This window comes from Nicotiana tabacum, chromosome 22, assembly GCF_000715075.1.
Source record: "Nicotiana tabacum cultivar K326 chromosome 22, ASM71507v2, whole genome shotgun sequence".
Lineage (NCBI taxonomy): Eukaryota > Viridiplantae > Streptophyta > Magnoliopsida > Solanales > Solanaceae > Nicotiana > Nicotiana tabacum.
In genome coordinates, this window is record NC_134101.1 from 145,112,201 (window position 1) to 145,184,289 (window position 72,089).

Here is a 72,089-nt window from a genome sequence, read left to right on the forward strand (position 1 = left end):
TTCTATCTTATCCTAGCTATTTATTTTATTTCATATTAATTGTACTTTCATTCAGATCATTATCTTTATTATTCTAGTCGCTCGTGCACTTGTGATACCAGTTCTGGGATTGTATCTAGATATTGTAGTTTTATGGTTTTCCTCACTTTGTTCCAGTTTTATTCCAATTAGTCAGTTAATTTGATTTGTTAAAAATGGCTAGAAATTGTTCTAACATTGGCTTGCCTAGCAAGTGCAATATTAGGCTCCATCACGGTCCCGAGGTTGGGGAAATTTGGCTCGTGATAAGTTGGTATCAAAGCAGTAGGTTACCTACATCTCACGAGTCAAGAGCAAGCTTAGTAGAGTCTGGAGGATCGGTACGGAGACATCTATACTTATCTTCCAGAGGCTGTGGAGTTTAGGAACAATTTCACTTCTTTTATTCTCTATCGTGCAATTTTATTCTATCATTGTTATTGAACCGTACTATTCTTGTTCTCTCACAGATGGTGAGAACACACATAACATCGGTAGCCGTACAAGAGCCGGAGTGGCAGCTACGACCAGGGGCAAAGGTCGAGGCCGAGGCAGAGCTCAGCCTAGAGCTCGAGCAGCAGCACCCGTAGTGGAGCCTCAAGTAGATTTTGAGAAGGAAGTTCCAGCTCATATTGTACCCGTTAGGCCAGCTCTGGTCCCGGAGGGGTTCATAGCCAATCCAGTGCTTCAGGATGCTCTAGTCCACTGGGTAGGCCTTATGGAGAGTATGGCCCAGATCGGTACATTCCCGGTGGCACCAGCCGTCTCTCAGGGTGGGGAAAGAGCACAAACTACCGCTACTCACCCCAGAGCAGATGGCTTCGCATTATTAGACTCCAGCAGCCCCCTCCCCAGTTGGGGTAGTTCAGCCGGTTGTTGCGGTGTAGGCCGGTGATAGGCCCGCTATGTCTTCTATGGATTTGTTGAGGTTGGACAAGTTTACAAAGCTCTTTCTAGTTCATTTTAGTGGTGCACCTTCTGAGGACCAACAGGATTACCTAGACAGCTGTCATGAGGTGCTGCGGAACATGGGTATAGTTGAGACCAATAGGGTCGATTTTGCTGTATTTCAGATGACTAGTTCCGCCAAGAGGTGGTGGAGAGATTATATGTTGACAAGGCTAGCTGGGTCGCCTGCACTCACTTGGGATCAATTTTCACAGTTATTTCTAGAGAAGTTCATTCTTATCACTCTAAGAGAGGATTACTGCAGGCAGTTTGAGCGTCTTCAGCAGGGTAGTATGACTGTTACCTAGTAAGAGACTCGTTTTGTGAACCTAGCTCGTAATGCCATTATCTTGATCCCGACTGAGATGGAAAGAGTGAGGAGATTTATTGACGGAGTCACTTACATTATTAGGTTATAGATTGCCAAGGAGACCGGGAGTGACATTTCCTTCCAGACGACTATAGATATTACTAGATTGATCGAGATGGTTCGTGCTCAGGAGAGGGGGCAGGTGTCTAATAAGAGGCCTCATCATTTCGGTGGTTTCAGTCAGCGTTTCAAGCATCTTACAGTGCTTCAGGGAGTCGTGTTCCTTATATACCTCATTCTGGGTAGCCAGGCTACAGTGCACCATAAGCTCCTACCAGTGCGCCTCCTATTCAGAGGTATCATTGTGGTTATATAGCCCGTTCAGGTCAGTTTTAGCTTCAGCAGCCACAGCAGCAGTATGGGTGTTTTAAGTATTATGGTATTGGTCACATCAGGAGGTTATGCCCGAGATTATTGGGCGGCATGCCACAACAAAGTTCTCGTGCCATGGTTCCGGCACTGGTTGCTCCACCGCTCGCTCAGCCAGCTAGGGGCAGGGGTCAGGTAGCCAAAGGTGGTGGTCAGGCTATTAGAGGTGGAGGTCAGGCCGTTAGAGGTGGATGCCAGCCAACTAAAGTCCGTCCCAGACGTAGTTCAGATTGGTGGGCCCAACATCAATTTTATTCTTTCTCAACTAGGCTTGAGATCGAGTCATTTGATGTCATTATCACAGGTATTGTTCCAGTTTTCCATAGAGATTCTTCAGTTCTATTTGATCGGACCTCTACTTATTCCTATGTGTCATCCTATTTTGCTTCATATCTGGTTGTGTCTCGTGATTCTTTGAGTGCTCTGTGCATGTGTCCATGCCTGTGGGAGATTCTATTATTGTAGATTGTGTCTATCGCTCGTGTGTGATTACTATTGAGAGTCTTGAGACTAGCGTAGATCTCCTACTTCTTGATATGGTAGATTTTGATGTTATCTTGGGTATGGATTGGCTGTCACCTTATCATGATATATTGTATTGTCATGCCAAAATGCTAACCTTATCCATGCCGATGTTGCCTCGATTAGAGTGGAGAGGGAATCTTGGCCATTCTACCAGTAGGGTTATCTCTTATGTGAAGGCTCGATGTATAGTTGAGAAAGGGTATCTAGCTTATTGGGCTTATATTCGTGATTCTAGTACGGATGTTCCTTCCATGGAATCAGTACCAGTTGTTCATGAGTTTCCAGATGGATTTCCTGTAGATCTGTCGGGGATGCCACCCGACAAAGATATTGACTTCTGTATTAATTTGGCTTCGGGCAATCAACCCATTTCTATTCCACCATACCGTATGGACCCACTAGAGTTGAAGGAATTGAAGGAGAAGATGCAAGATTTTCTTGATAAGGGATTCACTAGAGATAGTGTCTCGCCCGGGGGTGCGCCCATGTTGTTTGTGAAGAAGAAAGATGGTTCGATGATGATATGTATAGATTATTGGCAGTTGAACAAGGTCACTATCAAGAACAAGTATCGATTACCAAAGATTGATGATTTATTTGACCAACTTTAGGGTGCCAAGGTATTTTCAAAGATCGATTTGAGGTCTGGCTACCATCAGCTAAAGATTAGGGCATCCGACGTCCCTAAGACAACTTTTCGAACTCGGTATGGGCATTATGAGTTCCTATGATGTCATTTGGGTTGACAAATGCCCTGGAAGCATATATGGATTTGATGAACCAGGTGTTCAATCCCTATTTGGATTCTTTTGTGATTATATTCATTGATGATATCTTGATCTACTCCCACAGTCGAGAGGATCATGAGAAACATCTTTGGGTTGTACTTCTGTCACGCCCCGACCTCGGGGAGTGCAACCGGTGCTCAACTGGGATACCCCAGTCTAGAAATCCTTTACAATGCCTCCTACCCAACTCACCCACGAGTAAAGAGAAGATATACTTCATTAATTAGACAATGAGAGGTCATGTGAACAACACCAGTTCATTACCATTAATTATGTCACTAACACGTTTCAAAATACATACACTTTCATAGTTTGAAGTGGAACATGTGATACAAATACATTATCTTTAGTTTGTCATTCCCAAAATAGGATACAACCCACACCATGTCTACGGAGCCTCTAATAGGTACAAAAGAGTAGTATGATGGTGTCGGCAACAAGGCTCGGGCTATACCTCAAAATACTATACATAGAAGACAAGAGATACAAAACCTCGAAATGAAGTGGGGCTCACCAAGTTAGCTGAGGAGAGGGTGTACTACTATCACTGATCAATACCACCTACTGTGGAACCACCTGCATCCATTAAAGATGCAGCGCCCCCGGCAAAGGGGACGTTAGTCCATATGAAATAGTACTAGTATGTAAAACTAAACCCCCTCTCAATAAAACGAGCAACAGTGAGATGAGAAGGAAATATGGAATCAATAAGAACCTCAAACAATATTAAAGTACCAAGCTAGGAGAAAGATAGATTTCGAGTAAATTTCAATATTTTTAAGTTGGGAGATCTATAGTACCGATACACCACCGTGCTTTTGCCACAGAGTTTGATCTCAACCCGATCGGCTAAGCCATTTCACCCCGAGACATCCACTCACAACACCACCATGTGTGCAACATAGTGTCCAATCTCAACCCGATCGGCTAAGCCGTCTCTCCAAAATGTCGTGTGGGTCGACGTCACATCACATCCTGCTAGCAATCATCTCATCCCATTTAAGGGAAAATAATCTCATCACATCAACACGGGGATGTTTACCCCTCACTCACTCCTACACCAACATGTGTAGATTTGGGTTAGGTTATTCAACCTACCCTTCCTCGGTGACTAAATGATACTCCCAAAATATTTATTATTTAAAGGACTTAGATATCATTTCATAATCTTTCACACATCTTTCTATTTCACGGGCACTAGTGGCCATAATTGTCATCATTCTTGGCACGTCGGACATATTTCAGATTTCATACTCACCCCTATAACTTTCAAGCATCTTCATGGTTTATCAACAATAAGGGAATTTCAAATCAAAACTTTAAGTGTATATATACGAGCAATAAGAGTCTTAATCACATTGAGTTCCTCTTCCACAAATAAGCATACTAACTCACAATTGAAACATGATTTTAAGTCACAATACCTTTAATACATTGGTCATACTAGATCACATTCTCGGAGGGAATCATGATATGATAGGAACATTTGAAACATATATTGAGTACATATGTATTTCAACACAACACTTACACTAGAATAATCAAATTTAGTAGGAAGGACTCAGAACATGGATAATAAGAAATTAGCCAATCATAATCGCAACTGACGAGGACATTATGGAATTCGATTGTACAAGAGGAGTTTAGCCAACATACCTCGATTGAGCTTTCTTTAATTTAATATAACATTCCGAAACTCCTAGCGACTTCAATCTAATTAAAGACATGAAAAATTGAACTATAATTAGGAAGATAGGGGTTCAGTTCATATGAGTATTTTGTCAAACATTAGGTGGGCATTATGATTTTAAGGTTCTTCTATTGTCAATAGGCCACCCACAAATGCTCCACAACCTCCCTACCACCTTTGTTATTACATGCATGTATAAATAACAACCCTTATTCTCAAAACCTTCTTCCCCATTACCTATTCCCAACCTAAATTTCGAAATTGAAGGCTAGGCGTAGAACCTTACCTCTTGGATGAAGACCTTGTGGGTTATCCTTGTGAATGCTTCAAGACTTGAGCAAAGATTGGTGAACCAAGTACTTAGGGATTCTTCTTCTATCTCTAAAATAAACCCAACTCTCTAAAATGGCAGAATTCCTCTTCAAAAATGGTCCTTTAAGTCTATTTATTAAAAGAGGTCAGGTTATAAAAATAAAAAATAGACCCTCTAAACTCAACTCTGATATCGCAGAGTGGATCGAAGAATAGTTATGCGATCCACATAATGGACTGCGGAATCACCCTTCAAAGTTGGGCTGCTCGGGCAGGTTCGCAACAGATCTATGGTCGCAGAATGGACCGCAGAACCTTCTCCCGAAGTTTTCTCCTGCTGGTTCAGTGACGGATGTACTCCCGCGATTATGCGGTCGCATAGTTGACCGCAAAACAACCTCCAAAATTGGCCCATTTTCCTGCTTCTCTCCACGGTAGATCTGCAATTCATAGATCAGTTCTATGATTGCACAATGGACCACAGAAATGCCCTATTCTGCAATAATTTTTATTCAACTCCCCAACACACTATTCAACCCAAAAGGTTCGTACTGCGGCGAGCTTTTCTACAATCATCAAGCACATAAGCTACCTTGGCATCACAAAACCCCTGGTTCTAGGTGAAATTTTACGGAGCCTTACAAATTTATACTTTGAGAGATAGCCAGTTATATGCTAAGTTTTTAAAGTGTGAGTTTTGGTTAGACTCAGTCGCCTTTTTGGGGCATGTCGTATCGGCAGAGGGCATAAAGGTGGATCCTAAGAAGATTGAGGTAGTTCAGAACTGGCCTAGACCTACTTCAGCTACAGAGATCCAAAGTTTTCTGGATTTGGCGGGTTATTATTGCCGGTTTATGGAGGGGTTTTCATCCATAGCAGCCCAATTGACCAGATTGACCCAGAAGGGTTCCCCAGTCAGTTGGTCGGATGAGTGTGAGTTGAGCTTCCAGAAGCTCAAGACTATTTGACTATGACGCCAGTATTGGTGTTGCCTAAAGGTTCAGGATCTTATATGGTGTATTGTGATGCATCTCGTATTGGGCTTGGTGCAGTATTGATGTAGGATAGTAGGGTGATTGCATGCGCGTCGCGGTAGTTGAAGATTCATGAGAAGAATTACCATGTTCATGACTTAGAGTTGGTAGCAATTGTTCATGCGCTGAAGATATGCGTTATCTTTATGGCGATTCGTGTGAGGTATTCACGGATCATCGGAGTCTGCATTATTTATTCAAATAGAAGGATCTTAACTTGAGGTAGAGGAGGTGGTTGGAGCTGTTGAAAGATTATGATATTACCATTTTGTATCAGCCCTAGAAGGGCAATGTAGTGGTTGATGCCTTGAGTAGAAAGGTCGTGAGTATGGGTAGCCTTGCATATATTCCAGTTGGCGAGAGGCTTCTTGCAGCAGATGTTTAGGCTTTGGCCAATTAGTTAGTAAGGTTAGATGTTTCAAAGCCCAATCATATCCTAGCTTGCATAGTCTCTCGGTTTTCCTTGTATGAGCGCATCAGAGAATGCCAATAGGATGATCCCCATTTGCTTGTCCTTACACGATGTGGCACGGTGGTGCCAAACAGTTTACTATTGGAGATGATGGGGTTTTAAGGATACAGGGTCGCATTTGTGTTCTCAATGTGGATGGGCTTCGTGAGTTGATTCTTGAGGAGGCTAGAGTTCCCTGTATTCTATTCATCCGGGTGCCGCCAAAATGTATCAGGACTTGTGGCAACATTATTGGTAGAGGAGGATTAAGAAAGATATAGTTGCATATTAGCTAGGTGTCTAAATTGTCAGCAAGTTATGTACGAGCATCAGAGACCTGGTGGTTTGCTTCAGAAGCTAGAGATTCCTTAGTGGAAACGGGAGCGTATCATTATGGATTTTGTTGTTGGTCTCCCATGGACTCAGAAGAAGTTTGGCGTGGTTTGGGTCATTACGGACATGTTGACCAAGTCGGCACATTTCATTCCAGTGGCAGTTACATATTCTTCAGAGCAATTAGCTGAGATCTACATCTGAAAGATCGTCCATCTTCACGGTGTGACAGTATCTATCACTTTTGATCGAGGTACGCAATTCACCTTGCACTTTTAGAGGGTCGTATAGTGTGAGTTATGCACACAAGTTGAGTTGAGTACAACATTTCATCCCCATACGGACAGACAGTCCGAGCGCACTATTCATATATTGGAGACTATGCTTCTTGTGTTATAGATTTCAAGGGTTCTTGGCATTAGTTCTTGCTGCTTGCGGAGTTTGCCTACAATAATAGCTACCAATCGAGCATCAGATTGCTCCTTATGAGGCATTATATTGGAGGCGGTGTCGTTCTCCTGTTGGTTGGCTTGAGCTAGGAGAGGCATAATTGTTAGGTACCGATTTGGTTCAGGATGCCTTAGATAATGTCAAGATTATTCAGGATCGACTTTGCACTGCTCAGTCTAGGAAGAAGAGTTATGCCGATCATAGAGTTCGTGATGTTGTATTTATGATTGCAGAGAGGGTATTGCTGTAGAGTTTCACCCATGAAGGATGTTATGAGGTTCAGAAAGAAGGGCAAGTTCAGCCCTAGTTATATCGGACCCGTTGAGATTCTTTTGAGAGTAGGTGAGGTGGCCTACAGGCTCGCATTGCCACCTAGTTTATCACCAGTCCACCCAGTGTTCCATGTGTCTATGCTCCGGAAGTATCACGGTGATCTGTCCAATGTGTTAGATTTCAGCTCAGTCCAATTGGACAAGGATTTGACTTATGAGGAGGAGCCGGTGACTATTCTAGCCCGGCAGGTCCGATGGTTGAGGTTTAACAGTTATCCATTAATTCAAGTGCAATGGCGAGGTTATCCTTTTGAGGCAGCCACACGAGATTCCGTGTTGGACATGCGGAGTAGATATCCACACCTTTTCACCAGTCTAGGTACCTTTCTATGTCCGTTCGATGACGAACGTTTGTTTTAGAGGTGGGGAATGTGATGACCCGATAGGTTATTTCTAGATTTTACCTTCATTTATGGGTTTCAAGACCTTGATTAGCTCCGTTTAGCTTTTCTCGATTTGTGCGCACAAGTTGTGTCTTCTTTCCGGAAAGTTTTATGAGAAAATTGACGAAAATGTAAAATCGTGCCTTAAAGTTCATTTTAGTTGACTACGGTCAACATTTTATGTAAACATACCCAGATCAGTATTTTGACGGTCCCGGTGGGTCCGTATCGTGATTTGGGACTTGGGCGTATGCCCGAAATCGTATTCACAAGTCCTAACTTGATTTAACATAATTTGTTAAAAACTAGCAATTTAAAGTTTAAAGAATTTATAAGTTTGACCGTAGGTTGACTTTATTGGTACTGGGTTCGAATTTCAGTTCTGAAACTTGGAATATGTCCATTTCTTTATTTGTGACTCGCCTATAAAATTTGGTGCAAAACAGAGTTGATTTGACGTGATTCGGACAACCGGTTGAAACAATTCAAAGTTCTTAAGTTGTTTTGAAAATTTTATTTGTTTTGGTGTCCGATTCATAGTACGAGGTGTTATTTTGGTGTTTTGATCGCACGAGCGAGTTTGTATGATGCTATTATACTTGTTTGCATATTTGAGTTGGAGCCCTGAGGGCTCGGGTGAGTTTCAGACGCGTGATAGAGTGTTGAAAGATTAGGACTTTGCTGGTTCAGGTGCACAGGCGTCAGACCTCGCAATTGCGAGGTCTGGTTCACATTTGTGATAATACAAGGCCCCTGTCAGGTTCGCATTTGCGAATAAATTCTTTGCAATTGTGAAGAGGGGGCTGGGAGAATAGGGCCCGCAATTGCGATCAATTAGTCGCTTTTGTGAAGCTCCAGTGTTCACATTTGCAAACAAATCATCGCAAATGCGATAATAAAAGAGATGTGGGCTTCTTCGCATTTGCGAAACATTGCTCGCATTTGCGGAGTTCGTATTTGTGAACCCCACGTCGCTATTGTGATATCTGCGCCTGGACAAAAGAAGGGAAAAACGAGATTTAGCTCATTTCTTTCAAACTCTCAGCCCTAAACACCCTAGAAGCAATTTCCCAAGAGATTTTCTTCCTAAATTCTTTGGTAAGAAACTCTATCTATTTCTTTTCAGGTACCATTACATTTTATAAGTTTTTAATATTAAATCTAGGATTTTTATGGTGAAAATTAGGGATTTTGGTAGAATTAGGAATTTTTGTAAATTTTGGATTTAGACCTCAAATCGAGGTCGGATTTCGAAACTAATTACATAACCGGGCTCAGGGATGAATAGATAATCGGAGTTTGGTCTCGGATTTTGACCAAGCGGGCATGGAGTTGACTTTTATTGACTTTTTAGAAAAAGGGTAAAGATTTTAATTTTATGTATTGTAATTGATTTTCCTTAGCATTATTTGATGTTATTGAGTTGATTTTGATTAGATTCGATTGGTTTGGAGGCGGATTTTAGAGGAAAGGCCCCGATTGAGCTTTGATTTGCTTGTGGAGCGAGGTAAGTGTGAGGTCTAGCCTTGATTTGAGGGAATTAGGAATCATTGAGCTATGTGCTATGTGAATTATATGTGTAGCGGTGTATAAGCGAGGTGACAAGTGTATATACACTGTCAAAATACCTATTTCCATATTTTCCCGCATTTCATTAATTGTTTTATTCCATGTCTTAACTGTTATGTGCTTTAATTGTTTCCTAAGCTTTAACTTGCTACTTGTCACTTATTTGTCTCATATTAAATTGTTCGTTTCTCCCGTGCTTCCATGATTAATTGCTATTTGTCTTAATTGTTTTATTTGTATACTTTTTAATTGTCATATATTTGATAGTCTTGGTCCTTCGTATTAATTGAAGCATTCGTTGATTTGTACGAGATTCCATTATGATTTTGCTTTCATATTCTGTAATAGTAGAGGTTATTGTGATTTGAGTTGCTGAGTTGATTTCATTTACTGATTTTGCTTATGGATCGGGTTGCACACCGCAACAGGTGGAATAAGGGAGGATTGATATTGATATGGTAGGATCGGGTTGCACATCACAACGAATTTTATATGTGATATTGATACGGTGAAATAAGAGAGGATTATGATATTGATATTGATACGGTGGGATCAGGTTGCACGTCACAACGAGTGAAATAAGGGAGAATTGTATTTGTACGATGGGATAGGGTTGCGCGCCGCAAGGGATTAAGTGTTTGGTATTCATTGTGTTAGCTTTCAGGGTTTTCATGCGAGATTCCGAGGACTATTATTTCCGGTTTTATTGATTTCGGGGTTTGAGTTTATTTTCATCACTTAACTATTTTAGTTTTTCTACATTTTTTCCCTGTTATTATTATTATTATTATACTGCGTATAGGTTATTGCAAGTGACCCGCCTTAGCCTCGTCACTACTTTGTCGAGGTTAGGCTCGACACTCACAGAGTACATGGGGTCGATTGTACTCATACTAGACTCTGCACATCTTGTGCAGATTTTGGAGTCGGTCCTAGCGGCGGTCAGTAGATTACTCGGATCGAACATCTGACGGAGACTTAAGTTATAGTTGCTCGGTATTCGCAGTCCTGAAGTCCCCTTCTACCTTATCCTAGTTGTTTATTATACTTTAGACAGTTTTACTTTCATTCAAACCATTATCTGTATTATTCTAGTTGCTCGTGCACTTGTGACAGCAGTTCTAGGATTGTACCTAGATATTGCGATTTCATGGTTTCTCTCACTTTGTTTTAGTTGTATTCCAGTTATTCAGTTAAATTGTTATTAGTTAATTTGATTTGTTAAAAATGGCTAGAGATTGTTCTAATGTTGGCTTGCCTAGCAAGTGCAATGTTAGGCGTCATCACGGTCCCGAGGGTGAGGGATTTAGGGTTGAGATATTTTCACAGCACCGGTCTTTAAGAGATAGAGGGCGGATATAAGTTCGGTTCTTTAAGTTTAACTTAGCTAATTTCCTATTGTTTTCTCTGTGAAAAAATACATACATACATACATATATATATATATATATATATATATATATATGTAAAAACCTACCATCTCTGGCACTGGCTGATCACGCGCAACTATGCCTTATAAAAAGAACAATGCGGACGTTGCAAATATAACTTGAGTATTCTACCCAGAGTCGAATCCACAGAGAATTAACCTATCAATCACAATCTTTAGAACTACTAAAGTCTTGAGACCCAACTTCCCCAGACGTTTGAATCACCGTTGATGGTTTCTTTACTAACTAAGATTGCAAGTAAATAACAAGTTGTAAACTAAAATGCTAAGGTTGTAAACAATAATGAGAAAATGCTAAGGTAATGACTTCCCCTAATGATGGAATCCCTTCTGTTTATGCTTCATACAAATTTACCAACACACCTCTATCAATCATGAACGCTCATCTTACCGCAAATCTCTCCCGAGTAATCACAGTAATATACTCAATGCACTCTCCCGAGATACACTAGCTAGCTTTAATTAACATAGTTCACTTCAGATTGCACTCAAGGCTTCGTTATCCCTAATCCCACCTTTAGACCCGCAGTTATAGATCCCTCTTATACTTTGGGAGTAGTGTTGTTCAACAATAACCTAAATATGCACTCTCTCCCGAGTTATGCACACTAAATAGGCACAACTAATTGAGGATCCTGTCAATTAACTACAACAAGAACATAGTTGAACAAATAAAGATTGAAACTAGCAATTTGTATTCACATAAACAAGAAGTTCATCCCTCAATAGGTTCCATCAAAACCTTAGACAAAGGATTTAGCTACTCATAACTATGGGTAAACAAACTAAAACAATATTCATCATAAAACTTGCAAGAAAAATAAAGAGAAAGAAACCAAGATGTTTTGGGTGATCTCTCACACTTGTTCTCCTTGCCAAAATACTCTCCAAAAACAATACATGCCTCTCTTGGGCGAAGTCTAGTGTTTAAAATAGGGTTTTGGGCTAAAAAGCCCGTGTTTTGCACTTTAGTCCCTGAACTTTCTCGCGCCTGCCGCGGTTCTGCCGCAGTCGCGGTGGAACCGCGGCCAAACAGCTCCTCTGAATCTCCTTCTGTCCGCGAGCAGTCTTCACCGCGGTTCTGCCGCGGTCGCGGTGGAACCGCGGCAGAATCATTTCTCTGATTCTTTAGCCTGTTTTTGCGTGGTTCACTTGGGATATTTCACGGATGGCCTCTCTTTCTTCAATTTTTGACTCCAAAAGTACTCCCTAGCCTTCCCTAGTCATATATAACCTGCAAGTCATGAAAAGCACTAATAAGAGCATTTTGTTAGCACTTTTATTATCAAAACTATGCAAGAAGGCGGTTATTTAGGGCCTGAATATAATTAAATTTACCTATTATCAACACCCCACACTTAAACCTTTGCTCATCCTCGAGCAAGCTAAACCACACTTCTAAGTCTAACCGTTTGATGCATTACCCCAAGTATGTCACACCCGCCATTTTGACGGAACAACCTATGCAATGTGCCGGTCATACCCCAGATGCAGACTCTATTGCCATGACATACTTGCGCTCGCTCTAGTTACTCTAACAGAGGTGACGACTTACTTTTCCTTCCCGAGTCACATTCCCTCACATAAAAAATCTGAGAGAAGTTCCACACGCATAAAATTCAAACACAAGGAACCGAAGATAGAAAGAATTCACTCACTCTCAGCAAAGAACATCCACATGCCACACAAACACACCATAAGCTTGCCCATAGTGTAGTACTCTACTAATCGAGCTATTTTAGTCAAAGATCAAGAGGTCTTTATTTTGTTGTAATGTAGTCTAAGGGCCGGGTATGATACATTTGGATGTAGTGACTAACCTCTTTAAGCACTTTTAATACACACTTCCTTTTATCTCAATTTCCCTGCTCAGCCTAATCATTCCTCCACATTTTTGTTTCACAGGTGACCCCTACTTTTCTTTAGGTGCAACTGGCTTTTTTTTTCGCTAACTCCCTACCACCCCACACTTTGACTTTTGTATGTTCCTTAGTGATTCAAGTGCTTCTCGGAGGTATAGGTTCAAACAATCAGCTATTCAAACACAGGGATATAGGTCATTATAGGGTTATCAAAGAATAGGCTTCAAGCTCAAAAGGGTTAACTATGGCAATATAGACAGGTGGATTCACCATTATATATAGGCTTACACAAAGAAATGCCTCAATCATCTCTAAAACCAAACAGCTTCTATTTCGCTTTGCACACACACAGGGCAAGTTCTAGGTATCACATGCAAGCACAAAATGCAAGTAAAATCTCACACACTTAACATGTAACTCGTTCTGAATCAGTTTATCAACACACTCATACGAGCGTTCAAGCAAAGCAAGATGTGCACAATTAAGGCATAGATTTACAAGTCCACAACTGAGCCTAGACGTCACACTCTCAAGTTCATTTTAGTTGTTTGCAGGTGTGTACATCCAGGGTAGCAGTCTAGCCTTTACCCATCTTAGTCCTAACTACAAAAAGGAAAATCTACTTAACCCGGTTCAAGAAAAACCCTTGGAAAAGAACCGTGGCCAAAAGAAAAACCAAGGGGGACTTACTACACTGCCTAAAAAGGAAAAAATAAATAAAATAAAAAGAAAAAAAATTCTTCATGGACTACTTCCCTCAAGAGTACTTGTCCAAGTGGTCCGTCCTCAAGAAGAGTCTTCTACCTTTTATATATATATATATATATCCAATTTGGACCCTCAAGAGACCCGTCGACAAGTGTCCGTCGTTGGGCCAAGTCAGACTCCTCATATAAGTACAGTCAATTGTATACAACAACATCAATTTCATGCTACAACACACACAATGTCTATGTACAGTACACATATCACTAAAGCAAGTCTCCCACCCCACACTTAAAGTAATGGCATGTCCCCATGTCATATCAAGAAGGGAAAGAGCAGAAGGGTAAGAAGACTTCCCTGAGACTCAATCAGAGTCGGAGACTGTGCTGGGGTCCACATGACAAGCTCTCCCCAAAGCACGGAACCAGGACACGAACCGGCTCTCAGACCTGGCCTGCCATTGAGACATGGCATCCATACGCGTGTGTAGGCCCTCCACCGAGGTGCGAAGATCGGCGACCTCTTCCTCCATAGAACGCAACATAGGATGGGTGGACTGCGATCTGGATAAGCCAGCCCCAGCATGGGGGCGCCGAGAGTGTTCTGCACTGTCATAGGATCTCCTGGATGGTGCCATAAGACCCGGGTCATCATCCTCATCATCGATCTCAATAGTGGTGCATGCACCCCTGCCCACTCTGATGCTCGAAGCTTTGAAGGCTGCTTTAGGGGGCAAGTCTCCATCAGCAGGATTTGTGGGGACATTCTTCCGCAGGCACAATGTAGTCACCAGAGAGGGAAAGTAGAATCCTTTTGACCTCAACGGGTACCGTATGATCATTTCGTCACCAATAAACCTTGCCGCATCAAAATCTTTCTTTGTGATGAAGCACCACGTCAAAAGGGCTCTTTGGAAGTTCATATCAGTTGTATTGCCTGAGGGAAAGAACCGGCTGCAAATGACAGTGAGCCAACACTTAGCCAAATGGGTGAACGAATTGGAGTTTAGGGTGATGTGGTCACGTATCCAGATTGGTTGCCCCCCCTGCGCAGAGTACATCAGTCATAGTATCCCAAGTGACACCTGGGGCGTCCTGGTAATAGTCAACGTCACCAGTAAACCAGGGCAGCCGCAATACCTGTCGAATAGTTTCCACGGAGGCATCTACCCATATGCCTCGCACAGTCACCTCTCGCAATATATGAGCTGGGCAGTTCACGTAGAACTCCCGTACAAGCATCCTGTTCACCGTTTCAGGTTCATCAAATAAGAACTCCATTTCCCTTCGCCGGATTTCCTCATACATCTCCTCCTTTTCTGCACGGAGGGCTACCCTGTCAATTGGTATTTCAGGGATGAAGCTTTTTGAGGCCTTGGCATGAAAGTCGTCCTCTGCCACTTCGGATTCGAACCTAGAAGCATCATAAGTAGGCTGTTGGGACGTGCCTGCCGATCTCTTTTGCTTCTTACGAGCCATATGACCTGCAAAGAATACAGAAGAACCTTCAAATATATCCTACATGTGCCAGCCGGATGGTTACTCAGACTTCACCACCCGATGGCACCAAATAATATTTCCCATTCACTCCATTTAGACACTATGCCAAACCCTCAACTCGTGATGTGTTCAAAGTTACAATCTCCACAATGGCCCCACAAGAATACAACACCCCACACTTACTCCCTCAAGTGAGTCACGTTAAAAATAACACCACCATTTACCAAATACAATACCACCACAACCTAGGGCAGGCACAAAATGCCTCAAAATAGCACCACAAGCCCCAAATTTCCGGCCAAAAAGGTCCCACCACCAAACTACACCGCAAATATTATTTCTAGGACTCCAAAACATCTAAATAACCCCCACAATCGAAGTAGAAGAAAGACCCAACCATTTTAGCACCAAATAAATCCGCAAGAAGCAAATACAACAATAAAAAAAGAGAAGAAGCAAAAATTAAAAGGAAATCTACACTATTCCTACCTAGGGTTTAACTAAAATAAGTTTAGACCAAATTTACACTAAGTTAGAAGATGAAATAGAGAGAGAGAAAAACTTACTTGTTTGGTTGAGGGAAAATGGGTGGTGAAGGTGGAAAGTAGGGGAGGATGATAATGAAGTTTTGTGAAGATGAGAGGATAAGAGAGAAGATAGAGAAATTAGAGAGAAAGGAGTGGGTTTTTTTTTTGTGGTTCTGGGCAGGTGGGAGAGGGTTTAGTGGTAGGTGGGGGGGGGGGTATTTTGTTTAAAGGGGAAAAGAAAAAAAATTAAAACAAAACAGAAAAAAAACTTACCTGGACCCCGTCTGCGTCTGCCGCGGTTCTGCCGCGGTCGCGGTAGGACCGTGGTAGGCCAAGTTGAGATGGCCCTCTTGACCGCGGTTTGACCGCGGTCGCAGTAGAACCGCGGCCTGAGCCCATCTCTGATTCTGATGCCTTTTTTTTATTTTTTAAGAAGAGTTACACTTACAACAATTTCATGGGTTGCCTCCCATGCAGCGCCTGATTTAACGTCGCGGCACGACCCAGATGAGTGCAGTTAAGGCTCGCTCGACCTCCGTGGTTTAGTCAATTGCAGTTCAGACCCTTTCTTGGGCTCGCTCATACCCACATACAACTTCAATCTCTGAAATTGACTCTTAATGTACAAGAGTCATTCTCAGTGGAAACGTCAACCGCTCCTGACTGGAAAACTTCAACTACTCGAAATGGTCCTGACCATCGTGACTTCAGCTTACTCGGGAACAACCTCAGTCTTGAGTTGTATAGAAATACCATGTCCCCAGGATTGAAATTTCGCTCAACAATGTTCTGATCGTGTAGCCTCTTCATTCTCTATTTGTACAGCCTTGTGCTCTCAAAAGCAAGATACCTGAACTCCTCGAGCTCATGCAATTCTGTGACTCTTGACGTGCCCGCAGCTTCCATGTCTAAGTTTAGTTGTTTCAGTGCCCACCACACTTTATGCTCGAGTTCTACAGGTAGGTGACAAGCCTTCCCAAACACTAACTTGTATGGTGACATACCAATTGGTGTCTTGAAAGCTGTTCTGTAGGCCCAGAGTGCATCATCTAGCTTCCTTGCCCAATCAGTTCTTGTGGCGTTCACAGTTTTCGTTAACACACTCTTGATTTTCCTATTGGATACCTCAACCTATCCACTAGTCTGCGGATGGTATGGAGTAGCCACCTTGTGGCGCACATCGTATTTTAAAAGCAACTTCTCGAAGGCTCTATTGCAGAAGTGAGTGCCTCCATCGCTGATAATTGCACGTGGTGTCCCAAAGCGGGTGAATATGTTCTTCTTTAGAAACCCCACCACCACTCTCGCATCATTGGTGGGCAATGCTACAGCTTCCACCCACTTGGACACATAGTCTACAGCAACAAGGATGTACTTATTGCCATAGGAGCTGACGAAGGGACCCATGAAATCAATCCTCCAGACGTCGAACACTTCTATCTCCTGAATTGGGTTCATGGGCATCTCGTGGCGCCGGGAAATGTTCCCGGTGCGTTGACATTCATTACAACCCTTCACCCATGAGTGAGCATCTTTACACACAGTCGGCCAGAAAAATCCAGCTTCTAGCACCTTTGCTGCTGTCCTGATCCCTCCAAAGTGTCCACCATAAGTCGATGCATGACAAGCCTGCAAAATAGAAGATTGTTCTATCTCGGAGACGCATCTCCGGATCATGTTATCCAGACATATTCGAAAGAGATAGGGCTCATCCCAATAGTACAAGCGGCTTTCACGAAAAAATCGTTTCCTCTAGACCGATGAAAGGTCGTGAGGAACTATACCACTGGCCAGGTAATTGGCCAAGTCTGCATACCATGGTGCTTCCTGATGAGTGGTGGTGAGCAGTTGCTCGTCCGAAAAAGTTTCCAGAATTTCCTCAACTTCAATTGCATTTTCAGCTCCCTCAAGTCGTGATAGGTGATCAGCAACTTGATTCTCAGTGCCCTTGCAGTCACGTATTTCAAGATTGAACTCTTGTAACAACAACACCCAACGAATCAGGCGTGGCTTAGAGTCTTTCTTTTCTATTAAGTACCTGAGAGCGGCATGGTCAGTGTAGACGATTACCTTTAATCCTATCAGGTAGGATCAGAACTTGTCGAATGCGAACACCACAGCTAGCATCTCCTTTTCAGTCACCGTATAGTTCAACTGGGCTCCACTCAGCGTTCTGCTGGCACAGTAGATTGGGTGCATCAATTTGTCCTTCCGCTGGCCCAGCACTGCCCCCACTGCGTAGTCACTAGCGTCATACATTAGTTCGAATGGTTGCTCCCAGTTGGGGGCAACAATGATGGGTGTTGTGACCAGTCTCTGCTTCAACTCCTCAAACGCTACCCTACAATCATCAGAAAATACAAACGGGTGATCTTTCTCTAATAACTTACAGAGAGGTTTGGTGATTTTGGAGAAGTCTTTTATGAACCGCCGGTAGAAACCGGCATGTCCAAGAAAACTTCTGATTGCTTTGACCGAAGTTGGTAGAGGAAGCTTTGCTATTACATCAACCTTTACTCGATCTACTTCTATTCCCTTGCTTGACACCCGGTGCCCCAAGACTATGCCTTCTTTTACCATGAAATGGCACTTCTCCCAGTTCAGCACCAGATTAGTCTCGACGCACCGTTTCAGCACACGCGTCAGATTCACCAGGCACTCATCAAATGAACTTCCCACCACTGAGAAGTCATCCATGAACACCTCCATTATATCCTCAATCATGTCAGTGAATATGGCCATCATGCACCATTGGAATGTGGCGGGTGCATTGCATAGGCCAAAGGGCATCCTCCTAAAGGCATAAATGCCATAAGGGCATGTGAATAAGGTCTTCTCTCGATCCTCAGGTGCAATGGAAATCTGATTGTACCCTGAGTACCCGTCCAGAAAACAAAAGTGTGACCTCCCTGCTAATCTATCCAGCATTTGATCAATGAAGGGAAGTGGGAAGTGGTCTTTCCGGGTGGCTAGATTCAACTTTCGATAATCCATGCAAATTCTCCAGCCTGTGACGGTTCTCGTTGAGATTAGTTCATTGTTGTCATTCTTCACAACCTTCATGCCACCCTTCTTAGGCACACATTGAACTGGGCTAACCCAGCTGCTGTCAGAGATTGGGAAAATAATTCCCGCATCTAACCACTTTATCACCTCCTTCTTCACCACTTCTTTCATATTTGGGTTCAGCCTCCTCTGATGTTCCCTGGAAGGTTTGTGCCCATCTTCCAATAGAATCTTATGCATGCAGTAAGCGGGGTGATCCCCTTGATGTCTGCCATGGTCCACCCAATGGCAGTTTTGCACTCCTTCAATACCTGTAGAAGCTGTTGGACCTGCACATCTAACAAACCAGATGAGATAATAACAGGTAGAGTGGAGTCAGGTCCCAGAAATTCATACCTGAGGTGGGCTGGCAATGGCTTTAGTTCCAGCTTCGGTGGTTCTTCAATGGATGGCTTAGCTGGAGGAGTCTCCCTCTTTTCTAAGTGTAGGGGCTCAAACTCTAGATTTCTTTCCCAAGACCCTCTACCTTCCAGTGCCAACACCCATTCCACCAAGTTCTCACCATTCACTTCCTCCAAATTCGTCAAACATGCAGCGAGGGGATCCTCAACCGTCAACACTTCATCATCAGACTGTACGATTACATCCACGGCATCAATAAGAGAGCAATTGGCGAACTCACTTGGTCGCCTCATAGATTTCTGCACATTGAATATAATCTCTTCGTCATTGAGCCTCATCTTAAGTTCCCCGGTCTCACAATCAATAAGAGCTCTCCCTGTGGCCAAGAATGGTCTTCCTAAGATGATAGGAATTTCTTCATCCACTTTGCAATCCAATATCACAAAATCTGCAGGGAACACGAATTTCCCCACCTGAATAAGTACATCATCAAGGATCCCAAATGGATGCTTCACAGTCCTATCAGCCAGCTGCAACAACATAGAGGTGGGTCTAGCTCTCCCAATGCCCAACCTTTTGTAAATGACCAGGGGCATAAGATTAATGCTGGCCCCTAAATCATCAAGTGCTTTCGCAAAAGCAAAGTTTCCAATAGTGCATGGAATAGTAAAACTCCCTGGATCAAAGAGCTTTTCAGCAAAAAGTCTAGTTACCACTGCACTGCACGTCTGAGTAAGTGTCACCATGGCCAAGTCTTGGAAGTCAAATTTCCGGGACATTAAATCTTTCATCATTTTTGCGTATCCAGGCATCTCCTTTAAAGCTTCAATCAATGGAATATTAACCTGAATTTTCTTGAGCATCTCAAAGAACCTTTTGTACTGCTCCTCCTTTTGATGCTTGGCCAACCTCTGTGGAAATGGAGCAGGAGGTCTTTTCTTCCCAATCTCTTGGGACTTTTCTTTCTCAGCTACTATCTCTACTACCAGCTCTTCAACTGCTTCAGCAACTTTCTCGGTCTCCTGCTGAGTATTCTTTTCTTCCTGAGCAGGCTGGATTGTCACATCTGTCAGCCTTGTGGAATCATCTAGCTCAATGGGTACCTGAATAAGTGTCTCAGCCTGTATATTGTCACGAGCTCTCTCCTGCTCTACATCAAGATCCCTGCCATTATAGAGACTCACCGCCATCAGCTGCTTCGGGCCCTGATCTTTAGGATTGATTTGGGTATCTGCAGGTAATGTCCCCTGAGGACGATTGTTCAGAGACATTGAAATTTGGCCCAATTGCACTTCAATATTTTTGATTGCTGCGTCCTGTGCATCTACTCTTTCATTTATTTTTGCATTGGACCCAATCACCTGCTGCATCATTGCTTCAAGTCTTGTGAACCCATCTTCTTGCCTTCCACCATGCTGTTGTTGAGGTGGGAGATACCCTTGTTGTTGACTGTTGTACCCCTGTGACCTTGGATAAGGTGCCATATTGTTGGGGGGGGGGTCTCATACCTCCCATGTTTCCAGCGTTGTACTGTGGATGAGGTGGTCTGTATGGCTGCTGAGTTTGCTGACCCCAATTCTGATTGCCCTATCTCTGGCCTCCATAGTTTGACACATAGTTCATGTCCTCAGGGTGCTGATGATGATGATCATGCTCAGCATTCCACGGATTACCAATTGGCTGACTAATGCAAGATGCGCACAAGCCCCCATTGGTGGTATCTACAATGTGCACTTGCTGTTTCTGCCCCGATTCCTCCACCTTTTTGGTGAGTATGCTCATCTGTGTCAAAAGGGTCACCACATTTTCAGCCATGGAATTTGATGGGTCAAAAGGCACTGAGTGTACCACTGGAGTGATAGGTGCATTCCTCGTCATCCACCCCGAATTTTGAGCCATTTTGTCAAGCAGACTTTGACCTTCTCTCCAAGTTTTGCTCAAAAATGCCCCACCAGCTGAGGCATCTACAATGTTCTTCATGCTATCTGACAGTCCCATGTAAAACTGTTGTCCCAACATCTGATCTAGAATACCATGGTGTGGACATATAACCAACATTCCTTTAAACTGGCTCCATGTCTCATGCAGTGTCTCCATTGGTTTTTGTTTAAAGCTCACGATCTCATCAATTTGTTGAGCTGTTTTGTTGGGCGGGTGGAACTTGATGTGAAATTGCTTGACTAACTCATCCCAAGTTTCTATAGAGTTTATGGGGAGTGAGTTTAGCCGGACCTGAGCAGCTCCTGTCACCGAGAATGGAAATAATAACAGTTTGATTGCTTCCGGAGTTACGTTGGGTTGCCTTTGAGTTTTGCAAATCGATAGGAAGTTCTTCAAGTGTTGCTGAGGATCTTCGGCTAGTGTCCCAGAAAATAATCCCTTATTTTGCAGCAAGTGCAGCATGTTGTTCGTGATCTGGAACGATTCAGCTTGTATCACGGGCACAACAATGGCAGTGGCCAGATTGTCAGCTTTGGGTTGTGCCCAGTCATATAGTGCAGCCTCAGGCACAGGAGGTGCCCTATCTCTGACGTTTCCGTTGACGTTGTCTGCGTCACCCATGTCAATTTCGAGGTTGTGTGTTTGATGAGGTTGTTGAAGTCTTTTGTTGGCACGGTTCAATATCCAGAATGTTTTCTCTGGGTCTGAGAGTCCTTCAAGTACTTCTCCAGTCCTCGTAGAGTTTCTAGGCATACACTTGTGCAACCACGTCAACAACCGACAAAATTTTCAATCAAATCTTGGTGTAGAGAAGACTGACTATACTAAGAATTTTTTTTGTATTTCTATCAATGGTAATCGATAATTCCGTTAATTCCCCGACAACGGTGCCAAAATTTAATCACGCCCAACTATGCCTTATAAAAAGGACAATGCGGACATTGCAAATATAACCTGAGTATTCTACCTAGAGTCGAATCCACAGAGAATTAACCTATCAATCACAATCTTTAGAACTACTAAAGTTTTGAGACCCAACTTCCCCAGACGTTTGAATCACCGTTGATGGTTTCTTTACTAACTAAGATTGCAAGTAAATAACAAGTGTAAACTAAAATGCTAAGGTTGTAAACAATAATGAGAAAATGCTAAGGTAATGACTTCCCCTAATGATGGAATCCCTTCTGTTTATGCTTCATACAAATTTACCAACACACCTCTATCAATCATGAACGCTCATCTTACCGCAAATCTCTCCCGAGTAATCACAGTAATATACTCAATGCACTCTCCCGAGATACACTAGCTAGCTTTAATTAACATAGTTCACTTCAGATTGCACTCAAGGCTTCGTTATCCCTAATCCCACCTTTAAACCCGCAGTTATAGATCCCTCTTATACTTTGGGAGTAGTGTTGTTCAACAATAACCTAAATATGTACTCTCTCCCGAGTTATGCACACTAAATAGGCACAGCTAATTGAGGATCCTGTCAATTAACTACAACAAGAACATAGTTGAACAAATAAAGATTGAAACTAGCAATTTGTATTCACATAAACAAGAAGTTCATCCCCCAATAGGTTCCATCAAAACCTCAGACAAAGGATTTAGCTACTCATAACTATGGGTAAACAAATTAAAACAATATTCATCATAAAACTTGCAAGAAAAATAAAGAGAAAGAAACCAAGATGTTTTGGGTGATCTCTCACACTTGTTCTCCTTGCCAAAATACTCTCCAAAAACAATACATGCCTCTATTGGGCGAAGTCTAGTGTTTAAAATAGGGTTTTGGGCTAAAAATTCCGTGTTTTGCACTTTAGTCCCTGAACTTTCTCGCGCCTGCCGCGGTTCTGCCGTGGTCGCGGTGGAACTGCGGCCAAACAACTCCTTTGAATCTCCTTTTGTCCGCGAGCAGTCTTCACCGCGGTTCTGCCGCCGTCGCGGTGGAACCGCGGCAGAATCATTTCTCTGATTCTTCAGCCTGTTTTTGCGTGGTTCACTTGGGATATTTCACGGATGACCTCTCTTTCTTCAATTTTTGACTCCAAAAGTACTCCCTAGCCTTCCCTAGTCATATATAACCTGCAAGTCATGAAAAACACTAATAAGAGCATTTTGTTATCACTTTTATTATCAAAACTATGCAAGAAGGCGGTTATTTAGGGCATGAATATAGTTAAATTCACCTATTATAAAAAACATATGACACTAGATACTGAATACGCCTCAGATACAATCGTCAATAAGCTAAAATTTGAGTCTATGGCCATAAAATTAATCGCTATTAATCTGCTGTTCATTTGGATATTGTCGTGGGAAGGTGCTATATACAACCCACTTTTCAGCTTTCACATGGTTTAGAACCTGTATTATGTCATTGGAAGGATGTGACGTTTGTTCCCACTTTTCAGCACAAGATCTGAGTTATATCTATATCTAGTCTCACCTTATAACTCAAACATTGGGTTGCAATAATTATCCTCAATTGTTGAGCCGCAGTTCATCTAATTGGAGCCCATGCCAGATGTAGCACTGTATCTTATAACAGAAAACTAGCGTAATTCTACATCATAACCAAATTTATAAGCAAGCATGATATTAGATGAGTTCATACCTACCACTTTCCAATAACTATAATCTTTCCATTTCAACTTACATGTCTTAGTTTGATTGGACACAAAATTTAAGAAAACTATGAAAGATTTACTCCTATATTCTTAATAAACTAAAGGTGTGTATATTACTAGAATGCCTTTGAATTTTGGAAACTTAAGAGCTCGTTTGGACATAAGAAAATTTTTCCCTTTTTAAAAAAAATTTACTTTTTTTCGAAATCAACGTGTATTCATAAATTTTCAATTTTCACTTGAAGATACATTTTGGAATTTTTCGAAAAATTTGAAAAACTCCAAAAAACTATTTTTCAAAGTTTTCACTCAGATCACTCACGAAACTTCAAAAACAACCCCAAATTATATTCATGTCCAAACATAACTCTAATTTTCAAATAACATTTACTTTTTTTGGAATTTTACAATTCTTATGTCCAAACGCCCACTAAATATGCCATGTGAAATGCTAGAATGAAAGAGTTACTACTAAATATAACAAGAGGGTTTTTAAAATTTTACGAAAAAATTAAAAAGAAAAGTAAAACACATAAATTGAAACAAGAAATAATTGTGATCGAACATATAAAACTGAACAAATGAGCATCATTAGGTGTTTAAATGATAGGGAAAGTGGGGAAGATTGGCATTCAATCAAATATTGCTACAACTTATGATTCATCAGCGGCAAAAAATGCTCATTCTCATACACAGCCTAAATGCATACGAGACTGCATTTATAAATTGCAGATGGCATTTTAACAGTATGATGTTGGCTCGCAGTATATTTCGACATCGTGGGAACGCGCAATCATAGGTATAATCAATCATGAAAAAGATGAAGATCTTCCATGCATGTTCTGTTGAAGTTTGGCAAAATGCCAAAGTCCCACATTGGTTGGGAGTTAAGTTTGGGGGGATTTTTCCCCTATAAAAGAAGGCCTAATGTTTAGGATTGAAACACACCTCTCATTTGCCTTCTCATCTGTTTAAGGCATTTGTATCTTCTCTCTTTAGTATTATTTCACTTGTATTTTTGGAGTGAAATAAAATATTGCTTGTGTCCGAGGAGTAGGCAAAATTAGCCGAACCTCGTAAATTCTGGTGTTCCCTTTATTTTTGCTTTATTGTCTTATTTATTATTTGGTGGCTGTCATAATTTTGGTATAGTAGTTGTGACTTATTCACACTATATACATTTGGCTTCCGCAACAATTGGTATCAGAGCCAAGGTACTGTCTAAGTATGCTCTGTGGTTGCAGCATAGTCTGATCTTCCACATCAGAAAAGATTTATCTTGGTAACTGAGTCAAGGTTCTGTCTGAGTATGCTCTGTAGTTGCAGCTTAGTCTGATCTTCTACATCAGAAAGGAAATAATCTTGATTTGTGTCGTCAGCTATTAAATAATATTTGTGTCAAATATGGGGGACAATAAACAAGAAGAATCTACATCAAGTGTCAACAATACGTCATCATTGGCATCTTCGCTTATGACAAGAATTGTGTCAAATGCGAAATTTGCGGTAGAAATTTTTGACGGGTCCGGACATTTTGGGATGTGGCAAGGCGAGGTTCTAGATGTCCTTTTTCAACAAGGGCTAGATCTGGCCATTGAAGAAAAGAAACCAGATGTTATTAGAGAAGAAGATTGGAGAATTATCAACCGTGTTGCTTGCGGTACCATTCGATCCTACCTTGCTAGAGAGCAGAAATATCCATACACAAAGGAAACTTCTGCAAGTAAATTATGGAAAGCACTGGAGGATAAATTTTTGAAGAAAAACAGTCAAAATAAATTGTACATGAAGAAGAGACTGTTTCACTTCACCTATGTTCCTGGTACCACGATGAATGAACATATCACCAATTTCAATAAGTTGGTCACAGATTTGCAAAATATGGATACAACTTATGATGATGGTGACTTGGCCTTAATGTTGTTGGCGTCACTTCCTGATGAGTACGAGCACCTTGAAACTACTCTACTCCATGGAAATGACGAAATTTCTCTCAGAGAAGTTTGTTCAGCTTTGTACAGCTATGAACAAAGAAAGCGAGAAAAACAGAAGGGCGGAGAAGGAGAAGCACTGTTTGTGAGAGGTCGTCCTCAAAATCAAACGAGGACAAAGAAGGGAAGATCCAAGTCAAGATCCAGACCCAGCAAAGATGAATGTGCCTTTTGTAGAGAAAAAGGGCACTGGAAGAAAGACTGTCCGAAGTTGAAGAATAAGGCCAAACATAACAATGGAAAGGCTATTATGGATTCAAATGTAGCTGATTGTGATGATTCAGACTTCTCATTAGTTACAACAGAGTCATCAACATCATCAGACATATGGTTGACGGACTCGGCTTGTAGCTATCATATGTGTCCCAACATGGACTGGTTCGTGGAATTTCAAGAAGGAGAATATAGAGTCATCCACACAGCGGATAACAGCCCTCTTACCTCATATGGCATTGGTTCAATACGATTAAGGAACCATGATGGAATGATCAGAACATTGATAGATGTTCGATATGTACCGGATTTGAAGAAGAATCTCATCTCTGTGGGAGCCCTAGAATCAAAAGGGTTCAAAATCATTGCAGAAAATGGAGTAATGAGAGTATGCTCCGGTGCACTAGTGGTAATGAAGGCTAATCGGAAGAATAATAATATGTACCGCGATCGTGGCAGTACAGTTATTGGGACAGCGACAGTAACATCCAGTGACGACAAAGAGGCAGAAGCAACCAAGCTATGGCACATGCGCTTGGGACATGCTGGAGGAAAATCCTTGAAAACTCTATCAGATCAAGGATTGTTAAAAGGAGTAAAGGCTTGCAACTTGGAGTTTTGTGAGCATTGTGTTAAAGGGAAACAGACAAGGGTTAAATTTGGTACAGCGATCCATAATACTAAAGGCATTTTGGATTATGTACACTCTGATATTTGGGGTCCTTCCAAAACACCTTCATTGGGTGGGAAGCACTATTTTGTAACCTTTGTTGATGATTTTTCCCGAAGAGTATGGGTGTATACAATGAAGAGCAAAGATGAAGTGTTGGGAATTTTTCTCAAATGGAAGACGATGGTGGAGAATCAGACAGGCAGGAGAATCAAGTGTATTCGCACAGACAATGGAGGTGAATACAAAAATGATCATTTCAATAAGGTCTGTGAAAATGATGGCATCGTCCGACACTTCACTGTTAGACATACACCACAACAGAATGGAGTGGCAGAACGTATGAACCGGACCTTACTGGAGAAGGTACGGTGTATGTTGTCCAATGCTGGCTTGGGCAAAGAATTTTGGGCTGAGGCAATTACATATGCATGCCACCTCATTAATCGTCTACCATCTGCTGCTATTGATGGCAAAACACCATTTGAAAAATGGTACGGAAAACCTGTTGTAGATTATAACTCTTTGCACGTGTTTGGCTCAACTGCATATTATCATGTGACGGAGTCAAAATTGGATCCAAGGGCAAAGAAGGCTATTTTTATGGGAATTACTTCTGGAGTCAAAGGATATCGCTTATGGTGTCCTATGACAAAGAAAGTAATATTCAGCAGAGATGTTACCTTTGATGAATTTGCTATGGTAAATAAGGTAACAGAAGATACCAAACAAAATGAAGGTGCTTCCAAGCAGGTGGAGTTTGAGGGAAAATTTATTTTTCCTACACAAGAAGCAGAGGAGGAAACAAATGAAGATTACCCTCTGGAAGGAGAGCCAGTAGAGGAGATTCCAACTCAGGAATCTCAACAACAACTTGAATCAATAGCAACCAGCAGGCCAAAAAGAACAATAACGAAACCTGTTCGTCTCATAGAGACGGTTGCTTGTGCAACCTCAATTGTAGCTGATGATGTTCCTACTACTTATAAAGACGCTATCCAAAGTTCAGAAGAAGATAAGTGGAGGATTGCCATGAATGATGAAATACAGTCCCTTCATCAGAATCATACATGGAGATTGGCCAATCTCCCGAAGGGAAAGAAAGCAATTGGGTGCAAATGGGTATTTGCAAAGAAAGAAGGATTTCCTAACCAATTAGATGTTCGCTACAAATCAAGATTGGTGGCCAAAGGATATGCTCAAAAGGAGGGAATTGATTACAATGAAGTGTTTTCTCCAGTTGTAAAACATTCCTCCATTAGAATTATGTTGGCTTTGGTAGCACAATTGGATTTGGAACTAGTTCAGATGGATGTAAAAACTGCATTTTTACATGGAAACTTGGAGGAGGAAATCTACATGACTCAGCCAGAAGGATTCAAAGTTGCTGGAAAAGAAAATATGGTGTGCAAACTTGAAAAATCGTTGTACGGATTGAAACAATCTTCTAGACAATGGTACAAGCGATTTGACGAGTTTATGTTGCGGCAAGGGTACAAGAGAAGCAAATACGATCATTGTGTGTATTTGCACAAGCTTAAAGATGGTTCCTTTGTATATCTTCTCCTATATGTTGATGATATGTTGATAGCTTCCAAGAATTTGGAAGAAATTGATAAGTTGAAGATTCAACTGAAGAAGGAGTTCGAGATGAAGGATTTGGGTGAGGCAAAGAAAATTCTTGGCATGGAGATAATTAGAGATAGACGTTCAAAGAAACTCTGTTTATCTCAAAAGGAATATTTGAAGAGAGTACTTCAACGTTTTGGCATAGATGACAAGACTAAGCCAGTTAGTACTCCACTTGCTTCCCATTTTAAGCTAAGTACTACTATGTCGCCAATGGATGAAGCTGAACGAGAGTATATGTCAAAGGTACCATACGCAAATGTTGTTGGTAGCTTGATGTATGCAATGGTTTGCACAAGGCCTGACATTTCACAAGCTGTTGGAGTTATTAGCAGATATATGCACAATCCAGGGAAGGAGCATTGGCAAGCTGTGAAGTGGATTCTAAGGTATATTCATAATACTGTAGATGTCGGGTTAGTTTTTGAGCAGGAAGACAATCAGTCTGTAGTTGGATATTGTGACTCAGATTTTGCGGGTGATATGGACAAACGAAAATCAACTACTGGTTATGTGTTTACTTTTGCAAAGGCACCAGTTAGTTGGAAGTCTACTTTGCAGTCAACAGTTGCTTTGTCTACAACAGAGGCAGAGTACATGGCTATTACAGATGCTGTGAAAGAGGCAATTTGGCTTCAAGGATTGCTAAAGGAGCTTGGTGTTGAACAAAAAGGTATCACAATTTTTTGTGATAGTCAAAGTGCTATTCAATTAGCGAAGAACCAAGTTTATCATGCAAGGACGAAGCACATTGATGTTCGGTATCATTTCGTACGAGAAATCATAGAAAAAGGTGGAGTCACGGTGAAGAAAATTCATACTACAGAGAATCCTGCTGATATGCTGACAAAGGTGGTGACTGCGGTCAAGTTTCAACATTGTTTGGATTTGATCAACATTGTTGAACACTGAAGATTGAAGATGAAGACACAACCAAAATTTGTTATTGAGAGAGAATTGAAAATGTGGAATTTTGCCAAGGTGGAGATTTGTTGAAGTTTGGCAAAATGCCAAAGTCCCACATTGGGTGGGAGTTAAGTTTGGGGGGATTTTTCCCCTATAAAAGAAGGCCTAATGTTTAGGATTGAAACACACCTCTCATTTGCCTTCTCATCTGTTTAAGGCATTTGTATCTTCTCTCTTTAGTATTATTTCACTTGTATTTTTGGAGTGAAATAAAATATTGGTTGTGTCCGAGGAGTAGGCAAAATTAGCCGAACCTCGTAAATTCTGGTGTTCCCTTTATTGTTGCTTTATTGTCTTATTTATTATTTGGTGGCTGTCATAATTTTGGTATAGTAGTTGTGACTTATTCACACTATATACATTTGGCTTCCGCAACATGAGTATCCACCCCTTGAAAACTCATTTTATTGGTTAGTGCTAGAAGAAAAGAAAATTTTGAAAGTGAAACTTGAGGTAATGAAATAAAATTTTTGGTTCTGAAAAGTCCTAAAAGGTGCTTAACGACTTTGCATTGATCCTTGAAATAACATAGGTGTACTGTTAGATTCCTTTGAGAAAATTACAGTTTTCTTTAATTAGGAATTTCAGCCTTAATTTTGTTAATCAGGTTATCTTTTGTGGTTTCAATCACCTTGTTTGCTCCATCAACTAGTTTTCTGAGGCGAATTTAGAATTTGAATCAATAAGTTTAAGAATTTAAATTATTTTATTCTCTAAAAGGAAATTGTATATCATTTGAGTATTCTCATTATGGATAGATGGAAAGTTGAGCCTTGAAGATTTTGGGCCTTGTTACTGTACAGATGAATTGTAAATGTCAATAGCAAGATATGTTTTCGTGTGTATATATATATATATATATATATATATATATATACTAGTTTTAGGGTACGCGTGCGTGTGTACCTTATCAATAAAAATATATTTTTTTAAAAATCACACATAAAATCTTTGAGTTGTAAACTGAATATTAAAGAAAAAAGTGTGAGTCGGAAGCGATGAATATTCTTTTTCACTTACTAATAAAGGAAGAATTTTTGTCTCGCATAAGTCTTCCGATATTAAGTGCCAAGATTCCTTTAATTCGATTATTCGAGCATATTGATTAATTTCGTGATGAAAATATTTTATATGAGAGTAATCAAAGTTTTTAAACTCGATTTCCTATTTTTCTAGAAGAAAAATACCAATAAGAATAACAATTTTCTACTTTTCTTCCTTTCCTTCAACTATCATACACAAACTTTCAAAACATCTTTTTAAAATATATTTCAAATAGTTGTAAATATGTGTTGTCTCTTGTTTTTGTAGATAACAATAATAATTTTCAAACTTTGGCGAAAGAGGTGGTTTACATTGTTCTCTGAAACAAAAAAATATATGTTTAAGAAATAATAATTCTTTTACTATATTGTATTTTATAATTCAAACATGTTTGATACAAAAATATGTATTTTTATTTGTGTGATTTTTAAAAAGTTTATACTTATTGATATAGGGAACACGCACAATAATTTAAGCAAAAAGAACGAAATAGAGCTACTTTATAAAGACCAAAACCAAGCATCATAAAGGAAATTCTGGTCCTAAATTATACACGATTAAATAACTAAACTATTAAACAACACAAAATCAAGAATCAAGAATCAAGAAGCCACTATGTAAAAAAATCACAAGCTTAAAGTCCTTGGTTATGCATTTCTTTTCATTTCATCACTCTTTGATAAGAGCTCGACCTTGCAATTTTATCTGAAAAAATGTGCATATAAATATAATATTAGTATTTATTGTCCTAAAAAGACTCAGTTTAAAGGTCAAATTGTGAAAAGATTATCTGTGTGGTTAAATGAGTAACCTCGTCATAATATTGACACCTTTAATTTACAATGGACAGTCGAAATGATATGAAATCCTCAACCAAAAGCGTAACATATCCCCTCAATCCAAAAATCTCATTTGAAAAGAATATTGATTCTAATGTCGAAGATAAAAAAAATTACCAAGAATGAACGGGATAGTACTAAAAATGCATCAATCATCACCATGTTTATCAGGAATCTAATTCCATCAGGAAAATCAAAATTTAATGAAATACATAATAAACGCCGTGATTAAAGATAATAAAATATGTAAATATATACGCACACATGCAATAAGAATGTGAATAACAACTTACTGCTTTGGTTGAAAACACCATAGGCTTCTCCAATAGATATACTAAAGCGATCACAAAGAAAGTCAATTAGTGCTATGGAAAAAGCATTCGATAGACAACAAATAAATTTTGAGCTCCACAAGATGAAATCCCAACATCACGTTGAATGTTGGATATTTTGTTCCTTTTTTTTTTTTTTTTTTTTTTTTTGCTTCTACCAATTATGGACTCAACGACCTCTCTACCCGTAGAGCTAAAAAGATACTAAGGTAAAACATAAATAATTCTGGTAAACCCGAGTTATTTTGTTTTGGTTTAGGAGAAATAACATGGAAGGTATATATGATAGTTATATTACATATTTCAAATAAGGAAAGATTTTATACCAGGTAAAGAATCTTAATTGAATTCAAACTTCTAAATATTTAAGACTTCTTACCTATTTCAAATAAGGAAAGTTTTAATAACCAAACTATTAGTTGATTTTAAAGTCAAAATTTTTATAAAAATAATTAAATGCTAATTTTGTCTAATTTAATCTATTTTTTGAAAGGTAAACAGAAATTGTTCAATTTATTTACTTGTTGCTAGAAATCCTTCCATTTGAATTATTAATGCTATCCTTTCCACTTAAACTTTTCGTGTGGAATATGTTGAAATGTCTAAAAGGTTCTTAGCTTGTATATTGAAACTGTCTAAAAGCTTCTTAGTTTGTTGTACTTATTTGTATTAAAAGTATGAAAATATCACAACTCAAAATGCGTTAGTCCAAAGTAATATAAGGAAGAATTAATGATATTTGTATACTATAGAACAAATATAAATACTCTTGGCTCAAAAAATAGTAAAGTAAAATCTTAATAGGTTGTGTTTTTTTTTCCTTACCTGTTTCATATTTTTACTCTTAATACTGTAGATTGTAATGTCCTAAAATATAGGACTTCCAACAAATTTCGTTTAAATAAGGAAGTTTTTTAATAATCAAATATATAGTTGCTTTCAAAATTATTTTCAAGATCTCAGTATTAGAAAAATAATTATATGACAGTTTGTCCAATATGAAATCAATTTTTAAGGGTAAAAAAGGCGAACGACATTTCGCTAAAGGCCTTCGTACTTTTAATATAATATAGATATATATACGAGATTTTAAACTTATTTACCCGGTTTTTTTAAGTTTCATATTTACAAAAAGTAACTAATTTTTTTTAACAAAATATATATAAAAAATTCGGTCAAAATCTACATATTATCTACAACTTAAATACATTGTATGTACAAAATCCGGTCAAAAACTACAATTTACATACAATTTATATACTACTTGTATACAATTATGTAAGTTGTAGATATTTTATATACCATTTCTACACACGACATACAAACTATATACAATTTTTTTATGTCTTTATTTCGAGTTTCAATATGAAATTCCAACCAAAACCACCTCGAATTTTCACTAAATTCTTTGAAAATTGAGATATATAAATTCCAAAGAATATTCTCAATCATTTGCAATAACATCCAATCTAAATAAATAATAATTTTGCAAACTTCGATTTTCTATTAAGTTTTCTAATGACTATCAATGGAGTTTAAACTCATGTATACACGACCAACTTCAGTTTAGTTTCAATTACACCGTCAATTAGTTTCAGTTTAGTTCCAAACGCCATTCCTATTGACAATATCTTTTTTATCCATCTTAAAAAAAAAGTTTTGGTAATTTGTATTGGTGCTTCATGTATGTATTCTATGACTTTTAACTAGTTGAATAATTTTCTTACTGTTCTTCAAAGCTCCGAGCATGTTCATCTGCAAAAGCCGAATCAAAGAGGAACTAAAAAAAGGAATATCTGTATGAAAAAGAAAAATGGAGAAGATGAAGCCTAAAATGGATAAGATTGGAGTCTAATAGTATATTATTTTGTATATAAACAATAAATTATATATGTTAATGTAATTAAGTAATAACCTCTCTATGAAGGATAGATAAGTTTATAATGTAGTATAGATAAACAAAAGTCACTTTTGCATTAGGGGAGAATCTACAAATAGGATAATTTGTGTCCTTGTTGATTTTTTTTTTTTTAATTTACCCAGCTAACAAGCATTTGGGAAAATAGTTCGGTGCCAGATTTTAAAGCACGATAACCAGAATTTCAGCAAATTATGGTGGTCGTCAGAATTGTGAATGTTCGTGGTAAAATTCCGACGATCACCATAATTTTTAACCACAATGCTGAAAACGATTTGCTGAACCTTAAGATTTGCCACAAATCTCGATGGATCATAATTTTTTGTAGCATTGTGACTTAATTTCTAGTGCTTCAAAATTCTGCTTCTCAAAATCCTGACATGTGTGCTTCAAAATTCTGTCTGAAGCATTTTTTCCAAATACTTTTCTTAATGAGCTCAAAATGTAAATGATGGTCCTAAAAGAGCTCAATAGTACTCTATCTATAACTTTTCTTAATGACCAATTAATATTTGGTCAAGCTTTTAAAAGCAGTTTCTAAGTGTATTTTTCTCAAAAGTGCTTTTCAAAAAAGTGCTTTTGAAGAGAAGCTATTTTTTCTACTTATCCAAAACTACTTCTGCTTCTCCTTAAAAACACTTTTTTTTCTTCCAAAAGCTTGGCCAAACACTTTAACTTTGAAAAAAAAAGCACAATGCTTCTAAGATTGGAGAAGCTTGGCCAAACAAGTTATTGATCATGAAGTTTGTGTGAATTGGCTAATCTTTAAATATATTATAAATTATGGATATATTTTAAATAACTAGCTTAAAAGGCGCTATTGCTGCACTTCGCCTTTTTTGCGAAATGTCAGGCCACGTGGGATGTGTTGGTCACAGTAGAGGGCATAACAGATAGGATATTTTTGCATTAGTTTTGTAACGTCGAGGATAATAGTGGATCGAAAGTATAACAGAGGATATATATGATCTTTTTCTGAGAAGTTTTATTGTGTGCCTCACACAATTGACATTAGTTGCGTGAGGCCCCTTTTGTCTGATAAATTTGTGGACCCAAATCTTACATTTTTGGGTTCACAAGGGTCCAAAAAATTATGAGACAAAAAAGATGTCTTATAAAACTAGCGTCAGTCGCATGAAGCAAAAAATAATTTTTTTGTCTTTTTCTCATAATAAAAGGGTATTTTTAATCCTTTACCCTTGTAAATTTTGTAAAGTGGAAGTGAATTTACACTGCATTCAAGATCGATCTTTAAATGATGGAATTAAAAAGAAGAAAGAAAAAAAGGTTGGAAAAGAAGACTACCCTTGTTGAACTATGTTGAAGCACAAAATTACAGTGAAATCTAAAAAGTGCAATTATCTTTTAGTTTGTGTTTGGTATGATCTTTTCCAATTTCCCCATGTTTGGTTGACTTAAATAGTTTGAAAAATATTTTCTCATAAACTCATTTTCCTCCCCTATCAAAATAAGAAAAAATATTTTCCAAAACTCCTTTTTAATATTCCCGACCATATTTCTCTTCCCCACCAACCCACCCCCACCCCACCCCACACCCATCCATCCTAAATAGAAATATTATTAATGTTAATTTTTTTTTATGTTATAGATAGAGTACTTTTTTTTTAATTTCAACAAATGAGTATTTTTTTTTATGATATAAAAACGTATTTTCTTCATTTTAACCAAAAAAAGTACTTTTTTCATGACGTAAAAAGGTATTTTCTTTCATTTTAACAAAATGATGTAGTAAAAAGTGTTTTCTTTCATTTCAATAACAAAAGTTTTTTTCTATGATGTATAAAAATATTTTCTTACATTTCAACAAAATGAGTATTTTTTTTTCATAATGCAGAAAAAATATTTTCTTTCATTTCAACAAAATAAATATTTATTTTCATGTTGTAGAAAGAATACTTTCTTTTTGAACCAAATAAAAAGTATTTTTTTTTAGTTATAGAGCACAAATTTTAATGTTATTTTTGCGTAAAAAAGTAATGCAGAACATTAGTGCCTTTGGGTTTGTGTGAATTTTTAGAAGAATAATTAAATTCTTGAAAAAAAAAAATGGAGTTCTAAAAACATTGGGTATTTGGAGGAAGAGGGGAGGGGGAGCACAAAAAATATAGGGCTTGGGGGAAGGGGTAAGTAAGGAGAGTAGCATAAATAAATATTTTTCACTCTCTAACCAAACACTAGATATTTTTCGAAATTTATTTTTCATTCATCAACCAAACAAGGAAAAATAGGTGATAAAATCACTCATTTTTCATGAAAAAAATCTCCTAGAAAAATACTTTGTCTTCGTACCAAACACACCCTTAATATAACGACCAATTATTTAGGCGCGGATTCACTCCCATACGATCCCCTTCTAGGGTTTCAACTTCCCTTATTCGAGAAGATTCGCCATTTGAAACCATAAATTACAATCCAATCAATCATGCGTCCGGCTTATGACTTCTCCTTCAATCGGGCCAGATCCGGCACACTTTCCTTCTACGCTCGGCGTCGTCCATGGAGAGAACTATTGGCCCACCCGTCTTCATATACCCGGCCCATTTCCCTCGCCGATTTTACATCTCGTGTGAAGCGAAACCTCGGTTACTTTCGGGTCAACTACGCCATCATTGTGCTGCTCATACTCTTCTTAAGCCTCTTATGGCATCCGATTTCAATGATCGTCTTCTTAGTCGTGTTCGTCGCTTGGTTTTTCCTCTACTTCCATCGCGACGAACCGTTGATGATTTTTAACCGTATGGTTGATGATAGGATCGTTCTGGTTGTTTTAAGCGTTATTACAGTGGTGAGTTTGGTGCTGACACGTGTCTGGGTGAACGTGTTGGTCTCGATCGTGGTGGGAATGGTGTTAGTATTTTTGCATTGTACGTTTAGAATTACGGAGGACTTGTTTCTAGAAGAGGATGATGCTGCTGATGGTGGATTGCTGTCTTTTGTTGGTAGCTCGTCATGATATGAAGAAGCTAACACGGAGCAAATGTTATTGTAGTCAATGGCCTCTTGTTGAAGCAATTAATTCAACAATTTGAATAAAATGTTCATTGTATACAAGGTCGGATTAGAATGCAATGACGTTTAAGGCATTAAGGAGTGTAATTTTTCGGGGTTTATTGTATGGTCGTGAATGGCTGTTGTTTACATTTTTTCCGGCAACTGAATTGAGAATTGAGACACGGATTATTTGGAGTATGTCTAGTTTTGTGCTGTCATTGTATATAAAGAGTACTCAATTTAATAGTGAGAAAGCAATAGTTAGTGAACAAATGCTGCATGGAATTTCTGTGATTTGTGATTGGATCTGTTTCACTAATTAACTGAGCTTTACTGGATTATTGTTGCACTTATCATGCTGATATATTTGATTAATGAATCAACAACATCTACATTTTAAATTGTTAGGATCGTTTATATGATGCTCTGTATTCCATCCTGTTCTATTCAAGTTTAATATGATTCAACATAGCTTGACAATGTTTTGCCGATCGTTAATTGTTCAAACAGTTCAAACATCTGGGAATGAATGCTGTCTATCCACTGTCATTTCTAGCTATAAGTTAAATCATCTTCATATATAAGGAAGTTTAATAATTTGGATGAAGATAGTGCGAACTAGTGTTTTAAAAGGCGTTTTCGGGACGAGGCGCACCAAAAACGCTCCGAGGCGATGGTGTGGAGCGAAAGTCTCCGGAGGTGCCCAAAGACTTTTTCAAATTAAAACAAAATTTGTTGAATAAGTCCTTCATATAATACTCAAATTTTCAAAAGTCAGCTTGGTAATTACTCAAAAGTTGTAAAAAGCAACTGAAATGTATTAAATTTAAAAGTCAAGACCTTTTTTTATTTATTGAAACCCTAATTCATGGTATTCAATTGTTTTTTTACAAATACAAATAAAACTTCATCTCCTTCATAGCAGCAATTTCAAAGTTCAAATTGCAGGTTAGTCATCGTTTTTGTTCCTCCACGTAGAAAACTTTATTCTTTTCGACTCAAGTTACTTGTTCTTCTAAGTAGCATATACTAATAGATTGTTTTGACTACTTTTTTTGTGGGGATGGATTATATATATATATTTCACATATATATAGTTTTCTTCAATTTTTATGCAATTTTACCTGTTTATAAATATTTACTGTAATTATATTATTTTATAAAATATTATAGATTAAATACTTATGGGGCTTACGCCTCGCTGAGGCATATGTAAAACGCCGCACCTTGTGCCCACACCTTTTAAAACACAGGTGCAAACATCTCCAGAATAGCAGCAGATTAAATATGTACATGAATTCTAATCTCAGAATGGCAATCAGAATACAACAATGTAATTCATCATTCTGGAGGCTGATGATGAAATACTAGTATCTTTGAAAAATAAATAATTGTGTATTATGATGGCTGGAGGTTTGAAAGACATAATGAAAAAACATTATCAAAATTCATGCAGTATAACTACAAGGTAGTGTACAAGCATACAACACATTGCAGAAAAATAGTGAACATGAGAGCATGGTATCTTCTCAGTTAGAGCACGAATAGTCGAACTCGTTCAGGGTCCTATGTGAAATCTCATCTTTTTTCTTACCCTGTTGCTTGATTCCCGCCGATCTGCACCAATTCTAGTTGCACCAATTAAATACAACTTACAAGTCTACAATCTTACCGTATGCCACTCGAGGCACAGGGGCCTAGCAATTCCGCCTGCTACTTCAACATAACAATAGCACTAACATAGTTTATCAAGTACATGAATGCAGTGATAATAACTCAAGAAGCTGGAACGACTGGAATCTTTCGAGCATAAGCCAACACCATCACAAAGTCCTTTGCTGATGAACCAATAATTGCTGGTATTCTTTCGGATGTAGTAGTTTGAAGCCACATATCAACCAAACTGTTAAGTGGTAAACTGGGGGCTATTGATTGTCCCATACATCTAATCTCAACCTACAAATAAACTCGAGTCAGCACAACAAAAAGTAAAACAATTAAATCATGTATGTTTTCTTCAGTCAAGTTTATTGCAAGAACTCCCTCTCTGTCACACTTAGGGGCAACCATACTTGTCACTTACGGGTCATCTTCTTGGTAACCAGAAAGGAACATATTACAGTTAACATTGAGCATTACACATTATAATTCCTCATATTGCACTCACGTAATGTAGACACTTACCTGACCCAAAGTTGAGTTCAACCCGTTCAAAACCAGACCGAATGAACATTGCACCCAATGGCAATTAATATTATAGAAAATCATGTTCCCCACTAACCTCAATTGAACATCACCAAGGAAGATGTATAATGTGAATAAATGCACGTGTTGTTCATTGATTTATAAATAACTAAAATCAAGCCAATTACCTCGTCTTCGCTCTTAAGATCCAACTTCCTCACCAGGTATTTTTGGATGAAAGAAACTGGAATGTTACCGTCTCTGCAACAGCGGAAGATATGAGAAAAATTATGAGGAAAATTTGGAAGAATTCATGTCATAAAATATTATAAATATTGGTCCCTTCCTACTACAAATGGACTACTCAATCTTAATTTTGGTGCACAGAAAGTTTCCCAACATGAGCTTCTCTTTCTACGTGTCTTCCACTGCTGACAGCTATGGCTTATCCATCCCCAATGATTATCTTAAGTCGCCTTCATTATTTTTCGTCATGCCTCCATTATCCAAGCCTTTGCAGATCCTTGCTAGTTATACATCCAAAACTACTTTGTAAGTCAGATTACATGCGAATTTAGGTGCCATCAGGCCCATCATTATCAGATTATCTTTTCAGCAACTTCCAGAGCAGACCTCTTTTTCTGCATTGCCATTTTACCTTTTTCAAATCTTCCCAAAAACTACTCTTTTTCCATTTAGCCTTCTTATGAACCGTCAGCATATCAAATTGCAGCACTGACGTGGAAGAAACCAGAGAATTCTGAGGCTTGAGGGGCGTAGATTAAAAAGCAACTGTGGTAGTGTAGCTGGGAAATAGGCAAGAAGATGGAAAACAAGAAATTATGAATGCAGTAATGCTAGATCACAACTATTGCTACTTCTAGCCTTCTAAGAAAAAAGTAGAAACAAATGAGTTTAACAAATAGACACTCTATAGTACACTATTGTTGTACTTCTTAAAAAATTAGTATAATCACCTAAGATATTAATGCCACAAAAGGGGATATATCCCTATAAAAGGAGAATACATATCAAAAGGAGCTATGCAAGAATATTGCTCTCTACAGAAGCCATTCAACGGCTTGGAGGAATCAGATTGGTTTACCAATGGTACTTCTAATACCAGAAGAAAGTGGTACAAGGGGGACTGTATTATAAGCCAATGTTTTCATCATTCACCTGATTGGTCAAATAACTGTGAACACCACATAAGATCCAGCAAGAGACTGAGTTAGCAACTATATGAGAGAGAGAGAGTTCATAGAGAGAGGCAATACGTAAGGAGCTATCTTAAAATCAAGAGAAGAGGAGCTATCTTAAAATCAAGAGAAGACAAGGAACATAAAGGCACTTAACTAGGCATGAACATCCATTTTATTATACTACCCAAGGTGGCGCAGGTTATCACCATGAAGCAAGTAGCTGGCTTATAGTTTACAGCAACTTTGCAAGACAGGTCTCTCATAAGTAGTTGCAATCCCTAAGAAATACTGGCCTGTAAAAGAAAATCCTATCCTGAAAGGGGAGAATTAATCCTCCAGCAGTTTTGTCCTAGTAACCCATCCAGTACCTTAATTCTTATCTTCAGCATCTATTAGCTATGCTCCAGAACTGGCTTCCTCCACAGTTAGGAAATCCAAATTATAACTGACGTTCACATCATAACCATCTTGGAAGGTAGGTATCGGACTCACCCATCCAGTTGACTAAAATAGATAAAAGACCAATCACTGGCTTACTCCAATTGTTTAGAGCATCTAACACTATTCCAAGACCAAATGCAAAAGACTTGGTGAGAATCCACTAAGTAATTTTCTTAAATTAATGCCCCGGGTCACCCTTCGGGTTGCTCCATAGGTAAATGCCTCATTGAAGCCAGTTGGTCTCCTTCACAAAGGTGTGGTTAGAGCCCATTTGATATAGAAAAACATAGGTAACTTTGTAGTAAGAAATTCTTTACACTCAAGATTGTATTCAGTCATCAAAGCGCAAGGGTCATGTTACTGCATGTCAAGTCCGGATGCTCTCTGCCCACACGGGTTTCCTAGGATAAGATTATGGTCCCAAATAGCATACCCAACTGAGTTTAACCAGCTGGTTCTCTCCAATTTCAAAAGAAGGGCTAGTTATACACCCATATCTGAGTGTAGCAACTGTTGAATAACGGAAAAGAAGTGTGCAGGAAAGCGTCCAACAAACAAACATAGATTGATACGCGGAGCTAAAGAGAACCTACAGAACTGGCTCGACAGAACTTTCCTTAGACTGAATTTGCGATACCCGAAAATCATCTTTCATCAAAAAGAAAAAAAATGAAAAAAACAACTAAGTAATCCACCCAGAAAAGGACATCAAACAGTTCTAGAAAGATAACAACACCTTGTAAAAACAAAAAGAAGTTAAATGAAAAAGAAAAACTAGAAAAAAAGAATCAACAACATAAAAAACCAAACCAAAAGGCATCAACAACATAGAAAAACATTGACCAGAAGCACAAGCAGAAAAGAGATGTGAAAGCTGTGGCATATATTGTTTTTACTTTTTATTTTTTTATATTGGTTTTACTTTATAGTTTTTGAAATAAGATGACAAAGAAGACCAGTTTCCTCGGTGCTTTTGGAAATCACCATTAAATCTAAAAAGGGCAGCCCTGTGCACTAAGCTCCCGCTACGCGCGGGGTCCAGAAAAGGACCGGACCACAAGGGTCTATCGTATGCAGCCTTACCTTGCATTTCTGCAAGAGGTTGTTTTCATGGCTCAAACCATTAAATATCTCCATTTAAAATTGAATATCGAGAGGCATCTTGTACATATATATTGACTTGGTATATCTACTAATACTAAGTTAGAATACAAATATGGTTCTTTTATCCCCTAGGGCTTTTGTTCAATGGAAAATATAGTCCAGCAGTGCAGACGCATGTCAAGAGTTTGAATCCTCTTATTAACCAAGTTTGGCATTTAAGTGGAGAAGTATAGAGGGACAGGTCATTATCCACCGATTTTCGAAGCTAAGAACAGCACAGATTCACAGTAATAAAAACTTATGGTTCTTTTACAAAAAGTGGGTGTAGAAATGAGGTGATAGATTAACCATGGTTTATTATGGTTGGAGAGTGTAGAGTACCTTTCGTTTTTTCAGTAGTTGGAAAGTGTAAATATAGCACCATGAACCTGAATTAATAAGTTGTAGTTTCATTTCGCAAGTAGAAGTTTCACATGGCCTAACATTCAATTTGATACAGAAACCGCATGAATACCACACTTGAATGAATTGCACAGTGGTTGACAGGTCACAGGTGGATACAGCATTCAGGATGTAGAGGAATCTACATCTAAGATAAAGTTTTTACTTTTTTGGACTACTTTTAAGTAAATTCCACAAGCTAATTCAGGGAGAACTGGATAGCGATCGATCTGATTATAGGAACCCGTTATACTAACATTTTATGTTAGAACAGAGAATTAGTACGATTTCAAAGTCAAATCAGCACGTTCAATTTAGATTATTACTTTCGGCCATTGCTGGTCTATAAACAATTACCCCCTAAATGATGTGAGAGTATACTGACCAGATGTGATTAAATGCTCAAAATAAAGGTAATTTAAATCAACTGCCCAGCTTGTTAACACAGCACAATGAATGTACTCAGATTTAGAGCATATTCTATTATAAAGGTCAGTTTCAGTGCTCCTGACGCAACATTAAGTAGTTAGCATAATTAGCTTCTACTCCCTCCGTTCCAATTTATGTGAACCTGTTTGACTGGCACGGAGTTTAAGAAAAAATGAAGACTTTTGGAATTTGTGGTCCTAAACAAGTCAAAAAGGGGTCCAGAGTATTTGTGTGGTTATAAAGGCTTCTCTTTAAGAGTAGAATCGTAAGTTTAAGCTAAATTGTTACCAAATTTAGAAAGGGGTCATTCTTTTTGGAACGGACCACAAAAGAAATAGGTTCACATAAACTGGAACGGAGGGAGTATTATTTATCTTTATGCAATGTGACTATGACTTCTCCATAGCCACCGCAGTAGACAAGTTGCAGAATTGTGCAGTGCTGGAAAGAAATGATATATCACCTTCGTACCTCAGGTTGGGTAGGAAAAGCTTATCAAATTTGGTAAGACGGAAATTCATGCAGCTAAAATGTTCTTGGTACAACCTTTGTGAATTCTAAGAGCATAATCAGGCATATTAAGAGCATCATCATCAGAAGTTTGTTTCAAGGAATAAAACGCACTTACTTTATTCTCAAGTAACTCCCAGAAATCTGTGGCAAGGGTGTATCTCCCTCCCTGACACAAATAATTTGGAGAATTAAAAACATTGGAAATTCACTCGTCTCAGCAAAAGTAAAACAGAAAAATTCTATAAGATAAAAGCAGATTCTCACTGGTCTTCAGAGGCCACTAATGAGAACCATATTGGATAGATTCTTCTTTCACATCTGGCACTGGTTGCATCCAGCACAGTTTGCGGTGAAATATTAAACTCTCCAAAAGCTGATGCCTTCTTTTGGCGAATTCTACGTGATTTCTTAGGTTTATCAAATTCTTGAGGACCAGGATCATCATTATTATCATCCTTGATCTTCAATTTGTGCCCATGTTCTTTGACTTTAGTTTTACGGACATGACCCTCACGGTCATGGGACTGCACACCTTCTGACTTAGCGGTAGAACCCTGTGAGGAAAACCTCGATGATTTGCTCCTGTTTGCTGCTTCTACCAAACAATTTAAAGGTTTCCACAAATCAACTTTGCCTTCCCACTGTTTACTGCCGTTTGCAATTTCTTTATCAGGTGTAGGGTGGTCAGAAGGCTCACCACTGGAAGAATTCTGCAAAAAAATTGACATGATTGACTGTGACAATAATACTGCGGGTCTTTGCATAACATTGACCAACGACAAGGCCTCAACGAAGTCCAAATTGAGGCATAGCACCTAACATCTGAAGAACATGACTTACCAGCCTTATGTTCTGAGTGAACTTGTTCAAAGTCTCAGGTGAGCTAGAGCTATCCAGTTGATCTTCTCCAGAACCTTCTTCTTTCTTGACAGGTTTCTCAATTGAAAAGGTGGAACCCCGTAATGTTTTTCTTGCCACCGATTTTGATCTTCTTCCTGTCATTCCAGTTTGTGTAGATACTCTTGGAGTGCTGACCACAAGTGACGAGAGCGATCTCTCCTTTCTCCTTACTGGCAATGCAACTGAAGGCATAATTTCAGGTGCGTCCACCTTTCGCCTCTTATAAGGGAATACCTTTGCTCTCACATCTTGCAGATTGTGATCTGGCCTGTTGTAAAATAATTAAAAAAGCAAATAACATTCTCAGGGAAAATTTTGTCTTCCACCCAACCGTAGAAGAAAATATAACATGCATAAGATGCAGCTACATGCATGAAAAAGCAGAACAAAATCGTGACAGAAAATGAAGATTAACTGAGTTGTAGCCTAACGTAACTGGTGAAACTTGATGAGCTATGGGTGCTTAAGTAATAAATTTTACCTATCATCATACACACACAAACACACATACACACACACAGAGACTCATTTTTTTAATGAGACATGTCATCATGTGTTGTCCACATATTATAGTTTGCTCTCTACACTCCCATCTGTTGTGTGATGCCTCTCCTTTACTACTTCAGAAGTTTCTCAGATAATCAAAAGTGAACTTTTAACCCAGCAGCTACAGATTCCAATTTTATTGGATGATATAGAAGTCGGCTGATGTTTTCTGCTGCCAAGTTTTCCTCCTTATATTCCCAGAATCAATCTCTTCTTGTTACCTTATTGGTCTTTCTTCACAGAACCTCCAAATTGTATCAGGAATTAATTGTAAATACTGATCCAAACCCGTAACTTGGTAAAAGGCAAATATTGTTGTTGTGGGATCAACATTGTTTTAAGGGTTGAATATGTGGCCTTAAAGACCTAACATATCCACAAGAGAAAAAATCAGATCTGACAAAGGGTGCAACAAGTAGCACACAGAGGAAAAAATGAGAGTTGTCCACCTGAGATGGTTTAACCATGTCGCTAAGCAGATCTCCAAATACATTAGTTCGTAAGGTACTAAAAGGAGAAGAGAGGCAAACCTAAACCCGTATGGAGGGATTTGTTTCAAAGACCAAATAACTTTCGTGATAAATGTGGATTTAATAAGTGCAAAAATAGTGAAGCAAAGGATCCATATAGACGATAAAACTAGTTGGGATTCAGGCTTCGCTGTTGTTACACTAACATTATGTCCTTTGTCCACCAAAAGTCTTTTTAATGTGATAAGAGATCTGCATGTCAGTGTGGAGACAAGTATCAAATTTAGAGAGCTTATAGTTTTACAGAACTCCTTATTTGCATTATTAGACAGATTATTTAGTATTGGAGTAAACTAGATTGAATAGATTTGAACAGATATAGAGGATTCACTACAGATCCCAGTTAATTTCGGATGGACACATAATTGATTGAATGATTAAACATGCTGTTTCCGAGTCTCTAGTCATTGTAGTGACACATAAGAGGAAAGCTACCCCCTAGAGCACTATGATCTGTGCTCAGTATTTTTAGAGAAATCCTAATCCATCTACGTCCAGGAAACTCAAAATGTCAACAAAAATTTAGCATGCCTGTTTCTTTAAAGATGGACTTCATAAAGAAGAAAGGTGAATGTGGTAGAGGAAAGAAATTCCCAACTTTGATGAGCATGTCATATTGCTCTCTAATTAAACATAGAATAATCTTGAGCCAGCAATAAGTGTGAAGACCACACATATATCCAGGCATAAATAACCATACTGAAATCACATAGCTGCAGTTTTCACCTAATTTCTTTCCCACGAAAAAAACCTGTACTTTATAGCTGCATACCAAACTCCAAAGAAGCGGTGAACATGGTACAGGCTTAATGATGTTAAGTTTGGTAGGTGTAGAAAATTACGTTAATCAATATAGATGGAATCTTTTAGTCGAACTCTCTAAGTGAACATGGCACACACTTCATGATGTTATGTTTGGTAGGCATAGAAAATTAAGTTAGTCAATATAGATGGAATGTTCTAGTAGAACTTCCAGGCGGCGGAAAAAAAGTTTCTGAAAAATATCTAAAGCTAAAACTTTCTGCACGAATACGTCCACTGAGTACTTAAGCACACTCTTTGCATTTAAGAAAAGAGAAAGGGAAAAGAATAAGAGCTAGAAGATAATATGACCTCAATTTCTCTAAAGGAACACAGCCTAAGTCGATATTGCAAATCGGACAGCATTCCGTTTCTTCATCAGACAACTTCTTGTAGATGCATTTCCTGCAAACTGAGTGAAGTTCCAGAAGGAACAGTCTCAAAACAGTAGTCATCTTTTTTGCAAAAAAAAAACAATTGCTAGTTTCAATAATACTCAAACCAAAATGCAGAGAGACAACATTTTTATGTAAAGGGAAAAAAAAGAAAGTAAGCTAAGTTCAACTCATTATGTTTCACACCATATACATGAATGCAATATCGTAATCTCTTGTACAGAAAATTAACTTTCTAGAAATGCTTACATGAATAAAGAAACATCACGGTCTCTTGCGAGCAAAAGACAGCAATTTAGCAATAACTTAAATTAACACCTCTCCAGGACTCCAATTTGTAACTGAGATCACATTATCTAAAGTAGCAGAAAAGGAAAATATATATTGTACGATACAAATAAATCAAGTCAGTCAAGAGCATACTGTTGAAGCTTCAATTAGACACTACGAACTGTCCTGATCAGCTCAAAACATGTATCTCCCTAGACACAAAAATAAGCAAATATAGCTGAAACGAAAACATCTAAAAAAAATCACCAATTTCTCGTAGATAATTATTAGCACAGAGGAAATAACATGTGATATACTGAAATGGGATCGATCAAACAGATAGTTCGTTCCCATTTAGCAGGCAAAGAGTTGTACGCAATTCCAAAAAAGTAAACCCAGATCGTAAAAATGACTGAAACAGTAATCAGAAAACGGAAAGCAATTCAAAATTCAAACAGCTCACATTGAGCAGCAGCAGTATATATAAAGAGAGAAAATTAAAAGGGGACTCACACGTATGAAGACATTCGGAAATAGTAGTTGCATCTCTGAAGAGCTTATGACAAAGAGGGCATGTCATGCATGCCCCAATCCTATCCCTTCTCACATTCACCACTTGATTCGACATTTATATCTGTATTTCTCAGTATATCAGCTAGCTCCCCACTCTCAATAAACAGTTTCGAGTTTATAATTTAGACCCTTAATTTTATCTCTCAAATACACGTACTCAAGCGGTGCATGCTAGAAACGCCACCGTAACACATGGAATTTACGTTCATTCCTCGCTATTTATCTGCATTCAACCCACAAATAAAGAACGTCACAATTATCACACCCAAAGTCAGCTTTGCGACAAACAACAGAAACTGATTTAACAACAACAGACCAGTTGAATCTGAGATTTGATTTGGGGTAAAGGGAACGTGGATTAGATGATCTCTTGTTGCTGTGTATATAACTGCGTTGTTGTGTATTTGGGTTTGGGAGTCGAAATCGAGGGTGTTTTGGTTTGGGTGGGGTTGGGTTGGGGGGGGGGGGGAGCTCATGAACGAAACCGAATACTTCTGTGCTTTTTATATTACACTAAAGTAATAATTATAATGTTTTTTTTTGGTTTTATTAAATGCTATGTATGTAATATGAGGGCTGGCCGGCTGGGTGTTAAAATGCGCCGTGGAGAATGGGGACGAAGAGTGTGGGCTGCTGATTAATATTCGTTGTGTTTCGTATGCGTGAGCGTGACGGCTGTGCTGCTTAAGGGCCACAGAGAGGGTGGTCTGGATATTAATTGCATCTAGCGGCGCACGTTAGCTTGCTAGGAGATTTTTTCTAAGAAAAACATTTTTCGTAATTAATCTCAACTAAGTGATATGTAATTTAACTTTAGTTAACAACTATTTGGTTTAAATAAAATACATGTGTAAGTGATTAATTTTTATGTACTTTTCTTAAAGAAAAATCAAAAAAGAAAAAGAATTCTTTTACGTAGCATTTATATTACGTACTTGAATACCTCAAGGAAAAAGATGGAGATGTAGAAGTTGATTGACTGCCTGCTTTTGTTGTTAGTTCGAATTTTCTCTTCTTTTTTTTTATTTAATTTACATACTGTGGAAGAATTTTACGTCGCTATTTTAATCGGCCGCAGCATGTTACTTACTCCCTCTGGTCCATTTTAACTAATTTTTGGCATTTTTTTTTTGTATTTCACAATATTTAATTTTTTCAGATATAAAAAAAGAATTAACTTCTTCTTTCCAAGTTTGCCCTTGAAATAAAGAGCTTACGAATAGTTTTTTATATTTTCAATGAGCAAATTAAGATTAATATGAATTTCATTGTTAATTAATGCTAAAAGATGAATTCCTTAATACATATAAAAAAATCAAAAAAATAATTTAATTTGGACCGGTGGGAGTATTATTTTTCTAATTTATTGCTCCATAAGTAATTGTCAGCGATAGTAGGAGTATAAAATTTTATTTATTGCTGTAAGTATATATTCCTCAAATACATTAATTAATTCTTGAGATGGGGGAAAGGATTCATATTAGAGTTGAATTTGCATAGAATTCACCGTTTTTTAGAAACAGAGTAACGCGGTTCGGATCCATGTTCGAACTAGGAGATGTCCGAACAACTCAAAGTCAAAAGTAAATCCTCTTCTACTGTACATAATGAGAACGTGTCTCTTGTGCCCTTTACCAAATTAAACTACCACTTGGTGTTTCAATTATCACTAAAGTAACTCTTGTTTTTTACTTCTTCAAGTCAAATTTATATTTTATAATCATTTGGGAGGTGTAATTGATTATTAGTTCTGCCCTTAAATTAGAATACTCCTAGACAACTTCCAACATAAACCAACTTTTTTTCATTAATTTTAATTCTTCAACTTTAAAAAGTTAGCCGCTTGATCTACGCGACGAGACAATTTATATATATATATATATAAAATTAATCAACTAAGTCGATTAATTCAAATTCATACCGTGTAAGAACCTTTAAGGGTGAAGCTCTTACTATCAAGATTTTTTTTATTTTCATAGCCCAAACCCAAGAACTTTATAAGATCTATTTGTTTATCCGTAAAATAGTACAGTTGAATTTGTTACGTGATTTATAAACAAGCGAACTGATTTGATCCAAAATGATAAATAAATTAAATTAAAAATAAGACTTAGCATTTAAATCAAAGGGAATGGCAGGCTTGGCTCCGAGAGCGATACTTTCAAGGACAGAAATAAGAGCAAAAAGTAAAGTTGTACTATTATTTAGCTTGAGAATAGAATGTAGCATAAGTTGTTGGAAAAATTAGTTGATTATGGAGAATAAAAGGTTTAGCTTGAGGCGTGTCAAGGACACTGTAAAACGCACATAACTTTTTCCAAGAGATCCGTTCGGGCTCCATAATATATCGTTGGAAAGCTATTTCAAAGGCCTACAACTTTCATGCTTTGAGTTTTCCCAAATTACTAACTCATTTTCACTAAAACCTGCTGGAATACGAACCTTCTGCAAACTTAGTCAATTTTATCGAATCTTATGCACCTCACTTTCCATCTTGATTTTAAAATAACTATTTTCACCCATAATCATCCCAATAGGACTTCATATGTCTAAAATATCAAATTAATACCTATTTAACATATCCACACCTAGTCTGAATGTACGGGGTATTACATTATCTCCCCCTTGGGATCATTTGTCCTCGAATGATTGTCCTGATTGTAACTTCTGCTACCTCCGGACCTTAAACGGGTTTGGTGGAAACATGAACTTTCATTAACACTTGTATACTAAACTGAATGAATACCTGATTACTGAACTGTTGCAATACTGAACTGAATGACTACTGCATTGACTGAATATTGGTCTGCCATGGATACGTGAATACTAAACTAACATGGATATATAAATATTGAACTAGCACGAATATTTGAGTAATCTAAGTACTAAGCTGGCATGAATGTCTAAGTATTGGACTAACATAAGTAGTTGAGTATTGAGCTGACATGAGTATCTGAGTACTGAACTGACATGAATATCTGAGTACTGAACTAACATGAGTATCTGAGTACTGAACTGACATGAGTATCTGAGTACTGGAAACTTGAATGTTATAACATGACACGTGAAATGCTGGTTGTACCACCACTAATTATGGTAGCAACTCCAACTCATAAGCTAATTGACCGATCCTTCGCAAGAATCTATATGGCCCAATATAGCAGAGACTATGCTTCCCCTTCTTCCCAAATCTCATAACGTTTTTCATAAATAAAATTTTCAGAAACACCCAATCATCAACTTGAAACTCTAGGTCTCTATGTTGCACGCTCGAATAGGACTTTTGGCGGCTCTGAGTTTTCTTCAAACACTCTTAAATCAACTTAACTTTCTCCATTGCTTGATAGACTAAATTTGGTCCCAACAATTCCTCTTCACCAACTTTGAACCAACCAATTGGCGATCTACACCTTCGCCCATACAGAGTCTCTCAAAGTGCTATCTTGATACTAGAATGGTAGGTGTTATTATTAGCAAGGTCAATGAGAGGTATGTGATTATCCCAATTACTTTAACATCAAGGACATATCCTCAATTGTTTGAATAATGTGCTCTGCCTGACCATCTTTCTGAGGATGAAAAACTTGTGCCTAATCCTTTCTGAAAGCACTTCTAAAAGTTCATTTTAAACTGAGCACCACAATCGGAAATGACGGACAACGGAGTCCCATACATCAGACGATTTCCTGAATGTACAACTTAGTATAATCTTCTACTGAATTTGTAGTTTTTACTGGCAAGAAGCGTGCTAACTTGGTAAGTCGATTTACGATCATCCAATCAAATCATGCTTTTAAAATGAGCAAGATAATCCCATTATAAATTTCCATATTTACCATCTCCACTCAAAAGTATATGTATCCTGGGATGAAACACTAGACTTTCTGTTGCTCGACTTTCACTTGCTGACAATTCGAACAATTAGCCGCAAAGTCTGCGATGTTCTTTTTTTTCTTTTTCTTTTCATGTCGTTCCATCAATCAATCTCCTTGGTCATGATGCATATTTGGGAAACCTGGATGGAAAGAATATCTGGGATTATGGGCTTCTAACATGATTTTTCCTCTTTAAGTCCATCTATGTCTGGAACACACAATCTGTCTTGATACCTCAAAGTACCATCATCTCCCCCTTATTCAGAAGCCATCGTTTTATACTTGCGAATCTACTCTTTCAAATGCAACACATAGGGATCATCAAACCGTTTCTTCTTCACTTCGGCTACTAAGGAAGAACAAATTCTATTCTGGACGATAATTCCACCATCTTCAGAATACGAAAGCCAAACTCTTTGCTTGGCTAAGCGGTGAACTTATTTCACCATAGTTATCTTGTCTGTCTCAATCATGAGCTACACTCCCATACTTGATTATCATTCTAAGCACTTCCTGAAAACACTTATAGCATTATTGCGATCTAAGTCTTTGACTTGTACTCCACAATTAGAGTCTCGTGCAATGGCTTTACCCTCATAACACATAAATAGGCATGATTTTATAGCTTTTATTTGATCACTTTATCATCAATAACTAAACTCGGTGATCATTCGACTCACTTTGTGTTTCTTACACATGCTATACATAATCTTTATGGTAATTATACAATTTTCCCTCATTACCGAACTAATTTTCTTTTTCATATTCCATGCTGACTATTTGGGTTTCAAATCACTAACTGGACTTACAAAAAACATTTCACATCACCCCTTAGACCAAAGGTCTTATACTTGCAGATCCTTCCTTTTTTCAGGATTCTAACAACTTTCTTTATCTTCTGCAACTCTTTGCACTTTACGTTAATGACGACTCATCTCCCAACTTACCTCTGAGAAATCTTTCTTACTAGGAAAAACTAAATTATTTACATAAACGGAAAGCTTATGTCTTCATAACTATCCTACATAATCGTAATGATTTAACTTTGCCCATACTGTCAATCCTGGAGAAATCACATTTCGATAATTCCTAAAGGCTATTCTTCTATAGTTTGCTCTCTCACTGCTAGCTGATTTTTTTCCACTACCACTGTACCTCGGGTTTAACTTAAACTCTTTGGGCTCTGACACATGCGTTCGGTATTTTCAAACTGCCATCTACTCACTAGAGATAACCTGGATAAAAGGATCAAATCTCACCTCTACTAGCTCAGCTGAAATTGCTAATTCACTGTATCTACTCAAAACTTACTTAATATACTTTTACTAACCACCTGCTAGCATCATATTTTCTTCTCCTACTTTGATAACTAAAATGAAGCATAAGCTTACTCCTAACTTTCCTTATCATCTGACCATATTCTTTTGCTACACACTATCATTTTTTTGAAGTATGTTCATGGATCACACTTAGGGAAATTCATCTGTCTTAAACAAAATTAGAATATCTAACCCCAAACTTTCTATATAATACAAAATCATATCATACTATAAACATCCGCAGTAATCACTTAGTCACATAACCTAAGGGGGAACTGCCATATCTTTTATCTTATGTCAATAACTGCTTCTTATAGTAGCTTACTAGCGTGGTACTTCTAGTTCTGATTCGAATAATTCTAAACAACTTAAAATTATTCCCTGAAATTCAATATTGGCTGCTCTTGGTTCTCATTTCATACATCATATCTTCTTGTCATTTGCATGAGTTTTACGAAATCACATCTTTGGTAATAACAAACGTTTCTGACTCCTAGGTATTTTCCCCTTAGTTTCCCCTTTTTTTCTTCCAAAACTATAATGACCAATTCTAGGCCATTTGCGGTCAAATTCTTAACCTGCTACACTGTAGGGTTTGACATACAAATACACTACCACACACATCTGATAAATCACTTTATGCACCATCCGGTGAGTCTTGGGTCTTAATCCCTAAAACATGCGAAGTTTTCGCTATAATCATTGTTACTTACATTTTCTTTGAGAACCCATATGCATCACTGTATACTCACAAGTCACCAGAAATTTTGATGCACTGAAAATGGATATTTGGTAACCATATAACTAAATACTGGAGTACTGAATAACCATAAACTTGCTAACTGAAAGACTGTATAACTGAAAACTGAGGTAAACTGATAACTATAAGACATGATAACTGTTTTTGTACTTTCTGATAAGGTTATGCTCTAATCTGTACTACTATCCATTGCATCCCACTTTTAACATCCTCTCAAGTCTCATATTTACCAACCTTTACTCCATAATTATACCCCAATGGGCAACTATCCTCTTTAGGACCTTAGGTTTCTCCTGCGCATCGCTTGGGCATCCAATACGTTTGGAATTCGATAGGAATAGAAGGTTAGCTATTGCTCTAAGCTTCATGGTACGATCTAGAGTAGAAAGAAATGAGACAATCCTAGATGTCTTGGTAGTTAACCATTTATATGAGTGGCCGACACACACATATAAAGGAAACTCCACTAGACATCGCTTCATAGACTCCCTAGGACTCTTGAACCTATTGATCTGATACCAAGGTTTGTCACGCCCCGAACCTGGGCCTGGGCGTAACACGACACTCGGTGCCTAACTACATGTGACCGAGCGAACCAACTGGCTGGCTGAATCAACATGTGATATCATAACATACTAAATGCGGAAGATAAACTAACATATGCTGATATACTGAAAGTCTGGATGATATAATCAAAGTGCGGAAATACTAATATAATTCTGAAACATATTTGTAGCCAACATAACTTAATATGAAAAGTCTGAGACTCTGTCTAACTGTTACTCTAGTCTATGAAGCCTCTATTGAAGTACTGAAAACACTGACTATTTGTAAATACTGAAAGGTTGTAAAGTAATGATAATGCCCCGAGAGAACTGGGGATCACCAAATAGCTAGTACGAGAATCCTAGCGCTCTACGTCGTCGACCTGTAAATCATTACCTGCATTGTGAGATGCAGGCCCCAGGCAAAAAGGGACGTCAGTACATTTGAATTGTACTGGTATGTAAGGCAACTGGAAGAAAGAATTATAAATGCTGAAACTGAAACTAAGCTGATATCTGAGAATTGATAATTGATAATTGAAATTATAACTATTGAAACTGAAACTGAAATGATAACTAATAAATGATAAATGAAATGATAACTGGACTGATAACTGGTAACTGAACTGATAACTGATAACTGAACTGATAACTGGTAACTGAACTGATAACTGATAACTGAACTGATAACTGATAACTGATATGATAACTGATAACTGAACGATAACTAATAATTGAACTGAAAGGAAGTAAGGATATGAATACTCTCTATTCTGAATGATGAACAACCTATTTATCTGAATATTAAACTACGGCCTCAGGCCCAATATATATATGTGCACAAACTACGACCTCGGGCCCAAGTATATATATACATAACTGTGACCTCAGGTCCAAAATGCATAAAGCATAAACTGCGGCCTCAGGCCCAAAGATGCATAAAGCATAAACTGCGGCCTTAGGCCCAAAGATGCATAAAGCATAAACTACGACCTCAGGCCCAAAGATGCATAAAGCATAAACTGCAGCCTCATGCCCAAATACAAGTGTTCAACATTCAGGGATTTAAAATCAGGAACTGAGAATCATACCGCAATATATGATAGTGAAATACTGAATCACATTGAGTTACATAATACTAGGATACTGAATAGGACTAGACTGAGACATGTATTCTTGAACTGATTATGAACACTGAAACTTCAACTGTTTATGGCATACTGAGTAATATATACTAAGACTCGGGGGAATCAAACCCAAGTCTATATTGAATACGCACTGAGCTCACAACATTCAGAATGAAAGTTATGAACGAGTTATGAAGCTAGAGAATAGAAGCTCTACAACTATTCAAGGAACTAGGCTTAACTATATTTTTTTGAGGCAATTGATACGTCGTAAAAGAAACGTAGTGTAGGGAGAATCATTAATTTTCCCAAACATAGAGAGTTAGCCTCAAATACCTTAAATTCTTGCTCTTGAGCATAATACAACATTCGCCAACCCCTTCAACTTCAATCTATATCAATACAAGTCAAAGTGATTCCGTATTAGCAATAATACTCATGTTTTGGTCACTTAGGCATTTTCTCAAACACTTGGTGGCATAAAGCTTTATAATCCTTATTAATGGTGTCTCTACACCCAATATCCCATTCTCTTGCTCCTAGATAAATTCTAAAGTCTCAAATAGTTATAATCAACATTATTCTTTATCACCCATAAGGTAAACAACACCCTTTACCGATAATCAACAATTAACAAGCCAAACCTATAATTGTTCATGCTTTTCTATCAAATCCATCAACTCATATCTCATGAACTTGAGTCAATAATCATTAATCCAATGCTAGAATCAATTAGAGGGTGAAGACATTACCTTTTTGGCGTTCAATCTTCTTGAATTCGAGTTCTAGGGTTTCTTCTCTTAACAATGATGACCCAAACGAATATCTAATGATATGGAGCGTTTACCCATGTTAATAAGATATTGAGATATTGAAATTAACTTAGAATCACCATTAGAACTTACCTTGGGTGGTGGAAGGACCCTTAAGGAGTTAGGTTTTTGAGAGTTCCTCTTTCTAGAGCAAGTTTTTATGTTTTGGGGCTGTGGGGGACGAAATATAGCTTTAAAATGACCCCCCACTAGCGTGCCCGCACATTTGGAGGCCTGTCCGCGCTACTAACCGCGCTAAATGGCAGTAACACTGCCTCAAAATTAGTGCGGTCACGCTAAGGGCGCGCTACCGGCACACATATCGTGTACTGTTCTGTAAAACGCGCATAACCTTTTGCACAGAGATCCGTTCGGGATCTATAATATATAGTTGGAAGTCTATTTCAAAGGCCTACAGCTTTCATGCTTTGAGTTTTCCAAAATTCCTTACTCATTTTCACTAAAACCTTACTGGAATACGAATCTTCTACAAACTTAGTCGATTTTGTCAAATCTTATGCACCTCACTTTCCATCTTGATTTTGAAATAACTATTTTCACCCATAATCATCCCGATAGGACTTCATATGTCTAAAATATCAAATTAATACCCATTTAACATATCCACACCTAGTCTGAATATATGGGGTATTACAGATGGGCCTTAAGACAATAAAAAAGTATAGGCCATACAGTCATGTCCTCATTTCGAGAAATAAGTTTGCAGCTCTAGCGCGATTACCAAGAGGAAAAGTAAACTAAATATGAATTAGGGACTGAGTGATTTGGTAATAGTTAGCATCATGAGAATTTCAGATCGCATTCCGGCAATAATAGGGTGGACAACAGAAGAAGATTCATGAGAAATTCAAAGAATGGTCATTCAGGAAGACGCTTCCCTAAAGCAAGCAATGTTAGCAAAGTTAAGCTTAAGAGACTGTATGTACCAGTTACATTAAGTGTCACCCTCGCGAGTAAGGGGATTTGTCATCCTCGGTATAGAAGGATTGCCGTAAGGCGAGTAAGGATTATTGATGTTGAGAAACGATGCCAAAGATGAAGAGGTAAAACATCTATAGGTAGATCCTCGTGGATTCAGCTCTTAGTACACCCCTAAAGGGAGGAATATGGAGTGATGTGGCATTAAGTCAAAATAAATGGGTTCTAGTGACTATGGAATGGTAAAGGACGAATGCGATAAATGAAAGAGGAATGAGATAGAACCTATCCACGATAAATGAAAGAGGAATGAGATAGAACCTATCCAAATCTTATAGATACGCTACGATTCAAGAATATTGTACAAGCACGACGTCAAAGAGAGGAAGTAAAGGTTCCTGCCCGAGCTGTTATTAATAAATAAGGAGCCAGTGCAAGACGTAAGTTAAGACAAAGGAAAATAACCCGAGAAACATTATGTAGAATATGGATATGAGAATGGGCTGATGAGTAGTTAGTAGTTGATTCAGAAAGAGCCTAGTCATGACTAGGCAAGAAGTTGCAGACAAATCAACATATCATGCAAGATAAAGGTAGTGAACCTCAACATGGAGAATTCAACCTTGCAGTAATGTCATTATAATAATTGAGATATATTCAAATAGGAGTCAGGGTAGTTAAAGGTTATAAGTGTTATGGGATAAAAGAAAGTACCACCGAGAAGGTAGTCAAAATATCAGTTCAGAAGCAACCCTACAAGAATAAGGGCACGGAGGTAAGCAACTATGGAAGCAAGGAAGGGCATCAAAAGGTCCATAATAAGCTCACAGCTTGACGGGAGTCAAGGATTCTCCCTAAGTACTACAACGAAAGACTAGCTGAGGAAACAAGGAAGGAGGGTTCAACCTAACCACAACGACCTAAAGAGGAAATGGTCGTGCAACAACATTCTCACAACAACATTATAAGCACTCCAAAGAAAAGTGGCACCTATCATGACTAATGAACAAGAAGCAAAATTAAAAGTAATATTCGAGACCATATGAGTTGCATGAAAACTCTGGCATGTATGGGCACTAAGATAAGCTAAGTATGGACGCAACAAGGGGGCAGAAAGTCCAGGAAAAGTAATAGCTTACGTTGAAAGAAAGCTAAAATAGAACGAAAGAAATTATTCGATCAATGATCCAGAGTTGGTTACGTTATGAACTCACTTAAGGGTTCATAGATTTATACATGCAACATATACAGCCGTAGAAGATTCTGGTATACGCTAAAAGAAAGAATTGAGCCAAGGTCATAAACGAAGGATTAAATTATTAAAAGGTTGTATCATACATATTTCTCAAGACCATGAAAGGCTAAATAGGATAACTAATATTATGAACCACAGATCGGAAGATAGCTTAAGCCTACATAGAGGTTGATCAGAGGGAAGAGGAAACTAAGGAGTGACATCAACTAAGTAATCAGAAGTTTATTATTGGACTCAAAAAGAATTAGAAACATCGTGATCGAGAACATTGCAGGATCTCCCTTAAAAATTAGAGGTACGAGAGAGATAGTACAACAACCATAGTTTATAATGGCTCTACGATAAAGCCAGTAATAAGAAGTCAATATGAAGCTCCCACCAGATTGTAGTATTATAATAGAGCTTCAAGTTGTGGTGTGAATCATATCTATGTGGAAGGCATGTTATGAAAGAGATAGAAGATATGATACGAGATTTTAAGTAAGGTAAAGGTGAACAACGTACGAGATACTCAAATGCAGAAAGTTGTGAATAGTCCATACTTCGGATAGAAGGCTATAAGCACGGGGATCCAATAACCGGGAATGATAGGGGCATTGTCAGTGGCATGTCTTCCCGCCTATGGTTTCTAAGTACTGAGAGATATAGTTAAGAAAGTAGAGAAGAATTGGAGATGATGTGATGTCTCGCTTGACGTTCCAGAATAACACAAGGAAATCTATGGTGCAAGCAAGTTGAAGGAAAGTTTATATATAGATATGTATAGGTCGCAAGCTAAAGTATGGTAGAGCGACACAATTTTAAGGAAACATGAGTAAGGATGAGGAAAGACAAGTGAAAAGGTGACGAGAATGGATAAGTCCTCAGGATTAAGTCCATGAAAACAAGAGAGATAATGATTTCTCTAAGTTATTGAAAGTTCAGTATAGCCTGAATGAACTCAAAGGAATCTAAGATTAATAGCATTTAGAAAGAATGAAATGATGACCTAGTAATAAAATGAGGGTATAATTGTGACAGATAAATGATGACGTTTGGGCCTTCATTTGAATAATGATTTGAAAAAAAGAAAATAGAAGAAGAGAAGGAGAAAAAGATTTCGCTGGCAGCACGAAATTAGGATACACCCATAAGGTGAATCACATTGAGACACTATGAAATATGATTATGGAAATCACTTCAAATATTCCTCAATGCAACGTAAGCCCTAGTGGTAATGTATTGCGTAAGAAGTTTCAAGTTTTCAAGTAGAGGATTATAGATCAACATTAAGGTGAATCAACAATGGTCAGATACAATTTACAAAGTATGACATGAGACTAAGCCATGATTCTTAAGACGAACGGTAATGAAGGAGCATTGAAGGACTGAGATTTATACCTAAAGGATAGGTAACAAAAGTAAGTGGGAGCTTGGTAAGCATACCTCAGTAAAGATAGATTGAAGTAAAATTATGGTATAATATAACCCATGGAAATGCAGTAAAGTCATATGAATGTATAACCGGATCTATGAAATAAGATATGGCCATATTCACAAGTTCTATAAAATATCGAGCAAATGACTTCAGTATACCTATAGAGGTCCAGAGAGGCATCCTATTAAGCCTTGTATAAACAAAGTAAGGCCTAGAGATTGAATACAAAATAAAAGGAAAAAAGAAAGATGAATTGTATAAGTGCACTTATGAAGCCAGGGTCATACATACTGCATGAAAGGAAATAACAACAATTGCAAGATTAGGAAGATTTTGACCGCAGGTCATGATATGAGCAAAAAGAGGGGGAATACCCTAGACTTTGTATATATTCACAGCGCAACTGCTTAAATGGCAAGAAGAGTATTAAGTTATTCATAAGAGCTATAAGTTACGAAAGTGATAAGAGCATCAGTCAACATTCGAGGATGAATGTTCCAAAGGGAGGAATGATGTTACACCCCGCAATATTACGTCTCGTATGTCCCGCAGTATTATATTACGACAATGTTCTGCTTTGCAGTAATATATTATGATGATGTTACCCTTTGCAGTAATATATTACGATGATGTTATGTCCTACAATATTATATTACGATGATGTTATGCCTTGCAGTATTACATTACGGTGATGTCACGCTTTGCAGTATTAAGTTACGACAGTGTTGCACCCAGCAATATTACATTACGTTGATGTTGCGCTTTGTAGTATTAAGTTACGACGATGTTGCACCTTGAAGTATTGTACGTTAAATTTGTCGTAAGGTAATTGACATCAGTCCAAGAAAAAGATTATTCGGAGATTATAAAGATTATGCTATTTCAAACAAGTGATGAATAAATTCGTGAAGGTGAGGGGGAAGCAAGTCAAAGAAAATGAATTTTCGTCCAAGTTTGGCGTGTTGGGATAAAATACGGGCCGAGCGTTAATATCCGATTTTATGGACTAGTACCATACAAAGTACTACATAACCATAATAGTAAGGTGTATAAGGTATGTGAAAAGTGAGTAATATTTTAAGTAGGCGGGAATAATTCTCAATTTTGCGGGTAATTGATTAATTACCAGGTAACAGGACATTACCTAATTAATTGAGGATATTTTGGATAAGCCTTATAATCACTTATGTGGCAGCCATAGAGGTCTTGAATAATGACTCATGGTCACATTTGAATAGGTGGCAACAAATGGATAATACTTCATATCTTGAAAGCATGAGCAAAACTACTTTATAATGTCAACACTACAACTAGAAAGAGCTTTTGCACGTTATTTCTTAATAAAATTCCTACACCACTTCACTCCTTAACATTTTGATATACCATTCCTACAACCTATAACACCAAATCAGAATTTTAGTCATCTCCTACAACTTGAGCTTAGGAATGACTTGATAGTTAGGAAGTTTTGTAGAAAACAGAACATTTCCATCTTATAACACTTTCAACAAATTTCTGATTTTCAACACTTCATTCACCACGAGAAGTTTCAGAAGCTTAACAACGTAAAAGTTTTCTGGTTATAAAGGAGGATAGTGCAATATTTTCCAAGAATATCATACGAATTTTCCCTACTCCAGGTATATTAAGGCTAAGCTCTTCCTTCATTTTGGCATGATCTTGTCATTACACAAGTTTGATAACGAAGCATAAAAAAAAATTCATATCCCGAAATTTACGTATATTTTGCTAGTCTCGCAAGTTACAATATTCTCTTTATCGGGACTTCATATTTATTTGAGTATTTCATTCTTCCAGTCAAGAGAGTTTATATATACAGTATTAAAGTATTTTTATTACCATCGAGCTATAATCGATGGGCAGGCCCATATTGGGCAACCTTCGATCAGATGGTAAGTTATATACCGAAGCCTACTATGGCCGAGCGCCTATGAGCGAGCCCAGTTGGTCGAGATACAGAGACTAGTATGGCCGAGCGCCTATGAGCGAGCCTACTATGGTAGAGCAGTTATATATATATATATATACCGAGCCTTATATATATATATATATATATATATACCGAGCCTTATAGGGCCGGACAACTATTTTACTTCCTATATTGAGAGAGTTGAGTCAGTATCAGCAGGTAAGCGTATCTTCAGATTATCTTTGACTTCCAGGTACTTGCAGTTACTATATTATCAGTTTAGTTTCAGCTTTCAGTATATTGCCTTACATACTCGGTACATTATTTCGTACTGACTTTCCTTTTTTGGGGGCGCTGCATTTCATGCGTGCAGGTTCAGACAGAAAGACGGGTAGGCCTCCTTATTAAGTGTTGCTCGAGTTCAACTTGATCGGTAAGCTCCATGACTTTCGGAGTTGCCGGGTCTAGAACCTTATGTACATCTTATATATATATATATATGTATATATGTTACGAATAGGTCAGGAAGCTATTCCGATCACAACATATCCATCAGTAGAGGCTTGTAGACATATTCTATCTGTTAGTGCAATATGTTGGGCTTGTAGGCCTTGTATGTATATTTGGTTGGTTTGTCAGCTGCAATAATTATGACGGCCTTGTCGGCCCAGCTTTATATTGATATTTAGTCAGCATTCGCAGTTGTCTTGCAATGTGGCCCATGGCCAAAGTATGAAATCACATGTTCAGATTTCCTTAGTCGCAAGTTGGTACATAAGGATAGGTGAGACACCGGGTGCCAGTCTCGCTCCCAGGTTCGGGGCATGACACAGAGTTCTACTTTATAAATAACAAGTTACTAATATAGCTTCATCCCAAAGATTTTTCTTCTATTTAGCTACATTATTAGATTTAGCAGAATATGAAGGTCTTATTTCATGTATTATCTCTGACTACATCAAATCATTGTATTGGTTTATTCAAGTTAATTATTTTCCATATAAAAGGAATCAAGACCTCATAGCACCTTAGTCACTCATAAATCAGTTTAAATGACTTTATTTAGAGGACCAAATTGATATTCTCATGACTCAAATAAAATTAGTTACGTCATATTTGAATAAATGTTAGGCAAAAGTACTAAGATCTCACAAGATTATGAACAACTACCCATACTATATCATCATCAATAAATATTTCAAGAGAATAATATTTTAATGAAAAGATCGGTGAATGTTCTTAAAGTAATATCATTTCCACTAGATCAACTTAACATGAAAAATTTCACCATTTTAAAGACTAATGAAAACAAAAGTACAACATGAACTCTTCCATCATTACAAAAAATAAAATTCACATAAACTTAAGAGAGTCATTTCTTTCGATCTTATATGTATCAACTGAGCAGATAAAATGCAAACAAATTGCACCATTTTTTTCGATCTTATATGTATCAACTTGATGCCAAAATTCTGCCTATTATATTCTCACGAGAATAAGCAGAAAAGAATAAAAAACTAAGGAGATATTAAACCAATTATGCGTACCTGGTATTATTAAATATTATTTCATACACAAACATATCAAGTGTAGTAAAAGTCACCGTCTTTTAATGTATAGTACCATCTTTAGAATCCACTAGAATGCTCATTGACTTGGAGTAATATTTCGTAGCTCACAAAAATAATTTGATGTAACTATCTGATCGGCCGTTTTAAGAATTAACGCCCCGATCCTCTATTAATTGCTTTTTCCGTATTGGTTTCTGCTATTTTAATTTACCAGGATGTTTGGTTTTGAGTTACGGAGTGTTTTGGGATACTTAGTCCCTAAAAGAGAGCTTAAACTTTAGAATTTGGATAGTAGTCAGAGCAGTATGAAGACAGCCTCAGAATGAAATTCTGTCGGTTCCGTTAACTCCGTTGGGTGATTTCGGACTTAGGGGCGTATTTAGATTGTATTTTGGAGGTCCGTAGCTTATTTAGGCTTGAAATGCCGAAAGTTGAATTTTTCAAGTTTCCGGTTCGATAGTAGGATTTTGATATCGGGGTTGGAATGGAATTTTGGAAGTTGGAGTAGCTCCTTAGTGTTGAATGTGATGTGCTTACAAAATTTTAGGTCATTCGGACGAGGTTTGATAGACGTTTTGATCGAAAGCGTGATTTGAGAGTTTTTGGAGTTCTTAGGCTTGAATCCGATGTTAATTTGGTGTTTCGATATTGTTTTGAGCATTCCAAAGGTTGGAACAAGTTTGAATGATGTTTTAGGATTTGTTGACATGTTTGGTTGAGGTACCAGAGGGCCTCGGGTGTGTTTCGGATGCTTAACGTGTCATTTTTGGACTTAGAAAGATTGCAGATTTTTTGTTGTTGTGTTGCAGAGAAAACCTTCATCGTGTTTGTAAGAGGGTCTCACGTTCACGTAGAGCATCTGGGTGAAGCGGCTGAATCATGCTTCACATTCGCAATGATGTCCCGCCTTCGCGAAGGTATGAACCCTTTGATCTTCGCGTTCACGTCATCGTCCTCGCGTTCGCGTAGGGTCCGCCAGTGTAAGTTACGCGTTTGCGAGTGGACCCTCGCGTTCGCGAAAGAGGAAGACTGGACAATGGATTTTTATGCATCGCGTTCGTGACAATGGTCTCACATTCGCGAAGAAGAACATGTCTGGGCAGCATATAAAATTTCAAAGTCGAAGGTTTAGCCATTTTTATCAAAACTAGAGCTTGGGAGCTCGGATTTGAGCGAGATTTTAAGGGATTTTCAGAGATATCGAATTTGTAATGATTCTTAACTCCTTTTTTCTTATAACCCATTAATTTAAACGTGAATTCATCATCTAATTTCGGATTTGGGGGTGGAAAATTGGGAAAAGTTCTTAAACCTAATTTTCGAGTTTTGATTGGAGATTTGACATTGGATTTGGATAATTTTGGTATGGTTAGACTCGTGAGTGAATGAGGGTTCATAATCCATAACTTTTACCCGATTCCGAGGTGTGGGCTTAGGGGGAATTTTTGTCATTTTACCTAATTTTGCGTATTAGCTTAGAATTTATTTGTGAAATTAGTTACTTGAAGTTATATTTACATTATGCAATTGAGTTGAATAGATGTGAGCCATTTAGAGTCGAGTACTCGTAGTAAGAAAGTGGTTTCGGGTTGATTTTGAGCCAATTCGAGGTAAGTGGCTTGTCTAACCTTGTGTGGGGGAAACTCCCCTTAGGATTTAGTATTGTTGATATTTGAAATGCCTTGTACGTGAGGTGACGATTGTGTACTTGTGCTAATTGTTAAAAATCTTGTTTTCATTAAGTAACTATACTGTGTTTTCTTTCCCTGTTTATACTACTTTCAATTTAAGCCTACTGTTAGCTTAGGGAAGCATGTCTAATTGACTTAATTGCCTTACTTGCTCAAACTGCTTTAATTCAGTTCTTTGCAACATGCTACGATAGAAATACCCGTTTAACCTTGGTATGAAAAATGGTTTGAATTGAATATTCTTCGTGTGTTGCTGTGTGTTTATTTTGGGACTACGGGACAGTATCTCGGGAGATCCCCCTGCATGTTTACTTTAGGACTACGGATTTGTATTCCGGTGGATCCCCCTACACATTTACATTAAAACTACGAGACTACACCCGGTAGATTCCCCCTGTACTGGATATTTACATTTGGGACTACGGATTGGGATTTTGGAAAATCCTCGCGCACTATGAGTTGGACTATGGGAAGACACCCAGGAGATCCACTGGATATTTACATTTGGGGACTACAGGACGGTATCCTAGGAGATCCCTGGTTGTTATCTCTATATTGAGCTTTATTTTCTTGGTGTTTTTCCATCTGTTTTCATTATACTTATTGTTGTTCTTATTATCATGTGATACTTCATACTGTTAGCACTTAATTATATCATCATATTTTATACTGTTATACCTTATTTTTCATCTAACCTTAGTAGGGCCCTGACTTTCCTCATCACTATTCGACCGAGGTTAGGCTTGACACTTACTAAGTACCGCTGTGGTGTACTCATGCCCCTTCTGCGCATGTGTTTCATATGCAGATCTAGGTACTTCGACTCAACCCTACTACCCTTGAGGCGAGGCGATTATCCAGAGACTTCGAGGTATATCTGCCACGTCCGCAGACCGAGAAGTCCCTTTCCATTCTCCCTTATAATATCAGCCCTTCTGTATTTACTTTTGTTTAGACATTCTGGAGTTAGACACTTATAGTTATTCAATAGCTTGTGATTTCATGAGATTCCAGGTATTGGGAAGTGCAGTTTCAGTTTGAGAGTTGTATTGTATATGCCGAGCGACATCTTAAATGCTTCTATATTTGCTTATCTTCAGTTTTATTAGTTTTTCCGCATTTTGTTCTTTTTCCGCAATTTGTTAGGCTTATCTAGTCGTAGAGACTAGGTGCCATCAAGATAGTTCACGGAGGGCGAACTGGGGCCGTGACAAGTTGGTATCAGAGCACTAGGTTCATAGGAGTTATGAATCACAAGCCGGTTTATTAGAGTCTCACGGATCAGTATGGAGACGTCTGTACTTATCTATGAGAGGCTATGAACTGTTAGGAAAATTCCACTTCTTTTGACTTCTTTGTCGTGCAAGATTCTTGACATCACCAATTATAAACCTCTGTCTTCCATTCTCTCACAGATGGTGAGGATATGTGCTACCGGAGATGACCAGGAACCCGCTCTCCCTGCTAGAGCCGTCAGAGGTCGGGGCTGGGGTAGAGGTCGAGGACGTGCTTGTGGTGCAGCCAAAGCACCCATGCAATCTGTCACAGAGGAGCGACCAACAGCTTTAGCCGGAGTCCAGGCACCTGATACGCCTATTGCTACTACTACTCCAGCACTTCAGGAGACATTAGCACAGTTCCTAAGCATTTTTGGTACATTAGTTCAGGTGGGGTTGATTCAGGTTTTACCAACTACTTCACGGATTGGGGGAGGACCCAGACTCCTACCGACCCTATGCCAGAGCAGCAAGTTCACATTGGTCGGGTTCCAGGTGTCATGGCGACACAACCTAAGGTCCCATTTCAGCAGTTATAAAGGGTCTCTCGCCAGGTAGAGGACAGGTGGGTCGGGGATAGAGAGGACAAACAACGTTAGGAGAGAGAGTACAGGAAGGCAAGGAGACCCCGTAGATCGGAGAGATCCACTGGTTCTTATTTTTGAGGCAGGGTACGACATATATGGTAGATGTTTTATGGGTCAGCCAGTTCAGTTTGCGTTTGAGGCTTCACACAGTGTTTCAGGTGTTCAAGGGTCTCAGAGTACCCGTAACGCACAGTTCCCATAGCTACGTCGGCAGCGAGGTTGTTTTGAGTGTGGTGACACATGCCATGTGGTGAGAGATTGCCCTAGACTAGGGATGGGCGCACCTCCACAGACTTCTCAGCCATAACGTGCTCCAAAGAGTTTCCAAGTTATGATTTTAGCACTAGTTGCTACCCCACCTGCCCAACCAGCCAGAGGTGGAGGTTGGGGAGGTAGAGGCCGCACTAGAGATGGAGGCCAGGCCAGATATTTTGACCTTCCTGCCCGTACTGAGGTTGTTGCCTCCGATTCTATCCTCACAAGTATTGCCCTAGTCTATCATAGAGATGCATCGACTTTATTCGATTTAGGTTCCAGTTATTCTTATGTGTCTTCTTATTTTGCCCCGCATTTGGGCGTATCTCCGAATTCCTTAAGTTCCCTTGTTTATGTTTCTACTTCTGTGGGGGATTCTCGTGTTGTGGACCGTGTTTATCGGTCATGTTTAGTTACTCTTAATGATTTTGAGACCAGAGTCGAATTATTTTTGCTTAGCATGGTAGATTTTGATGTTATCTCAGACATGGACTGGTTGTTGCCCTATTATGCTATTCTTGATTGTCACGCCAAAACCGTGAAGCTGGCTATGCCAGGTGTACCGCGAATAGAGTAGAGGGGTACCTTAGATCATACTTCCAGCTAAGTTATTTCATTCCTTAAGGCTCAGCATATGGTTAAGAAGGGGTGTGACGCGTATCTAGCTTATGTGAGAGATGTCAGTATTGATACCCCTACAGTTGATTTAGTCCCAGTAGTACAGGATTTTTCTGATGTGTTTCCAGCTGACCTTCCGGGCATGCCACCCAATAGAGATATTGATTTTGGCATTGATTTGTTGCTGGGCACTCAGCCCATTTCTATTCCTCCGTATCATATGTCCCCTTCTGAGTTGAAATAATTGAAGGATCAGTTACAGAAATTACTTGATAAGGGTTTTATTTGGCCTAGTGTATCACCTTGGGGCGCTCCTATCTTGTTTGTGAAGAAAAAGTATGGTTCTATGCGTATGTGCATTGATTATCGCTAGTTGAACAAGGTTACAGTGAAGAATCGTTATCCTTTGCCTCGTATTGATGATTTGTGTGACCAGCTACAAGGTGCACGAGTGTTTTCTAAGATTGACTTGCGTTCATGGTACCATCGGTTGAAGATTCGGGAGCCAGATATCCCGAAGACTACTTTCAGGACTCGGTATGGTCATTACGAGTTCCTTGTTATGTCATTTGGGATGACCAATGCCCCAACAACCTTCATGCATTTGATGCACATTGTGTTTCGACCATATCTTGACTCATTCGTCATTGTCTTTATTGATGATATTCTGGTATACTCCCGGAGTCAGGAAGATCATGAGCAACACCTAAGGACAGTGCTTCAGACTTTGAGGGAAAAGAAGTTATATGCAAAGTTCTGGAAATGTGAGTTTTGGTTGGATTCCGTGGCATTCTTGGGCACGTGGTTTCGAGTGGAGGTATTCAGGTGGATCCGAAGAAAGTGGAAACAGTGTAGGGTTGGCCTAGACCATCCTTAGCTACAGAGATCCGCAGTTTTCTTGGCTTGGCAGGTTATTACCGTTGATTTGTTGAGGGGTTTTCATTTATTGCGGCCCCTATGACCAGACTAACCCAGAAGGGTGCTCTATTCTAGTGGACGGAAGAGTGAGAGGCGAGCTTTCAGAAGCTCAAGACAGCTTTGACTATAGCCCCAATTTTGATATTGCCTACAGGTTCAGGGTCTTATACTATCTATTGTGACGCATCGAGGATTGGCCTTGGAGTGGTATTGATGCAGGACAGTAGGGTGATTGCCTACGCATCCAGAAAGTTAAAGGTACATGAGAAGAATTATCTTGTCCATGATATTGTTCACGTCTTGAAGATCTGGCATCATTATTTGTATGGTGTACCTTGTTAGAGTTATACTGACCACCAGAGTTTGCAACATCTGTTCAAGCAGAAGGATTTTAATTTGCACCAGAGAAGATGGTTAGAGTTGCTGAAGGACTATTATATCACTATCTTGTATCACCGAGCAAGGCTAATGTGGTGGCCGATGCTTTGAGCCACCGAGCAGAGAGTTTGGGGAGTTTGGCTTATTTACCAGTAGCGGAGAGGCCCATGGTGATGGATGTTCAGGCTTTAGCCAACCAGTTTGTGAGATTTGATCTTTCAGAGCCCAGTCGGGTTCTAGCTTGCGTGGTTTCTTGGTCTTCCTTATTTGATCATATCCATGAGCGTCAATCTGATTACCCTCATTTGCTTTCCCTCAAGGACAAGGTCTTGCATGGTGATGCTAGAGATGTGACTATTGGTGATGACGGGGTATTAAGGATGCAAGGTCAGGTTTGTGTACTCAATATTGATAGGCTTCGGGAGTTGATTCTAGAGGAGGCCCATAGTTTGCGGTATTCCATCCATTCGGGTGCCGCAAAAATATACCAAGATTTGAGGTAGCACTATTGGTAGAGGCGGATGAAGGAAGATATAGTTGGGTTTGTAACTCGGTGCCTCAATTGTCAGCATGTGAAGTATGAGCACCAGATACCGGGTAGGTTGCTTCAGCAGATAGAGATTCCGGAGTGGAAATGGGAGCGAATCACCATGGACTTCGTAGTTGGGCTCCCACGGACTTTGAGGAAGTTCGATGCCATTTGGGTGATTGTGGATCGACTGACCAAGTCCGCGTACTTCATTCCTGTGTGTACTACTATTCTTCGGAGTGTTTGGCGGAGAGTTATATTCGGGAGATTATTCGCTGCACGATCTTCCAGTTTCCATTATTTCAGATAGAGGTACCCAGTTCACATCATGGTTCTGAAGGGCCGTACAACATGAGTTGGGTACTTGAGTGGAGTTGATTACATCATTTCACCCTCAGACGGACGGACAATCCGAGCGCACTATTTGGATTCTTGAGGATATGCTCCGTGCGTGTATGATTGAGCTTGGAGGGTCTTAGGATCAGTTCTTGCTATTGGCGGAGTTTGCCTATAACAACAACTATCGGTCCAGCATTCAGATGCCACCATACGAGGCTATATGGTAGGTGGTGTAGATCCCCGGTGGGTTGGTTTGAGCCAGGTTAGGCTAGATTATTGGGCACAGACCTGGTTCAGATGCTTTGAAAAAGGTTAAGATGCTTCAGGATAGACTCCGTGCAGCCTAGTCTAGACAGAAGAGTTACGCAGACCGGAAGGTTCGTGATATTTCCTATATGGTTGGAGAGAGGGTTCTACTTCGGGTTTCGCCTATGAAGGGCGTTATGAGATTTGGGAAGAAAGGGAAGTTGAGTTCGAGGTTTATTGGTCCTTTTGAGATATTGCGGCGTGTTGGAGAGGTTGCTTATGAGCTTGCCTTACCTTCCAGCTTGGCAGGAGTTCATCCGGTATTTCATGTTTCGATGCTCCAGAAGTATCACGGTGATCCTCCGTACATGTTGGATTTTAGTTTAGTCCAGTTGGATAAGGATCTATCTTATGTTGAGGAGCTAGTGGCAATATTGGACAGACAGGTTTGAAAGCTGAGGTCAAAGAGCATTGCATCAGTGAAGGTTCAGTGGTGGGGTCAGCCGGTCGAGGAGGCAACCTAGGAGACCGAGCAGGATATGCACAATTGTTACCCTCATCTTTCCAATACTTCAGGTATGTCTCTATGCTCGTTCGAGGATGAACGAATGTTTAAGTGTAGGAGGATGTAATGACCCAGCCGGTCATTTTAAGAATTAATGCCCCGATCCCCTATTAACTACTTTCCCCGTGTTGGTTTTTGCTATTTTGATTTGCTGGGATGTTTGGTTTTGAGTTTCGAAGAGTTTTGGGACACTTAGTCCCTAAAAGAGAGCTTAAGCTTGAGAATTTGGACCGTAGTAGGAGCAGTGTGAAGACGGACTTGAAATAAAATTCCGTCAATTCCGTTAGCTCCGTTGGGTGATTTCGGGCTTAGGGGCATGTTCGGATTGTGTTTTGGAGGTCCGTAGTTTATTTAGGCTTGAAATGCCAAAAGTTGAATTTTTGAAGTTTCCGGTTCGATAGTGGGATTTTGATATCGGGGTCGGAATAGAATTCCGGAAGTTGGAGTAGCTCTGCAGTGTTGAATGTGACGTGCTTGCAAAAGTTTAGGTCATTTGGACGAGGTTTGATAGACTTTTTGATCGAAAGTGTGATTTGAGAGTTTTTGGATTTCTTAGGCTTGTATCTGATGTTAATTTGGTATTTTTGATGTTTTTTTGAGCGTCCAAAGGTTGGAACAAGTTTGAACGATGTTTTAGGATTGGTTGGCATGTTTGGTTGAGGTCCCGGGGTGCATCGAGAGTGTTTCGGATGCTTACAGGGTCATTTTTGGACTTAGAAAGATTGTAGATTTTCTGCTATTGTGTTGCAGAGAAAACCTTCATCGCGTTCGCGAGAGGATCTCACGTTCGTATAGAGCATCTGGGTGAAGCAGCTGAATCGTGCTTCACGTTCGCGAAGGTATGGACCCTTTAGTCTTCGCGTTCGCAACATGGTCCTCGCGTTTGTGTAGGGTCCGCTAGTGTAAGCTACGCGTTCGCGAGTAGACCCTTGCGTTTGCAAAAGAGGAAGACTGGAAAGTGAATTTTTTTGCATCGCGTTCTCAACAATGGTATCGCGTTCGTGAAGATGAACGCGTCTGGGTAGAATATAAAATTTCAAAGTCGAGAGTTTAGCCATTTTTATCAATACTAGAGCTTGCGAGCTCGGATTTGAGCGAGAATTTGAGGAATTTTCAGAGATATTGAGTGGGTAATGATTCCTAACTATTTTTTGCTTATAACCCATTAATTTAAACGTGAATTCATTATCTAATTGCAGATTTGGGGTGAGAAATTGGGAAAATATTTGGAAAAGTTCTTAGACCTAATTTTTGAGTTTTGATTAGGGATTTGACATTGGATTTGGATAATTTTGGTATGGTTAGACTCGTGAGTGAATGAGGGTTCATAATCCGTAACTTTTACCCGATTCCGAGACGTGGGCTCAGGGGGCGTTTTGGTCATTTTTCCTAATTTCGCGTATTAGCTTGGAATTTATTTGTGGAATCAGTTACTTGAAATTATATTTACATTATGCAATTGAGATGAATAAAGTTGAGCCATTTGTAGTCAAGTACTCGTGGCAAGAACGTGGTTTCAGGTTGATTTTGAGCCGGTTCGAGGTAAGTGGCTTGTCTAACCTTGTGTGGGGGAAACTCCCGTTAGGATTTGGCATTGTTGATATATGAAATGCCTTGTACATGAGGTGACGAGTGTGTACTTGTGCTAATTATTGAAAATCCTGTTTTCATTAAGTAACTATTGTGTTTTCTTTCCCTGTTTATACTACTTTCAATTTAAGCCTACTGTTAGCTTAGGGGAGCATATCTAATTGACTTAATTGCCTTACTTGCTCAAACTGCTTTAATTCAGTTCTTTGCAACATGCTAGGATAGAAATACTCGTTAAACCTTGGTATGAAAAATGGTTTGAATTGAATATTCTTCGTGTGTTGCTGTGTGTTAATTTTGGGACTACAGGACAGTATCCCGGGAGATCCCCCTGTATGTTTACTTTGGGACTACGGATTTGTATTTCGGTGGATCCCCCTGCACATTTACATTGAAACTACTGGACTGCACCCGGTAGATTCCCCCTGTACTAGATATTTATATTTGGGACTACGGATCAGGATTCCGATAGATCCCCGCACACTATGAGTTGGACTATAGGATGGCACCCCGGAGATCCACTGGATATTTATGTTCGGGGACTACAGAACGGTATCCTGGGAGATTCCCGGTTGCTATTGTTGTGTGGAGTTACATTTTCTCTGTGTTTTTCCTTCTCTTTCCGTTGTACTTGTTGTTGTTCTTATTATCCTGTGATACTTCATACTGTTAGCACTTAATTATATCGTCATGTTTTATACTGTTATACCTTGTTTTTCATCTAACCTTAGTAGGGCCCTTACTTTCCTCGTCACTATCCGACCGAGGTTAGGTTTGGCATTTACTGAGTACCGTTGTGGTGTACTCATGCCCCTTCCGCGCATGTTTTTCATGTGCAGATCCAGGTACTTCGATTCAGCCCTACTACCCTTGAGGCGAGGCAATTCTCCAGAGATTTCGAGGTATATGTGCCGCGTTCGCAGACCGAGGAGTCCCTTTCCATTCTCCCTTATAATATCAGCCCTTCTGTATTTACTTTTGTTTAGACATTCTGGAGTTAGACACT

At 38.7% G+C, this 72,089-nt stretch overlaps 2 protein-coding genes across 6 annotated transcripts; one reads left to right on the forward strand and one right to left on the reverse strand.

Moving 5' to 3' along the window:
- The first annotated feature begins 35,504 nt into the window (after positions 1 to 35,504).
- Positions 35,505 to 36,618, forward strand: LOC142176413 (PRA1 family protein F3-like). The gene has a single exon (XM_075244025.1). The coding sequence runs from the start codon at positions 35,643 to 35,645 to the stop codon at positions 36,171 to 36,173; it is 531 nt and encodes a 176-aa protein (XP_075100126.1). The 5' UTR covers positions 35,505 to 35,642; the 3' UTR covers positions 36,174 to 36,618.
- A 969-nt stretch (positions 36,619 to 37,587) lies between these two features.
- LOC107814089 (E3 ubiquitin protein ligase DRIP2-like) lies at positions 37,588 to 47,145 on the reverse strand. Of its 5 annotated transcripts, XM_016639418.2 has the most exons (8): positions 46,857 to 47,145; positions 46,481 to 46,763; positions 45,615 to 45,714; positions 43,366 to 43,693; positions 42,790 to 43,235; positions 42,641 to 42,691; positions 38,584 to 38,656; positions 37,588 to 38,167 (listed from the first exon to the last, which is right to left on the reverse strand). In XM_016639418.2, the coding sequence occupies exons 2-8, from the start codon at positions 46,593 to 46,595 to the stop codon at positions 37,988 to 37,990; spliced, it is 1,293 nt and encodes a 430-aa protein (XP_016494904.1). In that variant the 5' UTR covers positions 46,596 to 46,763; positions 46,857 to 47,145; the 3' UTR covers positions 37,588 to 37,987. The 5 variants fall into 5 exon arrangements, with proteins under 5 accessions (XP_016494904.1, XP_016494903.1, XP_075100204.1 ...); XM_016639417.2 differs by having other exon boundaries at positions 46,481 to 47,060; XM_075244105.1 differs by lacking the exons at positions 37,588 to 38,167; positions 38,584 to 38,656 and adding an exon at positions 38,796 to 39,201.
- Positions 47,146 to 72,089: the final 24,944 nt, after the last annotated feature.

Bases quoted from the DNA above. Each gene is read 5' to 3' on its own strand.
- LOC142176413 (XM_075244025.1), top strand. From the start codon at position 35,643: ATGCGTCCGGCTTATGACTTCTCCTTCAATCGGGCCAGATCCGGCACA.
- LOC107814089 (XM_016639418.2), bottom strand. From the start codon at position 46,595: ATGTCGAATCAAGTGGTGAATGTGAGAAGGGATAGGATTGGGGCATGC. The intron at 43,236-43,365 runs GTAAGTCATGTT...ATTTTTTTGCAG, and splicing joins TCACTCAGAACATAAGGCTG to AATTCTTCCAGTGGTGAGCC. The intron at 42,692-42,789 runs GTGAGAATCTGC...TATTTGTGTCAG, and splicing joins TTAGTGGCCTCTGAAGACCA to GGAGGGAGATACACCCTTGC.